The sequence below is a fragment of the Camelus ferus genome, chromosome 6 (assembly GCF_009834535.1).
Source record: "Camelus ferus isolate YT-003-E chromosome 6, BCGSAC_Cfer_1.0, whole genome shotgun sequence".
NCBI classification, from domain to species: Eukaryota; Metazoa; Chordata; class Mammalia; order Artiodactyla; family Camelidae; genus Camelus; species Camelus ferus.
In genome coordinates, this window is record NC_045701.1 from 86,066,236 (window position 1) to 86,138,324 (window position 72,089).

The 72,089-nt window shown below is 46.8% G+C and overlaps 1 long non-coding RNA gene across 1 annotated transcript; it reads left to right on the forward strand.

Moving 5' to 3' along the window:
* Positions 1 to 10,619: 10,619 nt before the first annotated feature.
* LOC116664400 lies at positions 10,620 to 54,588 on the forward strand. Its single transcript, XR_004320919.1, has 3 exons — positions 10,620 to 10,931; positions 11,209 to 11,534; positions 54,425 to 54,588. It is a non-coding gene; the product is annotated as an uncharacterized LOC116664400 (long non-coding RNA).
* Positions 54,589 to 72,089: the final 17,501 nt, after the last annotated feature.

Genomic DNA, 72,089 nt, shown 5'->3' on the forward strand with positions numbered 1-72,089 from the left:
GGATTGGATGTCACTTTTGTGATTATGTTACATAAGATTGTGGTTTCCATCTTCTAGCAGACTCTCTATTGCCTTTTCCACCTGCACACATTGATGAAGCAAGTTGAAATGTTGGAGAGGCCCATATGGCAAGGAACTGAGGGTGGCCTCCAGCCAATAGACAGCTAGGAGGTAAGGCTCTCGGTCCAGCTTCTCTCAAGGAACAAAATTCTGCCAACAAGAGAACACTCTTTGACATAAATAAATGCATAAATTCACAGCAAAATTTTTTGGATCCTTCTCCTAAAGTAAAGGAAATAAAAGCAAAAATAAACAAATGAGATCTAAGTCAACTTAAAAGCTTCTACACAGAAAAGAAAATCATCAACAACATGAAAAAGCAACATACTGAATGGGAGAAAAAATTTGCAAATGATATGACCAGTAAAGGATTAATATCCAGCTTATATAAACAGCTCACAACCTCAATATCAAAAATCCAGCAACCCTATTAAAAATAAGCAGAAATACTGAACAGACATTTTTCTGAAGAGGAAATGCACATGGTCAACAAACACATGAAAAGATGCTCAGCATCACTAACCATCGGGGAAATGTAAATCAAAACCACAGTGAGGTATCACCTCACACCACTCAGAATGGCCATCATCAAAAAGAAAACAAATAACAAACGGTGAGGATGTGGAGAAAAAGGAACTCTTGTATACTGTTGGAAATGTAAATTGGTGTGGACTCTGTGGAAAACAGTGTGGAAGTTTCTCAAAAAACTAAAAAATGGAACTGTCATATGACCCAGCAATTCCATTCCTGGGTATATATTAAAAAATGCTAATTTGAAAAACACATGCACTCAGTGTTCACAGCAGCATTATTTATAGTTGCCAAGATATGGAAGCAACCTGAGTGTCCGTCAAGAGATGAGTGGATAAAGAAGATGTGATATATGTGTGTATGTGTATATATATAATATATATATACACACACACACACTACTCAGCCATAAAAAAAGAATAAAATGTTTCCATTTGCAGCAATATGGATGGACTCAGAGGGCATTAGGCTACGTGAAATAAGTCAGACAAAGAAAGACAAATACTGTATTGTATCACTTATATGTGGAATCTAAAAAATACAACAAACTAGTGAATATAACAGAAGCAGACTCACAGATACAGAGAACAAACTAGTGGTTACCAGTGGGGAGTGGAGGGAGGAGCAATATAAGGGAAGGGGAGTGGGGGGTACAAACTATTGGGCATAAGAGAGGCTCAGGGATGTATTGTACAACACAGGGAATGCAGCCAATATTCTGTAATAACTGTAAATAGAAACTAACCTTTAAAAATTGTATATTTAAAAAAACTTTTTAAATAAATAAATTCTGCCAACAACAATATGGAAAAAAGCCTGGAGTGGATACTTCCTCAGTTGAGTCTTCAGATGAGACCCCAACCTTGGTGGCCACATTAATTGCAGCTTTGTGCGAGACCATGAAGCAGAGGACCCAGGTAAGCCACAGCTATATTTCTGACCTACAACAACTGCTAAGTAATAAATGTGTGCTTTAAGTCATGGAGTGCTGTGGTCATTTGTTACACAGCAATAGATAACTAACGCAGCAGCTTAGGTATGTCCTCAATAACTCTGACCCTTGGCTTCCTTCTCTACAAAGGAAGGTAAGATGTAAACCACCTCTCAGGTTTGGTAGAAGGATTAAATAAAGTGACATGTGGAGTGACAGCATCCTTCAAGTCTAGGGGTAGGAGTTCAATCAATGGTGGCCCCTGATGCCACCTCAGCCTCCACCGTCAACCATGCATAAAGGAAAATAACTCTCAGTAAATGTCTACAAGCTGCGCACATGAGCCACTTAGTGAAAGAATCAATATGGCCCCATTAACTGCTCCCAGAAATTTATCTCCAGAAAATGGGCACAAAAAAAAAAAAAAACAACCCAAAAATCTTTCTAGATGTCTTAAACTTCTCAGTTCCTCAGGGTGGCCCTGGTTGTACATGCTTCTCAATAACACTGCACCAAAGAAATTCCTGAATCCAGTACTGTGGTTGGATTTGTGATACAGATTAATTAGTTTATCTCATGTCTTGGGGGAGAAGGGCAGTGTTGTGCTAGTTTTTCAAAGCAGTGTTTTCCCCAGTCGCTCTGAAAAAACAATAATAAGTTTGCATTTTCTTTATCACTCTTCCATCATACTTAACCCCCAATGCAGATGATAACCTTTGGATATTAGTCACTGTCCAATTGTAATATTTAAAATTAACAGTGTAAACATATATTCTGTACTGCTTTGCCAGATAAGCTTGGCTGATCCAACAGATTTTAACTCTGGAGGACAGATTTTGCTGTATTTTTGCTTTCTTTTTTTGTTGTTCTGTCTTCCCCAGAGGAGTATCAACTCAAAATCATCACAAGAGACCCATTGCTACCTGCTGCTTTCTGTACTATCATTTGCACCTCTCCTCCTTTATAACTTCTCCAGCCATTTGATTAAGCGTGCGGGCGCATGTGCGGGCGTGTGCGCGCGCACACACACGATGCCACTCACTTCTAAAATGACAAAAATTTGATTGGGAAGTGGAGAAATCATAATTCATTTTTACTGACTACACTTTCATCTACCGTTTCCATCCTACTCAAGCCGCAGGACTTGCTCGTTCAATGTAAAAGCTGCTATGAAATGCAGTTAGTGAGTGATCTTTGAAAGGACTGAAGAAGACTGGAGCGGGTTGGAATCTAACCAAGAGGTACCCTCTAGACTTGCATATCTCTAAAAATGTATTGGATTACAATGATGTTTTAATAAGGTTGTTGATGCTTAAATCTTAGCAATTTAGAAAATGACGGGTAAGAAATGAAGGAACATTTTTTCTTTGTTCAAAAGTAGGTCCAGTGATTAAGTGTTTTGAGTGGCTAAACTGTGAAAATAACGGTCATTTAAAATACTGGCCATTTAGAAGACAGAGATGTAAGGCTTTTCAGCCACCACTTGTTTCGTTACTCTGTAAAGGGAGAAATTATTACTTGAAAGTTCTGTATTTATGTTCATTGATGTGACAGAACACGTTGCATTTTACTAGCGATAGCCTTTGGCTGGTCAGATATAAATACATTTTACTGTTACCATTAAATTGATGACTTCTAACAATTTGAAATATTCATCAGCTAAGTTTACATTTTTAAAGATTAGAAATCTTGGGACCATTGTTTTTTCATCTGTTAAATGAGGATAATGAGATTTACTTGCAGCATTTCTGTGAATTTGAGGTTGTAATAATGTATGTGAAAGTATCTGGCACAGAATAGAGGTTATTATTTATCATATAGAGGCTGGCAATGATGATGATGGTGACGGTGGTGATGATGGTGGTGATGATGATGGTGATGAAGATGATGATGATGAAGATGAAGATGGTGCTGATTATGATGATGATGATGGTAACCATGATGAAGAAACTTCAGCAGAGATTTGTGTATCTTGATTACTCCCTTTGAAAATTTTCCTAACTCAATGAAACATCTTTGGACATTTCCCTAGGTGGGTTATTCATGTAATCCTAACAATTCAGCATTCATGAGTTGTATGAGATACTTTTTCATAAACAATTTAAAGCCTCTCCCTTTTTATTCACTTAGAGGACCCTATTGCAAAGAAACCAGCTCCCTTGAACAGGACTTGCTTTTGTGCAGAGTCTCAAACAGGCCAAGTCAGCTTCTGGCTGATTTGTTGGAACAAATAAAAGTCTTAGCAAGGATCTTGATTGGAAAGACAAGGTGGGGAAGCCTCTGCCTTCTTTGTAGGCAAGTGACTCCTTCCTTACACACAACCGAGGTGACAGTGTGATGGTTTGTTTAACCTTAGCAGATGACATGGTTAACCAGGTGTGTGTGGTGGAAGGGGGCAGGTTCAAGGTCTCTGATCATAGATCAGCTCTGTGGAATTTTATCTCTTAACGATCATGCCTTCCCTGTCATCGGAAAATATTTGTCAGCTTTTAGTGCAATTAACATTATGGATAGTTGAGACCAAGGAAGAATGAATGACTTAAAACAATCTTCACATTTTTAGTAATTTTATGGAAATGTCTATTTTATGAGATCTCCCCAGCAGAACTAAATTACTACATTAATATCAATCCTTGGAATAAGGCACTGTGTGCTTGAATGTACACAAAGAGATTAATTTAACAGTACTTCCCAATTTTACCTTGGGAGCTGAAACCGAGAATGCCAACACCAGGTAACTATCAATAAAATCTCTAGGAATCATTTTATTTGTAATTAACTGGGGACCAGGCTATTGCTGCCTTGCTCCCTGCATTGTAACTTGTCGCAAACACACACACACATGTACACACACACGCAAAGAATCAACCTTCAATTAAGAATTCAATGCTGTTCAAGATATCACTAAGGGAGATGGTGAAAATGGACAAAGTTGAGGTTCATGGGCTCTGGGGCCTGAAACAGAGGTGAGTTTGGACATAAGACCTCAGCCCTGAGATTAGCCAATCCATGTCACGGACAGCAAATGAGAAGACAGGGCAAAGGACTAAGTGGCTTAGGGATCTCCGTGAAGGCATGGAATATTGAAAGACTTTCCATTGATGCTTCTCTTGTTTATCACCAGGTGGAAGTCCCCAGCATTTTCTGTGGTCTCTTAAAATTCTGTGTAAGTGTAAACACAGAGCAACAGTAAGATTCCTCCTCACTGGAGAGCTAGCATAGCTTTGGCTAGAATAGGTTTTGAGCATGATTAGGTGTCTGAGATTGGATGCTTTGAATGCTTCTCAGGAGAAAGCTCTTAGGGACTTCTGTCTCTCAGATGGGGAATCTTGCCAAAGCAACCTACACCCAGATACCTTGATTATCTATCTAACTGTCACCTAAAAACAAAACCAGCAGCAAGAAAGATATGAGATGTGAAAATGTGGAATGAGTTTGTTGCTGCTGTTGATTTTCTTTGATTGGGGAATGGAATGAAAACTCAAAGCAATGAAGGCGTTAGGAAAATCAGTACCTGGAATTCACCCTGGTGGAAACTGGACCAGGCCAGTGAGGATCAGAGAAGCAGTCCTTCATGTGGGCACAAGGAACAGTATTTAATCAAGTTAGCCTTTGCTCATGTGCATCAGAAGGGGATGTTCTCCTTTTCTGGTTGGAAAAAATCTTTGCTTCTTCACACAGGCTGTTATCGCTTCATGAGAAAATGTTCTTTTGTGTCCATCATGGTGTTTGCAAGACACTCGGGTGGGGAAATTGACCCTGTTTGTATCCGGTCTGGCTGAGGACAAGATAGTAAAATGGCCACAGACTTTTTTTCCTCCCTTTGAAGAAAACATTTTGCTTTTCTTTGTAATTCCACTTGGAAAGAAAACAGATTTCTGCTAATAGCACGGTGCAGCAATGTTGCTTTGCTGAATAAATGCACCTGGCTGAGAAAGTCTCTCCTTGCCTTTGGGATCTATCAGACCCTCATCACACTCTGACCAAGCTAGCTGCAGCCCAGGCCAGCAGCTCTTCAAGGGCAGGTGCTCTGCCCAGTTCAAGGTCTGGCACCAAGTTTGCTGAATGACATCCCCAGGGACCCCGACAGAAACCTTATAAAGCTAAATTGCGTATTCCGTAGCTAATCCCTTTCAAACACAGTAACGCGTGAGCCTCGTGGGTACGTTGGTGGCCAAAAAATGATCCACACCATCATTCATCAATGAGTTTATGTGTGAGTACATCTTCCTTGTGAGAGAGGCTTGGGTATAAAAAGATTTCCAGCAGATGCTCACCCTTGAGATTACCTAAATCTGTGCACCATTTATCTTATATTAAACAGGCAGGGAAGGCCATTGCTCTTTTTGATGGACTGTAGGTCTGGAGATGAAACACTGTAGACCTGAGGTCCTACTGAGGCTGCTCTGAAGATGGATAATTTTTTGATAGCTCTGACTGTTGTGACTGGCAGGCACTAAAGAAATTTGAATACTTGTCATTAACTGCTGAATTCTTATGATCTCAGAGGGACCAAAAAGACCACTTGGGCTCTTTGCAACATCGCTGCTTATCAGGACTTCAGCTTTTGCTGAAAACCTTAAGTGATGGGGAGCTCACTCCCTCACAAGGCACCCCACTTGGCAACCGGATTGCTCTCATTCAGGGGTTGGCAAACTCTTCTGCAAAAGGCCAGATACTAAATTCTTTAGTTTTAATGGGCCATACAATCCCTGTAGCAAATAATCAACTCTGCTCCTGCAGCATGAAAGCACCGGAGACAATATATAAAAAAACGGGCAGGCTACGTTCCAACAAAACATCATTTATAAAAGTGGTCAGAGGCCCAGGTATGGCCTGGGAGCCTTAGTTCAGTAATCATTGTCCTAAGTGTTATTCTTCCTTGTCCTGAGAAAAAAAAAAGCAATTGTCTCCTTGGTGGCCTATTTCAAGCTTTTGGGGCCACATAAGAACTGATGCTACCCTTTCCTATAAGAAAATTCTTCAGTGATCTGAAGTCGACCATACCGTCCTTCCAAGTTATCTGTTTTTGTTTCTCTCACGATCTCATCTGTATTCAGCTGTCTTCTCACCTCCTTTTGAGTGTGGTTGGCTGAATTCTTTTGTTTTGATAACCACCTTAACATGGAGGTTGGAAAGGAAGGATTCAGACCAAAAGCCTCCTTTTCTATGCAACAACAGTGTTTCATTTTACCTGTCCTTTAAGCCACCTCCCCCCACCAACACACATACCCAGGCCCTACCCTTGACCCTGGCTGTTCTGTTAGCAGAAACACGGCTCATCCCAGGCTGCAGACTGTCTGGATGAGCCCAGTGAGTCGCCCTCCAGGCTCCCTGCTGACCTGTGGGCTCTGCCAGGTAGGTGCCACCTCTCTCTGGGCTGGCATTGTCTTTCCTTGAAGCTGAGCTGCTGACACAGTCAGGTGAAGTGGACTCAGGGAGGTGGATGTACTTGATGAGCCATAATGCAATATAACATAAAAGTATATATAAATTATAAGTAATATAATATTATTAGGAATTATCAGGGCCAGCCCACCCAGGAGGAAGCCCTAGGTTTGAGGTGTGGGGTCTGCCAGGTATCAGCTCTGAGACCGAGGGATCATCCCACCAAAGGAATCTTCCACAGTCCCCGAAATCCAGGGAGGAACCTCTGTTTTGTGCAATCACATGGCTTGCAGGCTGCACAGTGCTGATGCCAGGTCTTGCCACACCAGTCTCTCTCTCCCTACTAGACTATGGGTAAAGTGAAGGCAGGGACCACAGCATGTTCACCGCTGAATGCCCAGAGCCAGCAGAATGCTGGGCACATAGTAAGTGCTCAATAAAAATCTATTAATGAATGAATGAGTTGTAGAAACATAGTGAGAATGGGTGAACTAGTCATACCTCTTGTGCATGTAATGTCCCTGATACACGTAGCCAAACCCTCTCTCACACACACTGTGGTGGACTTTGTCCCTTACAGTGGCCCTGCAAAGCACTGAGATTGGCAGGGAACATGACCCCATCGCGCCTCTGAATGATGGGAGATGCCCCAGTCAAGCACGGCCAGTAAACCTTCGCCTGGTGGTTGCTTGGAGGCTGGGTCCCCTCCTCTGGCTTCGGCCCCACTGTCCCTCCCCAGTCATCACCCCATAGCCCCCAGCTCAGCAGGTGGCCTTGCCTGTGTCTTCAGGGAGGGGACCAGCACCCACAGAAGCCGTGGCCTCCCCAGCTCCTGTCCATCCCCTTGCTTTTCTGTCTTGGGTCTCAACTCCTGCCCACATGAGCTGCTCATTCACTGTGCTGTCAATTTCCCTTTCATGTTCCTCCTGATCAGCCCTTTCCAGCTCCTGCCCTCTCCACTGACGCACACCTACTCACCCCTGGAGACACAGCTCAAATGCCACCTCCAGTCCTGCAGACATGTCTGCGCTTCGGTCACTTTTGTCTACGCCTCCAAGAGTCGTACTTGGTAATCCCTATAAGACAGAGCTTATCAACTCAAAACAGAACTGAGGGTCTAAGGATGATAATCATAGCTTTTATGGACTGTTTACTCTTCCAGGAGCAATCCTAGCAACTTTATACACACATCTCATTTGTAATCCTAGACCTCAGGCAGGCATTTTCTGTATCATTATTGTCTCAGTTTTCCTTTAGCCTGGCAGGAAAAACAGAGAAATAATTAGGAACGTGGCCTTTGGGGTGAGGGTGCAGCCCCCAAGTCCATCATTTGCCAGTTACATGACTTTAGGAAAAACCTATACAACCTTTTTGAGCTTCCCTCGGAGAAGGGTTAATGAGGTTAAAGTGAGCTCTTTTAGATAAAGCCCTTAGTGCCTGGAGTCCCTAGAGGGCATGAGTTAAACCCTCTGTAAAGCTCCGTAGGGGGGACCCAGAGGATGGGAACTTATCCAATTCGTCTCTGCATCCCCAGTGCCTAGCATTGTGCCTGACTTCCGTGGATGCTCTTCACAAATTTGGGAAGATGTTCCTCCATAACAATGCAGATGGACATCCTGCAAAGTTGTGGTCCTGGGGGTTCCTCGGCTTCCGTAATTCCCAAGTGCTCATACAATCCTCACCTCTACTGAGCAAAGCAAGAAGAATAACCACATGATGTGGGGGAAGTCCTACCTGCTGCCTCCTTGCCCTGGCCCCGTACACGTCCTGTAAAGGATGAGCATGCTGGCTTTGGCTTTGACACAAGCCAATATTTTTCAAATCCTTGTGAACTCTGTGATGAGATGCTTGTGCTGTCAAATCATATTTCCCCACAGGCTTCCCTGATTCCTGGAACAGTCAGGCCCAGATCTTGGTTGTGCATGGAACACAAGCTCTGAGGTTTCACTTATTATTGTAAGCGCTGGGTTCCCTGACCGAATCAGATGTCCAATTATACCTGCATACTGGGACGTCTGGGCTGAAGAAAGAGCTGGCTGCAAATATGGCACCAGGCAGCAGTCCTTCTGGAATTTCTGTGGACCAGCTGCCTGGCTGCCACCACCCATCAAAACTGGTTGGGAAATTCAGAAGTGTTGCTCCCAATTTCATTAAAAAATGTTAGATCTCAGCTGTGGCACATGGGCTTGGATGCAGTGTTTTTCTCAGAAAAGTGATGCCTTTGGGCCCTGGTTTCTTAAGACACAGGTGTTTGTTTGGATGGGTTTGCAGGGTTTTTCAACGAGGGTTACTGGCATCTCAATCATCATCATTATCATAGCAGGAGGAATGCTGTCACCGGGCCAACAAAACCCACTCAGTCCCTGGTATTTCCCAAAGGCCCTCAGGGATGGGATCTACTCTGTTGAGACCTACTGCTAGGATGTGGGTGCTTTCTTGGGCAGGGAGATCCTCCTTCTCCTCTGGAGGGCCTGTCTTCTGCCTCTTTCTTCCCTCATTCATATTGCAGAGAGGAGGAGAGGAGGAGAGGACAGTCAGGTGATGAAGGAGTGTGGGTTTGGTCCTGTGGGTCAGGCGGCAGGAGTAAGAGGCCTTCTGAGGAGTGGACAAGTGAGGCTGTCTGCATCTGGCTGTTGAAAGGGGCAGGGATGAGGTGTGGGAGCCTGAGCACCAGGAGGCCTGGGTTCTGGGCCCTGCTCACTTGGCTGAGGCACCCAGTGGACCTGGGCAAGTCATTTCCGTCATCTGGAAAAGCAGTGGTCCCTGCCCTCTATGAAGACTTTCATAGACTCTTGCCCCACCTTCCTGGGCTTCGGGGTGTACTTGGGGGAGGTCCCAGAGGATCAGGAGACAGGCTGCAGCTTTATAGCAGATATATGTTCACATCTGTGTGGGTATCTTAGGTGTTAGGACTTAGCTACCAGCTTTGGAGACAAATACTATTTTACCGAAGATGTGAAGTAACTTAAGGCACATTCTACATATTGCAGGAAATTGGGAGGCCCCAAATCCCAAAATAGGAAGAGACCCCAAGTCAGATTATAGGGCCCCCTATATGGGCAACTGGATACAGAAGTGGGGTGGGGAAGTGCCACCGCCAGGGTTGGTTTGATTACAATGAAGGTGCCCCTAACATTCCGGGCCATCCTTGTGTTTTCGGGAAGGTAGGAGGAGCTCAGAGCCGGGAGCTGAGCGACCTGGGCTTCCATGATGAAGAGGCAGTCAGCGTAGGAGCAAAATGTCCATGAAGGCAGGAGGGAGACCAGGGAAAGGAGGAGGCTCCTCCTCTACCCGCGTCCTCAGGTCCCCAAGTGCGCCACGTGGGTGGGAGCGTGTCACACACACCCACGCGCCCACTGCCACATTCCTCGCTCTCCAGCCCCGGCCGGGCCCATATCCGCCAGCCTGGGGGCGCCGGGCCGCCGGGCCGCCACCTGCTGCTGCATCTCCAGTGAGGGAGAAAGAGCATCTCCGTGCCTCTCCCACCTGCCCCAGGCCAGAGCCGGCCTCTTCTCCTCCCCCTCTCCCCTCATCCTCCAGGGCTAGGCTGTAGCAACGTCTTCCCCCTGCCCCTTTCCCAGCGCAGAGGGGGAGGCGGAGGGTGGAGCTCCGGCCACAGCCACCCGCCCTCCCCCACCTCGGAAGCTCCCCCTCTCCTCCCCTCCGCTCGGCTGCCGCAGCCCCGCTAGTCGCGCGCGTCAGCGTGGACTCCCCGGAGCGAGTCGCTAGGTAACGGGGCTGGCTCCGCAGACCCGGGGCCGGGGAAGCCCGCGCGCATCAGCAGCAGCCGTGCCGGGAGCGGGGGTGGAGGGCGCACAGACCCTCCCCCACCCCGGCCTGCGGACCTCAGCTCGCACGCCGCCCCCTCCCAGGATGCCTTAACCCGAGCCGCCCGCCGCCGAGGTGCCCGTGCCTTGCAGGGACCCCGACGCCGCCAGCCCCTTACTCCTTTCCAGCCGGCGCGCACAGCTCTGCGCGCCGCAGGGTGGGCGCCCCACTGTCGCGGTCGCCGTCGCCCCCGGTAAGACGCGCTCGGGGGCCGGGGCTGGGGCGGGGAGGGAGTGGGGAGGGGGCGCGCTAAGAGCCAGCAGCTCCCGCCACTGCGGCCGCCGGACCGGCCATGTGCTAAAGTTTCTGGGGCTCGGTGCTCCATCGGGCGCGCGGCGCCGGGCGCAGCGGGCGCGGTGGGTGGGGCGGCGCGGTCCTGCTGGGCGCCCGCCGCCCCCGGACCCGCGGGGCGCAGCTCTGCGCGCTCTCACGCTCTCTCTTCCTCTTTCCCTCCGCGCTGCCTCCCGGAGATCCTCCTGCCGAGCCCGGCGCGGGGCATGAGGAGCCCCTGGGCGCCGCCCGGAGACAACCCGGAGGCGCGCACACCTCGCCAGCGGCGGACGGGGACATGAGCCGCGCGCACGGGGTCCGGCGCCCGGCGGCCAGCCCCAGCCGGCGGCGGCCCGCGGATCGGCGCTGCCCGAGAGAATGAGGCAGGAGCCGGTGGCAGCCTCTTCTTTCTTCTCCTCTTCCTCCTCTTCGCCTTTCTCCGACTCCGGCGCCCCGGGCCCGGGCCGGGCTGTGGCTCTGCTGCGTGCCCCGCGCGCCCCCCGCCCGCCTCCGGATGCGCTGCTCGGTAAGCCAGGCCCTCCGCCTCGGGAACAAAGCCCCTTCGCACGGCCCCGGAGGCCACCACTGAGTCCCCTGCCTGGCCCCCACCCAGAGTCTGCGGGGCTTTCGATTGAACCCCTGGATTCCCCCATTCCCCAAACCCTGCCTGGCGGCTAAACTGCCCAGGCGCCTTCAAGACCTGGGGCTTTCCTGAGCCATCAGGGAGGCAGATGCGGGCTTGACACGCAGGCAGGAGACCTGTTTGGTCCAGATAATGATACATGCAACCTGGGTTGACACTCATCATTTGTCGTGGGGGAGACGACTCTCATATAGTGATCTCGGAGCGGGTGTCCAGGCTCTGCTGGCTAGTGTGTGTCTTCAAACCACCCGAGGAAGTAGGTTCCCCTTCTTCTGTGGCTCAGAGGAGGAAACTGAGGCCCAGAGAGGTTGAATGACTTAATCAAGGTCACAAGGCCAGGAAGCGCAAACCATGAAGACCCAGACTGGAAACCAGGGTGCTCTCCCTGGATCCTCTTGTAACAGACACACCTGTCCCATTTCTTCTACTGACTGCTTCCATCTGGAGTCATTGCCTGTCTGTGTGAAAACACTTGCGCTGTTGAGTGTCTGCTCCGATGAAATCAGTTTCTGGTAGCATGTATTTTTTGTCCGTTCCTCCATCACACTGCTGCTCACCCTTACGTGAACTGTAAGTGCAAGGCCACTTCTGTTAAGGTAGGGGGGTACTGTGTTCCCCTGGTACTCTCTCTTCTGGGATTCTCTTTCTCCCAGGCCTCTTAAAGGATGGAAATAGCAGTGTTTGGATCCTCCTGTGTGCATCTTCTTGTTGTGTGCACCCAGCACACATGCTCGGCCTTGGAACCAAGTCCTAAGCCTTTCTGTGAGGTGAGGACTAACCAAGGCTACTGCCCCTGGTTGTATAAGCCATGGACATGGTTACTTAACAAGCGCCTGGCTGATCCCAGATGGCCACGGTGTAGGAGCTGACCCTGTCAGAAATGTTATCCTGGCTCACTTTTGCTAACCCTCTTTGTCAGCAAAACTTCACACTTCTCAATCCAGAAGAAAAGAAGAGAGGGTGTTAACATAGCTGGGAGGCCTTAGCCTGCCCCCCAGCTCTCCGATTTTGCAGCTTTTAACTGTTTGCTTAAGTGCATATAGGTTGATCCTAAAGAGGGAAGCACCACAGAATTGTTTGATCCTGGTCTGTGTGGCTCGTTTAATAGGTTAAGTCACCAAGCGTTGGCCTTGGTTGTCTACAGGATGTGCACAGTGTAGATGTCAGTGCAGGGAAAGGCACTCGGTGTCCCTGTTGGTAAAATGACGGGGTCACATGGGATGAACTCTCAGATTCCTTCTAACCAGACAATTGTATGAGTGGGAGAAGAGTGGGTTACAGGCCAGAGCTGGAGTGTGTGAGCTGGTCAGACATATGCATTTAGAAAGACAGCTCCACACTGAATAGGTTGTTGATTTCCAAGAAGAGGACATGGTGACTGAGGGAGCTGCAGAATTCAGGTTCCACCCCGAGGAGGTGAAGCCTGACCAGTGCTTTAGAGGATTATTTATTGGGCTGAAGCTTGGTGGCTATGAAATGCCCCAGGGTACCAGATTGGGGTTATGGGACAGGTTAGCCATTTCATCTGGAGAGATGACATTGACCCCTAAGAACTGATGGAACATAATACATCAACTTGATGTCCGGCCAGCTTGAAAGCGACAAGCTTGTAAGCCTTCCCGTTCTTTCCAGAAAGAATCCGCCATAGTGGCATAGGTTAAACCTTCTCAGCCTAAACAGTTAATGCAAGTAAATAAAGTGATTTTTAGACTCCTCTCTCTCCATTGTTTGCTGATCACATTAGTGATCTGAGGAGCCAGCCTCAACTGGAATGCAGAGGGACTGTCACAAGAAAGGTGGGCCACGAGGATGTTTAGATGCTGACTTAGTCTTTGCCTGTTGATTACAGCTAAATTCATCAACCTGACCTATGGGCCTTTAATGGGGTTGTCATAGGTCTTTTAAAGATGTGGATTAATGAACCTTTTAAAACGATACTGAATCTCAAATGAAATGGGCACGTCCCACCTTTTTCCCAGAAACTAAGCTCCCAGTGGGTTTGGTGACTGTTTGGTATTCACAGAACCAGAGCAAAGCTTTCATTTTTGACAAGCTCCTGGGGTCTGCGAATGGCAAGTAATGCATCTCGTGTGGGCATATTAATCTCCCAGCATTGTGTGTTTTAGCTGCTTATGACTAATGGGTGAGGTTTTGAATAAAAATGAATGCAGAACAACGATCTTCATGAAGCTACTTTTAAAAATGATCATGTAATTATGAAAGAATAGTTTGTATGTCCTGCATCACACTATTGATAGCCCAAGCTGGATTACACAGAAAAATGTTACTCGTCTTTCTCATGTTTAGTTTTTGAGTTATCAGTTCTCTCTTGGTTTTTGCTCTTTTTTACCCTCAGGCATGAAAATGTGCAGTCAAGAACCAATTCTCCCTTTTCGATTCTGCTTTGTCCTAAACCCATTTCTTTTCTGGAAGATCTCTAAAGCTGACCTTTTTCAGACTATACATGTAATGGCTCGTGTTTCTCTTGAGAGAGCAGGAGGGGTAGGTATCCTAAATGAATGGCAACACTGAGATGTTTGCCTGGTTGGCACCCTGTTTCTAACTCAGTAGTCTAGCTCAGGAACCCTTCTCATCTGAGCCGACAAGCCCCACATTATGAGAACCTGGTTCGCGTGCAACATTAAGGACGTACACAGGTACCTGTAGAGGGGTGGAGCGGAAAGGAGCAGCCTCTGGAGGCCAGGAGACCTGGGATTCATTCTTGACTCTATTGTTAATTGGCTTTGTGAACCTTGGACAAGTTATCCCCATTCTCTGGGTCTTAATTTACGTCTATGGCACCAGTATGTATGTTTGTATGTCTCCGTGTCCACATGCATGTGTGTGTATTGGTGCCAGGCGAGTCCCTCCAACTTGGAGCTGGAAGGGTCCTCCAAGTTGGGATGCAGCTGGTTACTAATAGCTCCAGAATGCTCCATACTTTAAGGTTACATAACATTTTCAATTAGACATTCATATAAACAGTAAGGAACCTATCATTATAGAAAAAAATTGTATTGCTTACCCTAAGCAGGGACTCCACCCTGAATGTGTAATGATAGAACTTTCATCTTAAAGGCGATGCTGCCAGCTTCCCCATCAGGGCTCCATTGTGCTGTGGAGGCTCGGCACACGTGGAGAGGGCCAGGGTGAGCCGTGACCCTCTCTAGGGTCCGTGTGGCAGGAGTCACTATGTAATTTGGGTCAGTGGGGTAAGAGGAAGGTGACCTTCTAGCTATATAGATCGAGGTGCAGGGGACGTGGAGGTTTTGCCTTAGTCTCTGGCCATTCCTGGAAGGTAGGAGGGGAAGGATGTAATTACTGTTTGTTGTTGTTTTGAAAATGGAAAGTACTTTAATTAGAGCCTTGAATGCAGCTGAAGCTGAAAAATGGTGAGGAGTTCGGAGATTTGGCAGTGGCGTTTTTGCCGGGTTCTCTGCAGCTTCGCTTGTAACACTAAATAGTCTGCGGTCAGAGGTCAGGTTTCTTGCGAAGCTACAGTCATTACCAGATAAAGAGAGTGGAGAGGAGGTGATGGAAGAAAGGAACCACCAGTCTCTAAACATTTTGTCCTCACGACTCTGCGAAGTAGATCTTAACGAATCCCTTTCCTAGAGGCAGAACCCGGGCTCAGAGAGCCGAGTATGTTGCTCAGACTCGCATAGGTGTTGAAAGGCAGAACCGAGTACGACTGCAGATACACTCTGCCAGGGTTGAAACCACCCTCTTGCTGCCACACTTCGTTCCCACTGATGCTGCAGTGTGTCTGGAAACCAAATCATGTCCTTCCTCTTTCCTAAATAACACCGTGGCGCAGAGAGAGAACTTCCGACGTCAGTAACATGTGGGGGAGATTTGGCTCTTGAGAGACATCTGAATCCGAGGCGTTAGAGTTCTTTGACCTCTGTGTCAAATGTATTCGATTCACAAGATATTCAGAAATAAGCCAAGTGTCACACTTCAAGGGTTAGTGTTAGTAGTTTTTCAGGGGTTGGGGAGCTGAAATTGCTCCTTTAGGACCCATGTCACCTGGGTTCTGTGGGAAGGGATCACAAGCTGGCACAGGGGACACTTTGGAAGATGTGGCCACCCTATATCTCTTGAAAAGGGACACAGAATTAAAGTTATATAACAGAAGCTTTCGAAAAGAATGTGGCTCCTCCACCAGGATGCCGCATGGGTTAATCCTCCCCCAAACTACCAACCAGAGAAGGAAATTAGAGAAACAAATACAAGAACTTAAAGGTTCACTTACAGCTCTTACGAATGTGCAGGACTTAGAAGAGGAAACGTCAGTTTTGGAGAACTTTTCAAGCCACTGACTAGAGATGTAGTCACAGCGAATATTTCGTGGGGTCTGCGGAAGTCCACCCATGTTAGTAGAGCTGCTGCTGTTCTGTGCTGGTAGCTCTACAGATCTGGCTGAGTGTCATCCTTCCCCACGGCAGGAGATTCCAGAATCCCAGCTGCAACACAAAATTGACAGGGAGTAAAAGGGAGTCATTGAAATCACCCGTCCTTCTGTTCTAGTAATGATCCTCGAGTGGCTCTCTTTGCCAGCAGTTTAAATCCTTCCAGCACTGATGCTGGCCTTGCCCACATCATAGGAGTGATGTCTTAACAAGCAGGACCCTCCCTCCACCTCTTCTGGATGACTAAGTGGCTCACATGCCAAGAGCTTCAGGCTTCTCGTGATAGGTGATTAACAAGAGAAAGCAGGCAGAATGAGTTGAAAAACTCAATTGTGATTCATCTGTCATCTGTAAAATACCAAGGCACCTTAGCAGCCAGAACAACTTTTCGATTTGGTGAATGAGAAATTACGTTGCCTGTCCCCAGTGAGACCCAAACCTTGAGATCATGGCAGCTCTGGGTCAGATTTTTTGTATTTATGGCTATTCAAATGGCAGAAAATGCAAAAGCAGCCACACAGAGGCACCGAGGGTAGGGCAGGAAGGCAGTGAAGTCCCGGGCCTCTGCATTGTGATTCCTGTGAACCATTATTTGGGGCATGGTAAGTAGAAGTGATTCAGCCTCCATTTCCAGCATCGAGAATCACCAAATAAATTTACTGAAGAATCTTAGATGTGTCCATGCTGCCTTCGTATGTGGCTTATGACAGGTGTAAAGGAGACTTTACACAGGGTTCATAGCCCACAACTTTGTAAGCCCTCCTGGTGGACTGTGAGGTCGTGCCTTTGTATCTGCAATCAGCATCATTGAAACCAGAGTCACAAGGGCAGGTGGGGTGTTCGGGAGGGTCCGTGTATTCTCCTTGCTTCTTAGTACATGCTGCTCCTTAGTACACAGTGCTGAGCGGCTCTGTGTGCCTCGTCAGCATCCCCAAGCAGCAGAGCGCACCAGGGATGCCCAGAGCCACCTGTTTTTCCATCATCCCAGGTTTTCCGCCTCTATCTGCTAATAATAGCCTTCGACTCTGACCAGCACACCATTTCATTTCGTCCTGCCACAGATAAACCATTCAGTCACATTGGCCTCGATGGGACCCCCCCCCCGAAAGATTCTTGATTCCTTTTCATTAAGAAAATGGATGATAATGACAGTCATCTTCTTTTGTTGATTGATATTGACAAGGCTTCTGTTTTTAAACAGAGGGAATGTGCTTTGAGAGCATAATGCATGTGCTTAAAATGATGTATGAATGCACACGGTCCCATTAACTTGCTGAGAGGGCTGTATTGAGTACTTCTAAAGAAGTAAGCCTGGCTTTGCTGTGTTAAACGCTAAAGGTAGGAAGGGAGGCCTGAGCCCTCCACCTGGAAAGCAGGAGTGTAGAGCACACTTATTCCCTAAAAGGGAACGTTGAGACTTTCCTCACTTAGTTTTACTAACAAGATCAACATTGGTCTGGAAATTCCCATAGATACAGAGGCTGGCTCTCCACGAGGGCTGGCTGTCCTAGGCCTGCTCCAGGACATCCCTGTGGCATTGGAGAGATGCTCTGTCCATCTGTTCGGGCATGATGCCATCTCCTCCACTGGGTGTGCCTCTCTGGTCCTGCCTGATCACTGGAATCCACTGCCATCCTTCTTCCGTCTGACAGGTGTGGATTGACAACAGCTGAATAAAAATCCATTGAATACCAGCTGTGTTCTGAGCACTGCTGGGCACTGGGGCTGCAGTGATGGCCCAAAGACAGCTGCAGTGTGTTCATACATGGCTTCTGTTCCCGCAGGCCTGGGATGGTCCTCCTGCCCTTCAGGGTCCATTCAAAATCTGCAGTGGAGCAAGGAGGCCAGGAAGGAGAGCCCAGGCTGGGAGTCAAGGGGCCTGCTTGTCAGACCTGCCTTCCCGCTTGTCTCACCTGGACACTTGAGGATGAGCCTCCACCTGACTCCGGCCCTCCATTGGCTTCCCTGGTGGTCAAGTGCAAGGATTGGGCCATTGCAGTGTTTTTCCAAGCAGGATGCAGGGACCAGTTCCAGGAAAGCCTCCGGGGAGCTTACTAAAATACGGATTCCTGGGCCTTGCTCCCACGCATTGAGTCAGAACCTCTGAGGGCGGGGCCTCAGCACCTGCATTTTAACAGCCTCCAAGTAATTCTTATCGCAGGAGCAATAAAAATTCAAGAACCACTAATTCTTACAAGTTGTTGATCACTAATGCCCTTTCCTCGTCAAAATGCTCCAGATATGGCGCCCTCCATGCTGGCCACTCTCTCCACCTCACCCAAGCCATCCTCATTTCTCTCCTACACACTCTTTCTGCTTCCCAACTGCCCTCTACAGTTTGCTTTCCAGCAGGCCCCCAGAGGGAGCCTTCTAAAAGATCCCAGCCTTATCTGCTCATGGAGCTTGCCAGTGCTCTGTGTGTCCCCAAGAGCAGTGACCAGCGACTCTGGGCAGGCCTGCAGGGCCCTACACCACCTGGCCCTGGGTCCGGCCTCCACTCCCATCGTCTCCTCTTGCTTTGCTCCTTCTAGCCACACTGGCTTCTGTGCTGCTCCTAAAACCCACACAGCTGCCCAAGAGCCCTGTCACTCTCCGAGAGCCCGTGGGACCTGGGGACAGATGAGAAAGGGCGGGGAACAGCCGGCCCTGAGGAGCTGCCGCTCTCTGTCCCACCACTGCTCTGCAACCACGCACAGACGGATGCTCTTTTAGTCTCTAGGGCCAGTCTCGGCTTCCAGGCTGTACAAGCTGTCTCCACCAAGTACAAGCTGTCTTAGGGCAGCCCTTGAATTCTGGGCACCATCTTAGGGGGTGACTCATCACTGGATGGGATTGTCAAAATGGGCCTAGAGAGCTCTTCCAGAATTTTCTAGAAAGAGACTGATCCTGTCCCTTGTCTGGATGTTTCTTCTACCACCATTAACCCCAGGGGCCGTGCCATCCTCCTCCTCTTCCACAAACATTCTCAGAGCACCAGCCATATCTGGGCACCATTGCAGGCTGCCAGACATGGGAGACGCCACAGCTCTGGGGTCTGTTTGGTTTCATCTCCCTCTGTGCACATGGGACAGTGAGGCCTGGACAATAGTCCCTGGCCTCTGTCTTCTCCCACCAGGGAAGAGGAGTTCTAGCCTGTTTATTAGGAGCCCAGGTGAAGCAAACCGCACTCAGTAATATTGATTGTGTGGTGAGTAGGAGGGAGAGATGGGCCATTTCGTGAGATTTGCCTCCAAGGAGAGCTGAGTGCGTAGCCTGGTATAGAGATAGAAGATATAAATAGGCTCTTAGCGGTCAACACATGGCACCAGTTTGAGTTCCCTTGAAGCCAGTCTGCCCAGCAGTATATCCGCGTGAGAAGGGCCATGAAAAGTTCACACCCCGACCTTTCACGGTCCTGCCCACTTCTTGAATCATACGGAAGGAAGCATTTTCATGCTTAGCATCTGTCACGCAGATTCCTGCAGTGGACACATGGACCGGGCCGTCACTGAGAGGCCATCAGGCAGGATGGTGTGGGGATGGGGGTAAACAAGAAACTTCCTGTCTCCCGAGGACCCAGAGACAGTCTGAGAAATGTGTTATGTAACGACCTGTAGCTGATTAGAGCAGCTGAAGTGCCTTAAGAGACAGAGGTGGGAATGATGGGTCTGGAGGGAGGCGGGTAGGGGCATTTGCCAGGAGCCTTGAGAGATGAGTAGGAAAGTATCAGGCCGAGATGAGGCGGAAGGGCATTCGAGTCAGGAGGGAAAGCATGAGCTAAGGTGCAGAGGCTGGACAGTTGGGGGTAGGTGAACAGGTGGGTAGGGCTGTAGCACTGGGCTGCGGAAGCACAGCTGCGTCCATCCTATCTCCGTAGGGAGTGGGTCTTGAGTGCAGGGGTAAGGAGTGTGTCGTGTCTCACAGGTGAAGGGAGTCAGGGGAAGTGTTTGAGCAAGGGTGTGGGTTTTAACAAGAGAACTGGTGGTCCTGTTTCATGCTCCCCCTGTGCCATCTCTATCATAGTGAAGATGTGTAAAACTCATAAATGTATACAAAGATGTATAAGTGTATGAAAAGAAGACATGGTCGGATGGTGACCTCCAGGCCCTGTTTCTCTGATCGTGCTGTCTCCACTGGTCTGTGCCTGTTGAGGTATCCTTCAGGCCCCGCTTGCCCAGACCCCCAGCTCCACCGACCCTGCTGGACTCAGAGGGAAAGCGATGTAGCCACTGGCTCTGGCATTTGCTGCCCTGCCACCGTGGACTCTGGCCAACAGGAAATGGAGCAGGCAGTGTCCCAGCCTGATTCACCGAGCCATGGGTCTCCCTGCGCCTCTGCAAACGCATTCAGGCTGCTCCTGGCCTAAAAACAATGCTCCCAGACCTACATCCACAGCTGAGAGAATCTAGGGCATGCATTCACCAGCCAGCTTGCCTGAGCTTCCCCCAGCCATGGGCTTCATGGGCAGGAGAGTGGTCAGTGTCAGGAACCAAAGTGTGTGCCATTTAGATGGTTAGCTTTGAAATCAACATGCTCAGCAAGATGGGTGACTTCTGCAGAGCCAGCAGGGCAGACAGGACACCAGAAGAATGTCCCAGGGGTCATGAGTGATTATACTGCCTCTGTCTTCCATCTTCTTATTGCTAAGGGAAGGAGAGGGAAATTAAAAAAAAAAAAAAACAAGAAAAACAAACAAAAAAACATGTTCCATAGGTCAGTGGGCAGATGCTTAACTGTTTCTGGGGAGTTTGGCCCTGGCAAAGAGCCTTGTTCAGGACAGGCTGACTGCCAAATCATGCCAAGGGCAAAGCATCCCCAGCAGTTGGAAGAGATGCCGCCCACCAGAGAGCTCACTGCACCAGAATGTGGTCTCATCTCCACCCTCTCAATGGCTCCATTTATGTAGGTCAACAAATAGAGGCCCAGAGAGATGAAGCAACTGGCCCAAGGTCACACAGTGGGATTGGAGCCAAGCAGGACATCAAATCACTCTGGAGTCGGTCATGATCTTTGAGTTTGGCCAGTGCCCAGTGTTGGCTGAAGTCCATGTGGAAATGGACAGTTTGTACTCACACCACCTTGCCCCCAGCCAAGCATGGAGTATGTGGCTTTCTCCTTGTTCCTTTGCCTTTCCTCTTGGAAGCCAGGCCCAGAGCTAGGGTCTTGAGCAACCAGGGTTGGAGGGGGCTGGGCATGACATGGGCCCTTTTGTCATTCCTTCTGTTTCTGAAGTTTGTGTCCCAATGTTTGATGCAAGGAGAGAGCCACATCAGAGCAGATTAGAATGGTTCTCAGGGTCTGGGCATGGGAAGAACTGAGTCTGAGGTCTTTTTGGAGTCCTGGGTATCATAAAAAGAGCCATCAGTTATCCAGGGAAATCTGTCACCCAGGCTCTGGAAGCTCCTTGGACGTCCCAGAGTTTAGCCCAAACCGCCCTCAGCATCCCCATCGGTGTCTCTGTCTTAACTGTCCATTCCTGCACCTTCAGCACCAGGGACAGAGCTTGCTTAGCGCTAGGAGTGGCTCCAGGTCTCTTAGTGGCTGAGTAACGGGTTGCCCTGTGCAAAGGGTCTTGTTTGCCGGGAACCCAGCTGAGCTTCGGAAGCAGCCTGGCTCTCCCAGCTCTGTTGTGCCTTATCAAGGAGGTTCTCCCAAATGCATGAGACGCTGATTGATGGCAATCCTGCTGGCTGACTTCAAAACAGTAAAACCTTCAAGGCTTTATTAGGCAGATATATAAGTACAGTTCCCGTTCGTAAAATGCGTCCGTCACAGCCCCAAGGAATTGTTTGCAAACTTTCCCAGGTTATTACCCCCAAACTCAGTAAATATATGTATTAGATAAATAATCTTGGGAGGCCTGTACGTTATTACAGTTTGGGACAGAAGTAATCTATGTGCTGGCAAATTTCATAGGTTTCACCACCCCATTTACACTTATCTTCTTTTATTGAAGTTATAGTCGATTTACAATGTTGTGTTAGTTTCTGGTGTGCAGCATAGTGGTCCAGTTACTTACACTGATTTTTAGAGAAAGAGGAGGGTAGAGCTAAAAAATATTATTCTCACAGGGTCGGAGACTAAATGTTTTGGAACATGCACGGATGCCATGCAGTTAGGCAGAGTGGACATTATGAAGATGGTTTGAGGGTCTGACCTCGGTCCCTCTGCTTTTTCTCATCAAGGACCTAGCATCTCCCAGAAGGGAACGGCAGGTCTTCAGTGAGATCGTGATTACCATCACAGCACCTTCTAGGGAGCATGCACATTTTAGTTGAAACTGTTCTCTGGGTCAAACCATGATGCATCTAACTTGCCGTGAGATTATCGGACAATTTGCTTTAGTCTTTTTGAGCCCTGTTTTCTCTTCTGTCCAATGGCCATAATAATAACAATTAACAATAATCATTGCTTTTACGTACTAGGTGCTTACTCTGGGTGGAGACTGTGCTAATTAAGTACTTTTCATGAGCTATTTCATTTAATCTGAGCAACAGCTCAATCAGGCAGCTATGTTTATATTATTCCCATTTTACAGATGAAGAAACTAAGGCTTAGAGAGTATTTATTGCTGCATATAAAACACTTCCAAATAGTGACTTCAAACACTGCTCATCCCTTACCGTGCTCACAAGCTCAGGGGCTGCCTGGGTTCAGTGAGGTGGTTCTTGCTGAAGGCCTCATGTGAGATCACAGTTGGGCTGTTGCTGGGGCTAGAATCATCCAGAAAGCTTCCTCTCTCATGTCTGGCACCTCGGCCAGGAAGATGCACACAGCCTAGGGGAGGGGGATCTGGCACCGCTGGGGATCTCATGCCCTCTTCACGTGGTCTCCTGTATGGTGGGCCAGGCCAGCCAGATTTCCTCCATTGTGGCTCTGGGCTCCAGTGTGCATGTCCCAAGAAGGAGGGGAGGGGTGGGAGGGCTGCCTGTATCTCCTTTTATGGCCAAGCCTCAGAGATCACCCAGCATCACTTCTGACATTTTATGTTCCTTAGAATCAGATCACTGAGGCTGTCTGCATTGGAGCCCATGTTGATGGGAAGAGCGTTGAGGAATTTGGGGCACGTTTTAAGCCACTGTGGAGCACTTAGGTGGCTTGTACAGGGGGTGGTCTTTGGTAGCCGGCAGAGTAGGGTGTGACCCAGACAGGGGGATCCTGAACACATCCTGTCACCCAGCTGACATTTTAAAACGCTGACCACCTTGCTCTGTGGGAAAGTGGAGCTCCCTAAACCCCTGTACCCTCCTGTCCAGCTTTCAGGCATCCTCCTCATCCTCCCCAAAGAAGCAAACTAAGCTGCTAAGAGTCCGCTGTCTGCTCTTTTGTAGCCACTCCTCCCCTTCCGTGCCCTCACCTCCCTGCCCCACACCAGGGCCTGGTGCTCCGTGTCTCGGACTCTTGGCTTTTACCTCTGTGGGCCTTTCTGCGTAAAAAAGTATCAAAAGTTACATCTCATGACTGAGTTGATATCAAGATGGATAGTTTAATATTATCTATTAAGGCATTTTTTCTAATTGCATTCTTTTATTTCTTCTGATTTTAAAAGAAATGGAAACGTTTTTATGGGTCTAGGCCCTGTGCCCACCACATCTGATGGAGATGTCAGGCCTGCCTGCACCTCCCCTACCCTGCCTCCTTTCTCTCTGGCCCCCTCCCCCCCCCGCCCTCCCTGCCCCCTCCCCCCCATCCTCCCCTCACCTGCACTACTTCACTCTTGACTCTTCCCCACTCAGCAGGCCATGCTTCTCTCCTGGACTCCGAGCCACCAGGTTCTTGTCTGTATCCCCTGGGGCTAGGTTCCAAACTGGGGATAGAATGTTCCCAGTGACTCTGGCCACCTCTTTCCCCTGGCCCTTCACTGGGAATGGACCCTCCTTGTGGAAACCCCTGAGCAGTCACCCCTGTCTGGTTCTGGTTTCTGGTTCTGGTTCTGGTTTCTGGCTTTCTCACTTCTTGTTTCCCTGAAAGCTTTAGAGGGCGGGCAGCACAGAGAAATGACTTCTCTCAGGGCTGTTGCTGGAAGTCCTGCATCTTGATTGGCACACGGGGTGGCAAGAATCAGACCCCCACCCCCACCCCCAGCAGGCTTATCACCATCCTTTCATCCATCCAGAGACTTTTTATTGAGCAGCAGCTCTGTGCCAACAAGACCCACCCAGTCTCCATTCTCATGGAACCCAGAGGGGCAGAAAGAAAAATCAGCCCATTAGTAAGCACTAGGAGACTGTGGATAAGGAATCCGCATGTCATGGAAACCAAAGCAAGACATGCGGTCTGGCTTCAAAGAGGAGAAATGGTCACAGAAAAATCATCGTCACTGTCAGGACATCTCCTTCCCTCTCTGTGTAGAGCCCCAGGTTTCACCATCTGGCACTGCCCTCTTCCCCCATCTCTCAGCTTTGGCTCTCTCTTCCCACTCCTCTGAGCACACGGCTCAATAATGGTCACCCCAAAAGTCATCCTCCACCCTACATCTGCATAACCTCGCAACTCACTCCGTCTCCTTGGGGACCTAGATTCCCAGGAGGAAAGCTGAGTGGCCTGGCTTGGGGGCGGGGGGCTTCTGGTCTAAGCAGCTGTGGCTGGGTGGGTGGGGTCACGTGGTCAGGAGAGCTGCCTCTCTTGGGCTGTTAATTGGGACTGTTCCCCTGGAAGGGGAGGAAGGGTGAGAGGAAAGAAGTGACACCTTCACTACCTCAAAACCAGTTCATGGTTTAGGGTTCCAGTTGCCAGCCTTTTGATGTACGCAGGTAGGGAAATTTGTTTAATCAGGAAGTTGGCATGAGATTGCCAATTTTTTTTTGAATTTTTTAAATTGATGTATAGCCAGCTTACAATGTTGTGTCAATTTCTGGTGTATAGCATAATGCTTCAGTCACACATATACACATATATATTCCTTTTCATATTCTTTTTCATTATAGGTCACTACAAGACATTAAATATAGTTCCCTGTGCTACACAGTAGAAACTTGTTGTTCATCTATTTTATATATAGTAGTTGGTATCCGTAAATCTCAAACTCCCAGTTTATCCCTTCCTACTCCCTTTCCCCCGGTAACCATAAATTTGTTTTCTATGTCTGTGAGTCTGTTTCTGTTTTGTAAATAAGTTCATTTGTGTCTGTTTTTTTTTTTTTTTTTTTTTAGATTCCACATATGAGTGATAGCATATGGTACTTTTCTTTCTCTTTCTGGCTTACTTCACTCAGAATGACGATCTCCAGGTCCATCAGAGACTGCCAAATTCTGCCTTCTGTTACCACCATCGTGTGATAAATAATAAGAAAAATAGGAAGCCCCTAATATTGGAATTTTCAAAAAGTAATTAATTTGATTAATTAAGTCTCATTAATTAACCAATCCACACGCATTATTCTTGGTTTTTACATTTTGCCAGAGAGAACTAAGACTTTGGTCATAGACCTTATCTGGTCTGTGGATCCACATCAGGGACCTGTGGGCATTAAGGAGCCCACACAGATCACTTAATGATAATAACAGAACACTGACCTGTGCCGGCACTGGGCTCAGAGCCTGACATGCACTGTTTCATCCCGAGTCTCCTACAGGCATTGTTACTGTCTCCACCTTGTGCAATGGAAATGATGCGGGATGGACACAGAAGCATGTGAGGATGGAGCTCTGGGAGAGTGTGGAGAGCCCAGGCTGGATGCCACAGTCGGAGCCGACCAAGCATGGGGTGCAGAGAAGCAGCACCAGCCAGTCTGTGATTGAGAAAGACAGCCTTATTGGCAACATGGAGGTTGGACCAACATTTGCAGATTAGGAATCTGTGCTGGAAAACACGTTTAAACAGAACAAGTGTTTGGTGTATGCAGATAGATTCAAATGATCTGATTTCTGAAAATGCATTCTGGTTTGGAAGCTATACCAAGGTTCCACTTCCCCTGGAGCAGCCCTGAGAGTGACCTCAGCTTTGAATGTTAATTCCCTTCTTGAGGAAGACCACTGGCTGTTAGAGCAACTTCGCCTTCTTCCACGAGAGTCTCGTAATTCACACAACGATTTTGTTTATAAAGCCCATCTCTGGCACAGTCGAATTTAGCAGCTCTGTGGGTGGGTGGGTGGGCCTTAATGGCCCAAAATAACAAAAAAGGCTCAGACTGCCTTGGGGGCAAGCCCAGGGTCACATGGTGGGAGCAGGAATGTGGACCAGGGTCTCTGTACTCACGAGTCACACCAAGTTCATAGTCCGGTTATTATGCACAACACCTGCAGGTGGGAGGGGTCTTCTGATCTTGACTCTCCTTTGTCCTTGCTGAGTGCTTCGTTTCCTGGGCTGCAGTAGCAAGCTGGGTGGCTTAAACAATGGAAATGCATTCTGGAGGCCAGAAGTCCGAAATCAAGGTGTCAGCAGGTTCCTTTGAAGGTTCCAGGGGAAAGCCTATGCCTTGCCTCCTCCAGGCTTCTCTTGGTTGCTGACAGTCCTTGCTGTACAGCTGCAGCCCTCCCATCTCTGCCTCCATCTTTGCATGCCGGCCTCCCTGCGTGTCATGTGTCTCTACATCCAAATGTCCCCTCTTTCCTATTATAAAGACACCAGGTATTGGATTTAGGATCCACCCTAATCCAGTATGACCTTATCATAACTTGATTACATCTGCAGACTCACATAAGGTCAAGGGCACCAGTGGCTTGGACTTGAACATATCTTTTGGAGGATGCAATTCAACCCATTACACTGAGAGACAGCCTGGGTGGTGGGGTCTCTAGTGGACCGTGTCCTCAACCAGGAGATTCTTTGAGTGGTCACTTCTCTTCAGCCCATGGGGATCTCACCTGTCCCCTTCTCAGGCTGACTCTGCACGTGCCCCCAGGAGGCCCCTGGGTCCTCTGGCCCCACTGCCAGGACAGGGCATGAAGGCAGCTGCTGCTGGCTTAGAGCTCATGGGGACGGGTTGTCTTGCTTTGGCATCTGCTTGGGATGCTGCCAAAGCCTGGAGGTGGGTGGCGGCGTGGGCACATTTTGTGTTCTGGGGAGCAGGGCAGCCCCCCACTGGCTATGGCATCCTTCATCAGGGCTCCCAGCAGCACGTGGCATATTGCCGCATCTGGGTATCATTCTGACTTCAGGGCAGCCAAGGGGCATCTGTGTTTGGAAGGGTGGCACAGAACTTAGACATTCGAGCTAGTCTGGTTCCCCAGCCAGAGCACGCACATCTCTAGGACATGTATGTCTGACCATCTCTGTTTTCTCTCCAACAGAGTTTTGGATGCGTGGGAGCTGCCACGTGTTTACAGATTCAGTCACCACGTGGCAGGCACTTGGGGGCCCCAAGATACCCCTGGGTGAGTGTCTTCACTTGGTGGTCACTGCGGGGCTGCTGTGGGATTTGATAAGATAGTGTATGTTCATTAAAACCACGCACTCGAGAAATGTCAGCTCTGGTTATAATCCAGGGGATGTTTAAGGAGGTAGTTGCAGGATTTGACTGAACAACAGAGCGTAGTCAAATATGGCCCCTCGTTGTCTGGCCGCAGGCATGGGTGGTTCCGGCAGGAACATATCATAGGAAAGGATGGTGGCTTTGGACCAGGAAGGAGACCCCCTGGAAAAACTTACTGCATTTGCAAGTGGAAGCAGGAAGATGAGTTATACTCTAGGTCTGTCAAGTCTGCAGCACCGGTGGCCCATGGGGTGGGAAAATTCTGTCCCTAGAGGGGACCAGAGAGAAGAGAATAGGCAGGGGCCCTGTAGAGGGCTCTATCTGGGGTCTCCTACCAAGGGCCTAGAGGACACTCAGAAGGAGCCGGAGGCAGTGGCAGGGGCTGGGACAGCATGTGAGTTTGGGCAGCAGCAGTCTGTCCTAATTGCTGGGGCAGAGGGCAGCCTGGGATGTTTAGTTTCAGAAGATGGACATTCAGGGTCTTAGGAGACGGGAGCCTGGGGCAACTTGGGTGGCCGTGGGGCTGGGAAACCTGAAAATACTGACTTCCTGGCCCTTTAAGGAAAAGTTCGCTGCAAAGAAGAATCCAAAGTGGCCCAGGCCCCGGCGGGCAGGGACCAGCCTTGCCAGCTGCTTACAGCTCTGAGGGCTTGGGTCTGTCCTCACGCTCTGTGCGTGGCTGTGATGCTCAAAGCTGCCCGAACGCTCCTGGGGGGCAGAGGCTGCTTCTGAAAGTCCCCCGGCTCCCCCAGCAGCCAACAAGGCTCCAAGCGCATAGAAGGTGTGCAGAGCTGAGACCTGCCCCTCGAGGCGGCGTGTTCAAGTGCAGGCCCCCAGCCGTGGCCACCTTGGAGGGTAATCTCCCTGGGGATCTTTTGGAAAATGCTGATACCTGCCCCCCACCTTTGCATTATGATGCATCTGGTCTGAGGTGGGGCCTGGATACCAGTCCGTTTGAAAGCTCCCCACTGGCAGTGTCTCCAGGGCTCAGATGCGCTGTCAGGGAAGATCGCTGGGCCTGTCTCATCCTTCCTTAACTGCTGGAGGCCCCGCCTTGCAGACGGGATGCTTGTGGTGGGTTGAGCACAGTGCCTGGTACACAGACACCCTTGCTCCTGTTGATGCAAAGCAGGGAGCCAATTTTTGCCATGTGCCATCTTGGCACATGCTGCTCAGGGAAACGGCAGGTCTCTGGAAGAGGGAAGACAGTCGGCCGGTGCCAGATGGTTCTGAGCTGGGTTAGTGGCTGTAGGCCCTGGTTCAAGGGCCAGTGGGACGAGAGAATGTTGGAGGGAAGAGCTCATCTTCTTGGACTTGGTGTCCTTTTTGGGTGAAACAAATATCATTTGGTCAGCACTTCTCTCCTTGGGGACGAGGCAGTGCAGTTCCCACTAACGAGCTGTCGTGGGACACACGCAGTGGGCCGCATCTGTGCAAGGGGCCACAGGGGCCAGGGAGCCTGGAGTGAATGAGACAGATAGGCCCTGCCCCGCCCCCTCTAGCCCAGGGCGGTGGGGAGCAGGGGAGGGAGAGGGGCATTCCAGCGGATCGGGCTGGAGGCTGGAGAGGGACAGGGCTTGCGGGGCCCTTGGTGGCCTTCATGCTCATTGAAACATTTTTTTCCTTGGTATAAACTGTTCCCAGTTGACAGAGGAAAGAAGACTTGGAATCAGGCCCGTGACCTTCTGCAGGTGCTGAGCTGTCGGTCTATAGATTGTTAGCTTTTTACATTAAAAAAAAAAATCCCTAAGGCCGTGCCTGAAAGAACAAACTTCTCTACCAGTCGACCTGCTTTCTCTGCACCATTGCAGAGCTTTGAGAGATGGAAAAAGGAGCCTGCTGGCCCCTCAGCAAGCAGCAGACAGGACTGGAGGGATGCGGGGCGAAGGTGTGGACGTAGTTACGGGGAGGATGGCGGGAGGATCCAGAGGCTCGAAGCATCCTCGTCCAGAGGGCTCTGTTGGAGTGGCTAGGGTGCTGCGTGGCATCCCCATTGGGTGGACTGTTCACCCCTGTGTACCTTTGCCAAGCACCTCCTCTCCACTGGCACCGGGTTGGAGCTGAGGGCAGAGACGGATTAGGCAGACTAACCGCTGCAGGGGTCAGGTCAGACAGCGGTGTCCCTAGAGGATGGTGACAAATACTGCCTGCCAGGTAAGAGCAGGGAGCGTGGACCATCACTGAAACCAGAAGTGGGTCATCAGAGGGGCTTCTAGGGGAGGGGACTTCTGAGCCATGTCCTAACAGGGGGAGGGCAGTGCCCTAGGCTAGATGTGCTCAGACTCGGCTTGGGCCCGTGGGAGGAGCTGGATGCTGGTTTTGTTTGATGGAAGAAGTGCTGGGACCCCAGCTGAGCTCAGTGTCCACAGAGCTGGCTTCCAGCAGAGCAGGCCTGTGGGCCTGTATTTGGTGCCTGTATGTTCATGTGTGTAGGGGTCAGGGGAGGGGAGAGTTGTAGAGTGTGGCAAGCCAAAATCCAAGCCATGGGGTGGTCAAGTCAGCCAATTAACTCTGCTTTCCTGAGTGGCTCCCTGTACAGAAAAACGCTAGGTCCCAGGGGTCAGCCTCCACCCCAGAGCCATGGGTCACTAAGCCTCGCGACATTTCCACAAGGTGGGAATTACCATCACATTTTGGCATTGGTTTAGAATCCTGACAAGGTATGGTCAGGGACTTAGCCTCTGATCTTCCTGGCAGAGTTTTCTGGAACCTTCCCTCACCACTGCTACTCTGTGCCCCAGTCCTTTGGATCTTCCTTCCGGTCCATTTTTCCTTCCTTTCAGCCATTGCACCCACTGTTTCATCCTCTGGAACACTTTTCTGCTTCTGTTGCTCCTTGAGATCTTGACGCAGGCCCCACTTCAGGGAGCCCCTCCTCCCTGACCTTGGCCGCTCCCCCGCAGCCCGTGGCTCCCTCATCAGGGCTCTTCTGGTGCAAAGCCCATGCTCCTCTCAGCGTCACCACCATGTGCCTTTTTCTTGCTAAGTTCCTTGCATGCCTGCATCATGCCTGTGCACCTAGCATGGTACCCGGCCCCAGGTGGGCGCTTAGTAAAGTATTTGTTGAATAAATTCATGAATTATTGAGAAATCCAAAGACCCGTGAGATTTAAGAAATGTTCCCAAGGTCCTACTGCTGGCGAGTGGCAGAGCTGACCTTCAAAGCTGGTCTTCTCTTTGATCCCACAACTTTGTGGGTCCCCCAGCACCACCCAGCCTCTGCCTGCCTAACTCAGAGTCCCGTCTCATGGAAGGAGGGGGCTGGCGTCAGCCGGGCAGGGTGTCAAGGCCTAAGCGTTCGAGTTTGGTGGGAGACTGAGGCAGAGCCTGGAAACAGAGGTTGGGCCCATCCCTCCAAGTCGGGGACATGCGCAGGCCTCCCTCTGAGCCCCCTGGAGGCTGCATTTTTGGCAACAAGGTTCATTCCAACCCCATCTCTTGGGATGAGGTAACTCCTGCCCTGTTTGGTTCAGAATAAAGCTAGGACTTCCAGGAAGGGGCTGGGGTGGGCTAGAGTCGAGCCAGGGGTTACTTCACGCCCTCCTGAACTCTGGAGGCCGTTCTAAGCCCCAGCTGTTTCTCTTTTCATGAAAACAGAAAGACCTGTGCAGCATTTGCCTAACTCTGCAAATAATGTAAGCAGTAGAGTAGCTGATTGAATCCCATTTGCAAATATTTAAAAGTCCCCAGGCTCCTCAAAAGATGTACAGACTTATTTTGTGTCTCTATTATTTTGAAAAAAAAAAAATACTACTAGTTTATGTTGATACAGTGCAGCGGTGGAGGTCTCTACAGTTTGCAGACAGTTCAGGAGCACAAAGAGCAGTGTCTTCTCCACGCTTCTCTCCGGGAGGCCTTCCTCACCAAAGCCCTCCCCCCATATTTTCCGGGCCCCTCATTAGTTCCCAGCATGAGCCGCCTTGCCCGGCTTATTAAGCAGCCTTTAAAATAGTCCTTTACACCTTATCCCCTGATTCGAGTTCTCTCTTGCGTTTGTGGCTTCAAAGAGCTCTGCTTGGCGTGTCTTTTAATTTAACATTTCAAAACTCTTTTTTAATTGACACATGGACATTGTAACAAATCGAATTGTGTAGGCAGGGATACAGCAACATTCTTGCTCTATTCTGAGTGCTGATTTTGTGGCAGACACTGTCCTGGGCATGCCATTCATTTAAACTCAATTAATCCTCACCTAGACCCTTTTCATTGTCTACACGAGCCAGGATTCAGATCCAGACAGTGGGTTTATCACCTCAGGGCCATAGCTGTGGACGTCCTAAAGTGAGAAGGAAGATTTGACTCCCCCCCTGCCCATTCTTATCTGTCTTTATTAAAGTACTTGTATCAGTTCCTTTTTCATCTTTAAGTCAATGTCTTTCCCCATCATCCTTTCACTGTGCGCCTGTCTTCCTCATCTTGGAAGATGAGGTTGTCAGTGTCCTGCCACTTCACCTGCCTTCCCTCTCACATTAGGGTTGATGTTGTGTTGGGTTTGTTTATATTTGCCTCCTGTCCTGTATTCTCTGCCATATGCTTTGTCCATAGATTGACTCTAAAAATCGAAAACAGCTGGAGACATTGATACAATTATCACTCTTCCTCCAGAGATCAGCTTCCCAAACCCTGGATCGATCAGGGAAGTTGGTCCAATAACAGATTCAAATGGGCTCTCTTTTGTACTCCATCCATCGCTTGCAATCATGCCATGTTTTAGTCTGTTTCATGGTTAGCTCATGACCTTATTTTGCAGGATTTTGTTTTTCATTTTTCCCCTCCACTGAAATTTCTCATTGCCTTTCTTTTTTCCTTCATACTTTATCTGTCTTTATCATATCTTTTTTTTTTTTATGCTTTCCCCTTTTTTATACCACCTGTTCTGTTGAGCCCTTCCCTACTTTTTTTGTTTTTGTTTTTATTTTTTATTTTTCTGGTCCTCTCAGGAAGATATCTGTTCCTGCACCAAGCTGTACTGCTTCCTCTGCACGCCTGCTCCCTGCACGTCATCCTGGGCTCCCCTTCCTTTCTTTCCTGAGTTGGAGCCTCCTAAGAAAAGCTACATGGGAAGTAAACTGTCTGAAAGTGTCTGAATGTTATACTCACACTGAGGGCACATTTCCAGGTTGAAGGTTGTTTTCCTTCAGAATTTTAAAGATTTTAGAGCTTTCCATGTTGCGATGAGAAGTCTGATGCTGGGTCCTTTGTAAATTTTCTGTTTTCTGGTTTTCTTTCCTGGCAGATTTTAGGAATTTTTCTTCATCCTTAGTGTTCAAGCATTACACGAGGATGCTCTGCATTCATTCACCCTTCTGGGCACGTAATGAACTCCTGTAGTCTGAAGCCTTGTCTTTTAGATCTGAGAGACTCTAATGTATTTGATTTTGTTTGAATCCCCAATTTTTTCCATTCTGCATTTCTGAGCCCCCTATTTATTTATCTTAAACCATCCAGCTGGTCGGGTCAAGGTACTTCTAACTTTCTTCTCATATTTCCATATTTCTTTGTCTTCTTGCTACTTATTCTAGATCATATTGGCTTCATCTTCCAGCCCATTTAGAAAAATATTTATAGAAAACATTTTGGCACTAGTATTTTTAATTCCTAAGAGAGAGCTTTTTCTTATTCTCTGATTGTTCCTTTTTCTGAACTGATTTTTGTTTTACAGCTGTTAATATACTGAGGGGTGGAATATTAATTGGCACTTCTTATTGGTTTCTTCGCTCTAATCCAAGAGTTGTTTCTCTCTCCTCTAAAGTCAGTTTTTGCATTTGTTCGCCTGGATGGATCTTTCTTTTCATGTTGCTCGTTTCCTCACGTGCTTGTTCCTCCGGCTTTGAGAAAAGTCTGGCGGCTTGGCTGCTGTGAGTTTCTTCAATCAGACGCAGAAAGATCGAATCCGGCCAAGGTCAGACACAGAGGACGGGCACCGTGGGGAGCCTCAGCCCTCTGGTTCCCGCTCTGCTCTTCTCTGCAAGCTTGCTTCTCCGTAGCTGGGTGTTACTGTCTTCTCTACATGGCTCACCACCCCCCCCCTCACCTGTAAAAGGGCCTAGATCCTTCACATCTGGATAGCTGCCCTCTGGCTTCCGGACGTCTTCGAGGTTCTGGGACCCTCTCACTGTCAGTTACTCTCTTCTGCTGCCCCTGACTGCGCTGATTATACGGTGCTTCTCAGACCGAGCAGACTGATTTAGGGTTTGGAAAAACAGACAACAGATGCAGAGCATCCACCCCAGCACTTTTTACCTAGTAGGACTTCGGGGCCTGTTTTCCAAAAATTTGATTGGTTTTAGGCAGATTTTGAGGCCCAGACGCATCCACTTTGCTGACCATTGGTCAGAACAGTGGCATTTTCTGCTCATAGTAGGTGTGGGAGGAGGGTGGCATCGTTGTGTCAATGAGAGGACAAGCAATTTGATCCTCAGAGCCTTAGAAACAGCAGTTCCAAAGGAAAAAATTGCAAATACATCAGCTTTTCTGTCACCTTCCCCTTTTGCAATTCAACAGTTTTCTTTTTCCATTTTTAAAAGGGCAAAGATAATATTAGGGCAGGTGAAGAACTGTAACAAATGGCCCCAAAGGTGCTGGCTCAGGCACAATAGAAGCTTGATTCTTATGCATAAATCATCCCAATGGGTGTCCCTGGCTGGTGGACAACTATCCTCCATGCAGTGATGCAGGGACCCAGCTTCCCCATCTCGAGGCTCTGCCATCGTCTAGGGCTTTGTCACCATTTGTACCAAGCTGGAGGGCTGACAGAGAGAGCAGCTCAGCCTCCCAAAGCCCTGGCACACATCACTTTGCTCACATCCATTTAGTGAGACCTCAGTCACGTGGCCACACCTAACTGCAAGACAGATGGGAAATGAAGCCTGGCTGTGTGTCAGGGAAGAGTGGAACGTGGGTTTGGTGGGACAGTTAGCAGTCTCCACCTGAGCAGGTGTTGTGAGCCGTCCCGGAGAGATCTGCTGGAGCCCCACCCATCCGTCCCGCATCGCATGCCTATGATGTGCCAGGCACCGTGCTAGGTGCTGGGAATCCAAGAAGGAGTAAGACATGTTTCTCACTCTGCAAAGTGCAGCAGAAGAGGCCGAGGGTAGTCAGAGCATCAGTGAGATGCAGCGTGCTCTGTGCAATACCAGGGGAAAGCAGTTGGCCCAGCTTCTTTGCACAGGAGGGAGACTTATTTCTGCTCGTTGTTGCTGGTGGCGTCAGTGGACGCCTGGCTTTCTGATCCCAATCTACTCTCTTGTGTATTTTTCAACTTAGGCTATTGAATACTGAGATGTAGGAGCTGGAAGCAACCCTGGAGATTGTCTGGTATCTTGTCTACCCCACAATTTAAGGATGGGGACAGTAAGACCCACAAAGGAGGCGTGGCCTGCCTGAAGTCACACAGCTGGCCGGTGACAGACCCAGTGCACAGCCAGCACTCTTTCCACACAGGTGCAGACCCTCATTTTTTCCTCCTTTTCTCAAATTTCCTTTCTGACTGGTGTCAGATTTGCCGTCTGTTCTGGCTGCCCTAACAGGAAGTCATCTTGAGTTCCGTGGTTGTCGGGACGCGCAGCTCAATCCTGGGCTGGTTACTCCTCCCTGCCAGGTGTCCTTTGTCAAAGGCAAGGCCTACAGTGTCAACTTCCAGGGCCCCCACCACCCCCAGGAAAGACCCTTCTTCTCAGGACAGGAGACCCTCCAACTGGGGATGCCAGGAGGGGCCCCTTTGTAGCCACCAGCTGCCTGCGGAACAGCGCCTCCTAGAGGGACTCCTAAGGCCCCCGGCTCTTCCACCTGCCTAGGGAAGAATTCAAGGGGGGTTGTGAGTCCAAATAATGTGGAAAATTAGGAAAATGTGGAATAAACAGTAACCATTGGTATTTTAGTTCATTTTACCCTCATCTTCTGCTGCTAAGAATTTTCTCCTCTGAATGTTCTGACTTGCAAAGAGGAAACAGCAAAATCACTTAAAGGAAATTCACACCAGTCTTCCAGCTTCAGGAAGTTTCTCAAATCACGCAGGGTCCAAGGTGGAAGCACTTCCTGGGAGATCTTAGACATTCCTTGATGGTTTTCATTTATCCAGCCAAGTCTTTCTGGAAGCATAAAGTTGTGCTAATTACAAGGAGTGGGGACGGGTCAGTCCTTGCCCGCAGCACGAGTCTCAGTCTCTGCACGCAGTGTGAGTTGAATGTCATTAGGTGGCGCCTGTGAGGATGGCAGGACGTGGTTGAGTACAGAGGAAGAGCCAGGGGCCAGAGGTCCCGAAGGGTGAGGCCTGTTTCAGGGTGGTGGAGCCCGCCCAGCCTGAGCCCAGGGCAATGGAGGGCTTCCCCACTGGAATGGAGGCTTGGGTGTCCTGTTGGATGGAGGGCACAGAACCTGCCTCGTGCACAGGGCTGCACTGGGGAGTGAGTGGCAGACCTGGACAGGCAGAGGGCACAGTGCCCGGTACACGGTAAGTACTCAATCCTTATTCACTGCTATTGTATATAACAAGGAGGTTAAGGGCCCCAAGGAGATAATAGTTCCAGAGGACAGATGGTGCTGGATTTCTGGGTACTCTCAGAATAAGCAGCAGGAAAAAACGGGAAATGCAAGCCTTTAAAAGCAGTGGACCCACCTGGCCCAAATCCCCATTATACGGACAGGCAAACAGAGGCTCGTGGAGGGAAAATCGGGCCCATTTATGTGCAGTGAGACAAGGCAGACAATACTGCATGTGGTTTATAAATGCTTTTTGATTCCTTTTTTTTTTTTTTTTTGCCTTCTTTATTTTTTTTAAGAGCGTATTTCCCCCAGCCTTTTATCTTCAGTGATCGTTTATTGATTCTCTCTTTTATTTTCTAACATAATGTTTAAGATGGGTAGGACGCCATCCAAGGAATAGCTCCAGAAGACGTGTGCTTAGCAGAGAAATGAGCACGAGCTGCCGTCTGGCTCGGTGGGAGGACTTCTGACTGGCACTAACAAGAGCGATTGCTCGTGGGAGGTGGTGATGCCTGCAGCCTGGAGATGCTCCAACAGAAATCTGGGCAACCATGCAGGGAAATTATTAGAAAGGGATTGGGTGTTCAGTGAGTGGTCAGATGGGGAGAATCTTAATGTTCCCGTCCCTCCATGAGAGCCAGGGGCAGGGGGTTCTGCTCACATGTTCAGACCTCCTTCTGCAAATGTTTTCTGAGCATCTTCTGGGCACCACGCCCCAGGTTGATGGTAGGAGAGATGTCGGGGAGCCAGTGTGCTGGGACTGAGTCAGGAAGTATAAATTATGCAAAAGTCGAATGTAGGAATTAATCCGATAGATCTGGGCTCATGACAGTGTGAAGATTGATGCCTTTGGGTCCTCTCAGTGCCTTTGTGGACAAATCACTTACCTTCAGTGACCCACAACTTCCTCTTCTGGAAAGTAGGTACTTGCACATTCATTCAAAACAATTTATTGAGTCTTTGCGGTATGCTTGACATTGTTCTTGGCAATGGGACTCCAGTGGAGTACAAGCCTGCTGTCACCTGGCTTATCTTCAAAGTGAGGAGGAGAAATGGAAAGATAATATACTTTCAAGTAGTGATCAGTACTTTGAGGGAAAATAAAGTAAGCAGGTGGATAGAGAAGAGTGAGGACAGGGTAGCCAGGAAGACTTCTGATGGCAAGATATCTGAGCAAAACCTGAATGCTGTGAGAGAGCAAGTCAGCAGAAAAGTTTGGGCAAAGTATATTCTGATAGAGGAAACAGCAAGTGCAAAGGCCCTGGGGTGGTGGTTTCAAACAAGGTTGAGGGTGCTAGTGTAGTTGGTACAAGAATGGCTGAGCAGGAGAGCAGGAGGAATTTGGACAGGTCGGCAGGAGCTGCATCGTGTATATTTTGGGGAGGATGACACCTTATAGCAAAATCCATTAAAAAATCTTTCCCCCATTAGTTTTGGACAAATATTGGATCACAACTGTAACTCTGACTTTTCTCTGCATGTCAATAGCAGTTGCTATTTCCAGCCAGGACGCAAACACCCTTGGAGAGGCCCACATGCAGAGATGGGATTTTTATATCTCAGTAGATGGTAAAACCCACCCAGCTGTCTGGTTGTGTCAAAAAAAAAAAAATCACATTAAAATGCAAATGCTCCTGAGAAAGTGAAATGTTGATGGGTGCAGCCCTCCAAAGAAAAGTATTCATGAAATATGGGCTGTTGAACCACAGCTAGCTGGCCGAGCTGTTTGCTCAGCAAGACCTGAGCACGGAGAAATCTTAATTATAAGCACTCTTCGGTGCTGCGCCCTTCGGAAACCCTGGGATCTCCCCAGGGGCACTTAGAAATGGGGACGCACAAGTGCTGGATAATCATGAGATGTGTGGGGGAGCCCCCTTCTTAAAAAGACTTTCTGGCCACATCCCTTTCATATTCCAGTTAAACTTCGCAGCTTGGACCGAGGGGGCATCATTTCAGCTTCTTCTGTTTCTTGTCTGGTCAAGATCTTCAAGCTGGGTTTCCTTAAAAGGATTGCCCTTTCCTTTGTGGGTTTGGGACAGAAAAGGAACATATGTTTTCTCAGTAAATAGTCTTCATTTGCAGCCTTGAACCATAATGAGTGGCAGTGAGGAGAGAGGGAGGGATGTGTGCTGGGCGCGGGGGGGATGTTCTCATTTAATCCGTGTAACAGTCATCAGGGAGGTTTTATCGTTGCATTTTGTACCCAAGGAAACTGAGGCTCGGAGGTGAAAGAAGGAAGGGAAGTTTGTGGTCCTTTGCAGGGGAAGCAATATAACCAGGCACTTGGGAGTGTAGGCTTGCGACCAGATGTGTGGGTCGAGACTGGCTCTCTCACACCTACCAGCTGTGGCACCTGCCTTGGGTTGCCCCTTCCCCTCGCTGCCCCGACATTGCTCACTTATGAAATGTGATGCTAGCTCTTCCCCCTCTTCGGCTGTGGCGAGGATTACAATTGTCTGTGGATAGAAAGTGCTCCAAACACTGCTTGGCCCCTGGAAATCTAGTGCTCAGTAACCCCCGGGCTCCACTGACTCCTCTCAGTGGGTCCAGGACCCTTCGGCTAACAGGCTGTGAGAGACGATGGCTTAGCTAAGTGGGAATGTCTGTGTGAGGGGCAACCAGACCCAGTGCCCAGAGTTCCTGCCAGATCCCTGGACCTGTGAGGATGAAGGTCCACAATTCCAGAAGGAGCACCCTCCCCACACTCTCAGTGACACACATCGGACACAGATCACAGATGCAGCCATCGTGGTCCATGGATATCCCGCTCACACGGGTCTCATCTGATTGCACAGTGGATTCTGACTCTCACTTTACAGATGAGAAAGTCGATGTTCATCATCTTTGTTGTTCCCCCAGAAGGCTCAGTCTGCCGGTTTACCTGTCAGATTCTGCTAGAAGCACTTGCTGTGCTTGAAGAAGAAAAACCTTTTCCTTAGGGATCGCAAACAGAAGCCTCTTTCAGCCAGTGTTATCTATTGGTGCATAACAAGCTGACCCAAAACTTAGTGGTTTGAAACAAAAGTTGTTATCTCTCAAGGCTCTGTGGGTGGACTGGGCTCGCTGGGCGGTTCCCACCTGGGGGGCTCTCCTGTGTTGGAGTCACGTGCCTTTGACGGCTCCTCCACTCGGACATTTGACACCTGGGCTGGTAGTTGGCACAGAGGGGCTGTTAGGCCCCTCCCTCCTCGCTCCTCTCCGGGAGACAGGCTGGGGCTTCTCAGCAGGCACCCCTAGGGTAGCTGGACTTCTTACAGGGCACCTGGCTTTCCTCCGAGTGGATTATTCCAAGGGCCAGGAAGTGGAAGCCATCAGTCTCTTAAGGCTAGACCCAGGAACCGGCGCCAGGTCACTGCCATGGTGTGCTGTCACCCAAGGGGAGGGAACACAGACGCCCGCCTCTCTAGTGGAGAGAGTGTCAGAGAATTTGTGGTCATCTGGAATCCACCACGGCAGGGAGGAGGGCTGCGGCAGGGGCCGTGGGGTCTGACGGCTCACTTCCATGGAACCAGGGTCCTGCCAGTTCTCTAAGAATAGATCTGGGGCCTTGCCTGACACCCCTGGAGACAGGCCGCTTGGCCTGGGTGGTCAGGACCTGCCTCTTTGGGGAGCTGGGAAGTCAGTCTGGCAGACAGACTGAGGCCCAGTAAGCAGGTGTCACTGGGGTCTGTGGGACATTGAGCAGTGGGGAACGCACCATAAGATGGGTAGTGCTAAGAGCAGGGAGGGGAGAGGGAGATGGGCATGGGCGGGACTCAGGAAGGCCGGCAGCCTGACCCTCAAGCCTCAGGAGCACAGCTTCGGCCACCAGGTCAGTTCTGGAGCAGAACACTCCAGAGGATGTGCCTGGAGGATGGAGACAGATGTGAAAGTCAGTGGCCCAGAGCCGGGGTGGCCAAGCGGGCTCCTCAGACAGGAACTGGAAGCCTGCCCTTGGCCAGAGGCCTGGTCCTGAGAAGTGCACCACAGGTACATGCCTGCCAGGCCCTGTATCAGCCCTGAAATGCAGAGTCTGAAGTGACTGGGAGCCAGAGACCTGAGACTCGGACCCTGAGAGGCGGTGGCCTTGGGTCCTGATTGCTCCAGAGAACCGGGCTGGGTAGGGTCTGCAGAGGGGTATCCAGTCTGGCAACCCTGCAGGGCCTGACTGTAGACCCCTGCTCCTCGGGACTCCAGCCCCGTCTGAGGACACTGGGCAGAATATTCCACAAGCTCTAGTCCATTCTGAAGCCCCTTGTAACCAAGGACTGACCCCTTAGCATCTGGCCCTCTCCCAGCCCCACAGAGTGATGTACGCTTCAGCAAACCGTTATGGAAGGCAAAGGCCTGGTGAGCTGACAGAAGCGTTTGTGAAATAATTGATGACTCTAAGCACTACTGCTTTAAAACTAAGTTAAACTTACAGGAAATTTGCAGAAATAGTACAGAGAGTTCCCCTCACTCAGCTTCCCCTCACGCTCACATCTTGCAGGGCTAGAGTGCAGTGAGCAGACCCAGGCAGTGAAAATCTTATGCTGCTACTGATTAAACCTCAGGCCTTACTCAGCATCACCAGGTTTTCCACGAGGGTCCTCATCCCATTCCAGCATCCCGCCGGGACCCCAGATCACTTCAGTTGCCCTGGTTTCTTAGTCCCCTCCAGTCTGTAGCAGTTCCTCGGTCTCTCCTTGTCTTTCATGATCCTGGCACTTTGAAAAAGTAAAAAAAGTTCTTTTGGAGCCCTCAATTTGGGTTTGTCTGGTGTTACGTCAGGGTTGGACCGAGGTTGTACATTTGGGCAAGAATCCCACAGAGGCGATGTGTCCTGCTCGGGGCCTCGTACCCGGGGTCCATGGTGTCCTTGTCTCATCACTGGTGACGTTGACCTTGGTCACTTGGTTAAGGTGGCATCGGCCAGGCTTCTCCACTGTCAAGTTCCTGTCTTTCCTTTCTAATTAATAGATGTCTTGTCGGAGGCGCTTTACCTGAGAGATCATGTAAATTCTGTTTCTCCTTGACCTTTCACCCAGCAACTCTGGCGCCTGTTCACGGATCTTTTCTACGGCAGTTACTACTGTGATGTTTGTCTAGTGGTAACTTCCTATTTCCCTCTTTCTACATTTATTACTTGGAATTCTGCTGTAAGAAAGAATTGTCTCTTCTCCCCATTTATTCATATATGTGATTATTTGTATCAGTACAGACTCCTGGGTATTTGTATTATTCTGTGAGTTATAATCTGATACTGTGATTATCTGTTTTCTTGCTCGGGTTGTTCCAGCCTTGACCTGATATTAAGAGCACCTTCAGCTTTACAAGTGTAAAACTTGTGCTTTTGACCAGCCTCCATCATTTTTTCTTTTTTTGAGCACTTCCTTTCTTTTTCAAATCACAAGATGCTCAAAGCTCATCTTGTATTTTCCCTTCCCCAACTCTGCAATCAACCGTTCTTTCATGTGGTCCTGGTTCCTTTCACTGGAGAATGGTGTATAGAAACCAAGATCTGGGGGTTGGGTGTGCTCATTGTCACTGGGGCGTCTTTGCTTTTAGACCCTTCTCAGGGACACAGTGGGAATTACATGGATATGCACTGATACACACAGTGTGAACTCATCTACCTTTCTGTATCCACCTACCTGTATGTGTTTTAAAAAACGTAAGTCTGTACTGATATCTTTAATTCCACTTCAACAGCACAAGATTCATTTAACCTTCTCTCCTTCTCTTATTTGTAATTTCTTTTTCCAGCAGTGAGAAACCCAGTTCTCATTAGCTCAGATATATTTATTTAACTCCAGTATAGAGTAGTTTCAGAATTGCTCACCCACATCCCTGTGAGAAACACCTTTCTAAGTGATGACAGCATTTGTGTACTGACTTTTCATCTTCAGTTCTTACACTATCCATTAAAAGTCACTATGTTAATTCTCTTCTTTGTCACCTCCTGTTATTTATTTGTAATAGTTTGGTCCAAATGCAGAGTGTTTACATTCTGTTTGGGATTTCCCTCACATCTTGGTTGTTTTTAGTTGCTTTTTTATGTGTATATGAAGGGCATGTGAAACATTACAGTGCTTCTCCGTCAGATCTGTACCAGGAGATACATTCAGACCCATGTCGCTGCCTCCTCGTTCCTGCCAGCCTGATCCCATCCCGCCCTCTCTCCACCCCTTTTCTTGCTCACCTCCTATAGGCAGCCAGTCTCTTATTTCTAATTTACTCTTCCTGTCCTGCTTTTGTACAGATGAGCAGGTTGTACATTTTATAGCCCCTTTCTTTCATGAATTGTAGCATTCCCTAAGTGCTGTTCACTCTTCGATTTTCTAACTCAGTCACCCTGGAATGATCTCCAAATTAGTTCATATCACTCTTCGCCCTCCTCCTTTACAGCTGGATAGTACTCCCCTGTGTGGCTGTCCCAGAGTCATTCAGCCCCTCTCCTGTGCCTGGGCATTTAGGCTGCTTGTCATATTTTTGCGTTTTCAAATGATGCTTCAGTGAATAAACCTGCCTGTGTATTTTTGTAGTGCTGGGGTTATTTTCAGAGCAATGTCCAAAGAAATAAGCTTGCCAGCTTGGCGGTGCACCTGTGGTTCTGCTAGGTGTTGCCAGCTTTCTTCCAGTAAGCTTTGCCGTCAACTGTTGGAAAATATTTGTTTCTTGAAAGTCAAGGTTTGTGTCCATTGTGAGTCAATTACTAATGAGGACTGGAGATGGGGGTGATGTGTTTAAAGTGACACAGCTCCCTGGGGGCCAAGCTGAAACTCCAATCCAGCTCAGCAGAGGCCCAGCCTCTTTCCCGACATCCTGCTGCTCCTGGGAACTGGAGGTGGGGTCTTCTGGCAAGTGGGGTCCACAGCCAGGTGGGGGTGCATGACCCAGCGGAAGCAGCAGGCAGGCAGATGTGATGTTGCTGGAGGACCACACCTGTGCCTTGTTTCTGCCGCTGAGTTTAAGCAGTCTTGCCACAGTGCTGCCTAATGATGTGTTCCTCGGGGGAGCCTAGGCTAATATAATTAATCTTTCTCATAACTGAAACATGTACTCTCATCTGAGCAATAGAAATACTGATTAATTTACCACTGTGTTAGTACAGGGAGCTGTTTTTTTCTCTTCTTATCAGTACTGAAACTTTTCTTCCTCCACACACAGTAAAGTAGCCTCCCTTTCATCAGACTTCAAAGTGGGACAGAAAACAAGCACGTCTGTCAAGGGTCCCCCTCCCTTGTCATCTGGGCCCACACTCTCCTTGGTCATGTGGACAAGCTGAGCCTGGGGAGGGTTCCCCAGGCTCTTCCCCAGGTAGGAGCAGGCAGGAGGCCTGTTCCTGTCTGTGCAGTGCTCACTCTAAGTGCAGATGGTGTTGCCATTTGTAGATGGCGGACAGGAGAAGGAAGATGCCTGGAGCAGGAGGGGTGACCTTGCTGACTTGGCCTCAGGGCTGATGACCACTCACTCTCCCCACCATGTGTCTCTGCCCCGTCAGCCCCAGCCAGCCCCTACTTGGAGAGTCGGGAAAGATGGCCTGCTCATTTGACACAGATTCTCCTCATCACCTGTCTCTTTAGACTGAGGTCTAGCCAGGCCGGCTGGGCTGGACTGTCCCCATCACCCATTCAGCTGTGTCCCTGACTTTTCCTCCCTTAACCAGGAAGCTTGACTTCCCCAGGCTCCCTCGAGGTCCATCTTTTCATTCATTCACTTGCCTTCTCCATACACTGAGCACCATTGGTTCTCCAGGCCAGGTGTGGGGCTGGGGGACATGGAGATGAATGAGACCCAGCCCTGCACCCCACCAAGAGTTCAGTTTAGTGGGGAAAGGACCCAGACAGAGGGATGCTTACAGAATAGGGCTGGAGATGCTCAGACACGGCCTGCAGTGGGCCTCCTGACATTAAGAAGGGGTCCTCAGAGATGCTGCCAGGTGAGCTGAGCGTGGAAAGATGAGGGGCAGTTGTCCAATCCAGGAGGAGACAGTGAGCAGGTGCGCTGTGCTTAGAGAACACAGCGGGAGTTGGGGGTGGGGCTGCAGGACTGGAGTGAGGGGGCATGAGAAGGAGGCGGGAGGTGGGCGGTACATCGGCTGCCAGTTTCCATCCTGACCCTAACTATTCGGAGGCTCTATTCCTTATTCCTCAGTGGGGACCAGCACTACTGTCTGTCTGTGCTGCCGCTACTGCGACCTAGTATTCCAGAGTAGGGCTTGGCATACAGTAGGTGCTCAGTAGATGTTTGTCGAGTGGCTGGCTGCTGGCTGACAATACAGCTGGCCCATACCTTGTACTCACTGATTCGCAGCTATGATTGCTGTCATCATGGGTAGCTGGCGGGGTGGTTACCAGTCACATCATGACAGGTCTCTTGTGCAAAGCTGGATCTAACAATAGCTGGGCAGTTAATAAGGGACAGCACTCTACTTGTTAACAGTAATAATAAGAATAATAATAAGCTTTCTTTGAGCCGATTAAACGCTTTATGGATGCTCTCTCTCCAGTGGCTCTTGGGAACTCCTGGGGTAAATTCACAGGCATGTTTGGGCTGCCATCTCCCTCCAGCAGCATCTAACGAAACCTAGGCCATTCTGTGGCCACCTGGGCTGGGCGTGGGCATCTGGGGAGGAGCTTGTCCTTCGGAGAACTCTTGCGCAGCCTCGGCTGCGTGTCTGTCACTGGGAGAAAGGCTCCCAGGGGATCTCCCGAGGCCTCGGAAGGTGAGGATCCCTATGGAATGTTGTCAGAACTCAAGGCCACCTGGTCCAGACAATTCATCTTGGAGAGCAAGTTACCAGCTTTGACTTACTGGCGTCTGATCTCAGGAGTTAAATGGGTTTTTTAATTTATTATGAAGTACCTCATGTATAAATAGTGTATGTGTATGGTTAAGAAAATAAATATGAAGTGAACTTCCATGTACTCGTTGTAGCTTCTGAATAAACTCTGAAACTCTTTTGAGTGGTTTACGAGAGGCCCTATTCTGGCCCCTTCTTCCTCCGCGGGCCGCATCTCTCACCACACTCAGCGTGAAGCCTCGCCACCCAGACTCGCCGCGTGCAGCCATCCACACGTTCACTTTTTCTCTGCACCTGTCAGTCTCCGAACACCTAGTCCTCTCCTAACTTTGGTTGAGTTCGTCCTGCTAGCCTTTCAGGTCTCAGCTTAGCCCCCACTTCCTCCCCTACCTGGAATGTTCCAGGGAAGATCCCCTGCCTGCTCTCCCAGGCACGTCGAGCCCGCCTTCCCCGAGCTCCCCTGGTGCCCTGGGCTCACTCACATCGTCACAGTGGTGTTTGTGTCTCCCCGCCCTGGGCCACGAGATGCTAGAGGCCCAGAGGCCTCGTCTTCCCCTGGCAGGCGCACGTTGCTCTGTGTGGGGCTGCTTGGGGAATACTCGTTAGGAACCTGGGCCTCGGGTTCCCTCGGGACGCTGTGTTTTAAGTGACCGCTGAGCTCTCGTCTCCTTAATGCTCCAGCAACATCCACTGGATTTGTCACCCAGCGTCTCTGAATTTCCAGACAGGGGCTTGTCTTATTTACAAATAGGATCAGAATGAATCTTCCGCACCCCACAATATCGAAATGTTCTGGAGATGGAGAAACATTCGGAAGGACGGTTGAGCCAGAGCCACTCCAGAGAAGGCAGTCAGCGAGCGACTCATGGAAAGAATTTGGATGAAATAGTCCCTCCCCTCCTTGTCTTGAATGTGTAGAACCTTTCAGCACAGGGAGCACAGATTTAGTCCCAAGACCGGCGTTATTTTGAAAAACAAGTTTCTGCTAGAATTAAAGGGTCCTGGAGCCAACTCCGTTCAGCCCAAATAGCTCTGCTGTAACAGAAAGGCTGCCAGAACCTTTGTCATCTGTCGTTCTCGCATGCAGCCACGCCCCTTTCCCAGCAAGAATTCTGCCACCCCCCAATCTCCGCCGTCCCCAGCAGAGAGAAACTGCTGTCACAGAGGTGGCCACTTGCGTGCTGGCATCGAATGCTTTGCTCTTGTCACCTGGGTGGTGAGATGCTCCCAGGCTTGTAGGAAAACAGAAGCACGTGGAGTCTTCATGGTTTTATTTATGTCCATGTGTGTTTCTGAAGATAAAAGTAGAAGAATGTAATCAACTGCATTACAGAAAATTTCTGAATATTCTCCTCCAGGCATTTTTTTTGCCCTGTTCTAGTGAGGTTTTAAAACTATTATTTGCAATCCTAGGTAAAGCTGAATTGTAATATTCTGTGTTTTTTCCCTTTAATAGCCTGGGCATCTTCCTTCAGGCCACCTGGTCATTTCATCGTCATTTCTGACTGCTGTGCGGTGTTCCAGGGGGTCGTGCTCCTGCGGTTTCTTTCATTCCCTCTTGTTATCCCTGAGGGGCTGTTGAAGGAAATCGGTGACTCTTAGTAAACAGTTCTGAGAACTTGGTGTAGAGAGGGAGACTCTGCGGGTGAGCCGAGGGGGCAGAGGGCACCCTGCCTAGGTCCCTAGGGCTGCATGCCCTGGCAAGGTCCCTGGCTATAGACCTAGAAATCTTAGCTGAACTTTGTGGTACTTTGTAGAAAAGATGGAGAAACGTGGGCAGGGGGAGAAGGCAAACAATAGAAGGCGAACAACTCCTAGTGCTTGGTAAGGAGTTTGCATTAACCTGGAAACCTGGTCACAAATTGGGAAGTGAGGCACGCAGACAACAGCACGGAGGGTGTGCACATCGTTTGTGGATGATCTGACGTTGGAGAATGACCGTGTAGGAGGAAGGGACCATCTCAGAGCTGGGGTGACCTCAGGAGGTGGCACTGTGGGCAGACATCAGCCCGCTGACATGGAACGCAGTCCAAATACTCGGTCCTGTCTTTGGGTTCACAACACTCACTTCCCTCTAACAAGAAGGAGTCAATGTGGCTCCGCAGCATCATGAATCCACAGCACAGTGAGGTGGCCCCAAAGCCAGTGTGGTTCTGGGTGGCATTAATGGGTGTGCTGCCTCAGCATGAGGGAGGAGACAGTCCGGCCCCATCTGGGCTGGGAAAAGCTTTCCTGGAATAATGTTTTTCATGTAAATGCTGTGATTTTAGGATGGGCCTTTCCAGGAGAAGGATTATGATTCGGGGGGGGGGGGCTATATGGACATGTAGGGAACAGGGGGTGCCTAGCGGGGGAAAAGGAGGCTCATGGGGCTATGAGAATGAGCCTCAATCATCAGCAGCCTTGTTATCATGTAATCATAGTAGTGGCCAGCCCTTGAGCTAGGCAATCCACAACCATTATATTTAATCCTACAAGCTAAGCATCGCCCCCACTTTACAGATAAGGAAACTGAGTCTGAGAGAGGTGAGGTGGCTTGCCCAAGTCACACAGCGAGTGTAACCACACCACCGACATTGGATGTCAGATGTGTTTGAGGCCAGAGTCATCATTTCTTCCCACTGAATATCAATTTTTCAAGAACTGAAGTGTTGCCTTGCAGAATATGACAAGGACTTACTTCTGCTGGTCCCTGGCTGTGGGAGTAGTTCCAGGGGATGCAAGCTACAAGAATATTTTGTTCTAAAGGAAAGAAGAACTTTCCTGACTGATCTGTCAGCAGGTGGAATAAGCCGTCCGGACTGGTGGGAAGTTCCAGAATGACAAGAAGGATTGAAGAGGAGGCTCGGTGAGCAGTAGGGTTCTTCTGGGGGAATTCAAAGGTCAAATGAGGAAGCAAACAAAATAAACATGAATGTCCCTTCTGTACGAGTAAAGGACCTGTGATTGTAAGCAGCAGGTGTGGCAACGAAGCAGGCTCTGACTGCCTTAAGCAAAAGCACACTGCAGGGATGTGGGGTTCAGGGGGTGGAAGGAAGTGGCGAACAAAGCAGAAGGGCAGAAGTCAGGCTGGCTCCAGGCACCCAGGTGGCGGCAGCTAAGAGGCTCTCATCCAGTGCCGTGGCCGTGATGATCAGCGTCTAGAGTTACCCTGCCCTCTGTCACCTCACCTAAGACTCAGGGCTGACCTGGATCCAAGCCCATCTCCTTGATGCCCTGATTGACAGCATCCATTAGGAGGTTTTTTCCAACGGGAACTTGAGACACTGATGCTGAAAAAGGCTCAGACCCGGGGCATGGGCGCTGGGCAGTGACCTGGGTGCCCGGTAGCCTTGAGCCGCTGCGACTCCAGGAGCCACGCTGAGCCCTGACTTCTGTCCAAGGCTCTGCCCACCTGTCCTGCAACCACTAACCCAGGCCACACCCAGCACTCTGTACCCATAGGGCTAATTTTCCAAGACATCCATCCCAATAGGCAAACTATTAAAAACTCTCAAGCGTGTTTATTGGAAGCAGCCCAGCCGAGGACCAGTTTGCTGAGAACCATGTTCAAAACCGAGTTGTCCATCACCTTGGCACTCTAGGGATGCTCTGTCCTTGCAGAAAGGGTGGCCCTCTTCCTGGTTACCCAGCACAGGGCTCCTCCTGGCATTTAGCATTGCACGCCATCTCCCTAGTTTTTAGAACCCTGTAGTTCTTTTTTAAAAGTAGTTTTAATAAATTATTAATTTATTTTTATTGTCAGCACCATTTATTAAGTATTCAGTTGTAATAATTATTTATTAATTGATGTATTAATTATTGGATGGAGAACAGAAGCTTATTTAGAAAATATAAGGTATAAAGAAAAGGCGCCCATGCACCTACCACCCTGGCTTGAGAAGTATCACCAGTACTTCAGGGGTTCCCGGAGTGCCCCCACCCCGGCCCACCCACTCCCCTCCCCACTTAGTAGTAACCGCTCCCCTGACTTTGGGGTTTCTTGTTCTCTTGCTCTTTTGTAGTTTGATCACATTTCTATCTCTCAACAACATATTGTTAGGTTTTTCCCCATTTCTAAGCTTCATACAGATGGAAACATCCTTCATGTCCTCCTTGGCGGCCTGCTTTTTCATGCAATGTATTAGCAATTCATTCACGCGTTATTGTCCCCTTTCACACTGTGCAGAATTGCAGTGTGTGAATATATGACAGCAGATCCAGGCCACCCTGGGTGGACATTCACGTTGTTTCCAGCATGTCGCCGACACTGACATTGCCGTCCGTCCGCATTCTTGGCTGCAGACCTCAGGACGCCAACATAGGTGCATCCAGGTGTGTGCCCACGGGCGGGATAGCAGGTCACCAGGGTCTGGGTATGTTCATCTTTGTAAGTTGATATCATCCTGTTTTCCAAAGTGGCAGCAACCAAGTAGTGCTCCTGCGGCTGGTGTATGAGTCCCTGTTGCTCTGCGGCCTTTGTCAGTGTTGAGTGATTTCTTCGAGTTTTTTTAGCTCTTGCCAGTCAGATGGCTGGTGGGCAGTAACTCGTGCTTTAGTAGCCGTTTCTCTGATTCCTGACGTTTAGCTTCTTTATGGCTGTTTTCTCTTTCGAGAAGTGCCTGGACATGGCTTTTGCCCAGTTTTCTTTTTTTCTGGGGGTGGGGGGGTAGGTAATTATGTTTCTTTATTTATTTATGTCTGTATTATTTTTTTTAATGGAGGTACTGGGGATTGAACCCAGGACCTTGCGCATGCTAAGCACACGCTCTACCAATGAGTTACACCTTTCCCCTGCCCAGTTTTCTTTATTGTTCATTATTTTCTTACTGCCTTGACACTAACATAATATGTATGATATATACATATAGCGTATATAACATATATATGATAGACACACAATACGTATGTATATATACATACACACACACACACATATATATATATTCCAGCTTGTGGCTTAACTCTTTACTTTTTTATGACATTCTTTGAAAACAGAGGCATTGAATTTAGTGTTGTTGAATTTATTAATATGTTCCTTTATAGTTTGAACTTTTATGTCTTACTAAGGTATCCTCTACCCCAAGGTCATAAAGATATTCCCTATGTTGTCTTATAAAAGTCCTTAAGTTTTCCCTTTCACAATTGTCTGGAATCCATCTGGAATTGTGAAACACTGGTTTGATTTCATTTATTTTTCCATATGGATACTCAGTTATTTCAGCTGTTTCTCCAAAGGCCCGTTTCCCCCAGGGATCAGCGGTGTCCATGTATGTGTAGCTCCAGTCTGTTCTTTTGGCCTAATAGTCTGAAGCTTAACTGCCGAACCTGTGTAATAATTCATGATGTCTTAGGCAAGCTCTCCCATCTTATTCTTCTTCAGTAAATAACTTGGCTATTACCATCCCTTTGCACTTCGATACACATTTTAGAATCAGCTTATCCAGTAGCACCAAAAACCCTGCGGAAACGTTGGCTGCGATAAATCTACGTAGATCACCTTAGGAAAAACTCCTGTTCTCTGGATAGTGACTCTCACGCTCCTTGAAGCTGGTCTGTCTTTCTTTTTACGTAGGTGTACCCTTATGTCTGTTAGTAAACTTTTCTAATTTTCCTTATAAAGGTTTTACACATTTGTGTTCGATTTCTAGATAATTTATATTTCAGATATTATTCCAAGTGCTGCCTTTTTAAAATCAGCATCTTTATTGAGAGAGAATCCACAAAGCACAAAATTCACCTATTCCAAGCATACAATTCAGTGGTTTTTGTATATGCAGAGTTGGGTAACCATCACCAATATCTACATTTAGAACATTTTTATCATTCCCCCAAAGAGACATCTTTCCCATAGCAGTTACTCCCACTGCCCCCTACTCCCAGCTTCTGGCAAGGAGGAATGAGTGGGTGAGTGAATGAATTTATGACTGTGCAGTGGGCTTCCTGTAAGACATCGCCCAAGCCAGCTTTTGCTTTTTGTTTTATTTTGGTTTTATTTTCCCCTCCCATCCCTTTTACTGCCCTAAAGCTGGTCTCCAGCCTCTTTCATTCTCCTCCACTGCGCCTTACCCTCTGCTCCCTTGGCCAGCTAACTTTTTCCAAAGAAAACAATGTTCAAGGTTCTCTCCTAGGAAGCCCTCAGTTGCTCCCTTGGGAAGCCAGTTGCAACTCCCAACACTGTTCCTCTGGGGAAATTCAGGCTGATGACTCAAGCATCTTGGAAACAAACTTGTGGGATGCGTCTCTTTTGTGAGTCGGAGGAGGCCTCTTCTGGGCTCTTGATTTGCTGCAGAGTTCTCAGAAAGTAAACACAGTCGACCTGATTATTCTTCTCCGCTTCCTCCTGAGTCAGAGCTATCTCGGGTTAACTCAGGGAAGAGGCTAAATTAAGCCTTGAAACCAAGCAGCCTCCGTGACAGGCACTTTGTTTTGCTTGAGTGACTGTGATGATGGGTCTTTGGTTTTTAAGAGCAGCACTAATTGCATCTCTTTAGGCTGACCTTGGTGATCTCTTCCTTGCCCTGCAGAGACAGGGGGCTGCCAGATCCCTCCGCGGTCCCCACTCATTCGTTCAGCATGCTTATCCGAAGTGCCTGGTCCCTGTCAAGCTCTGTGCTTGGAGGTGGAGATTCAAAAGCTCGCCTTCTCAAGGCTTGGAGTCTAGCTGAGGAGACTGCAAGGAACAAGAGACCCATTAAAGAGTTAACCGGGTAGATGTCTGGCCAAGGCAGAAAAGGGAATGGGTTTCTAAAGCACCTGTGCCTTCTTGTGACTTCATGCAAGGGCTTGGCCATGAAATCACCAAAATAAAAGAGGGGACCAATCTAGTAGTCGCAGACAAGCAAGCGGAGACAATCACTTTCACATGCAGATTCTCCTCCGGGGTGTAGGTAGCCAGGAGGAAACGGCACACATATAAATTCTACATCAAAAGAAAGCATTTTGGACAAATATTGAACTCTAGTTAATACATGCATGCTGCAGTATTTCAGGGGACGTGTAATAATATTTGCAGTGTATGGGATACTGTTCACAGTGAGGATGACTGAGTCATAGCTATGCACAACACCAGAGAATCTCACCAACATCACACTGGGGAAAAAAAAAACAGACTCGGAAGAGGACATACTATGTGATTCTATTTCTACAAAATTCATGAACAGACAAAATGCACCTAGAATGTTAAAAGTTAGGGTAATGGTTTTTCAACGAGAAGGAAGAAAGGATTGTGAGTGAGGTAGGGAGCCAGAGGCCTCCTGGAGACTGGAAGGTTCTGTTTCTTGATCTTGGTGATAGCTAAGCAGATGCAAAAACTTATCAAGCTGTCTACTTAAAGTGTGCATTTTTCTGTATGTGTATTATACATCATTTAAAAACTACACTAGGAAGAAAAAAGGAAGAAAACCAAACAGAGCTAACTAACAGCTTTGCCTAGCTGAGCTTTGCAGGTAGGAGCCCACTCTAAGCCTATCAAGTAAACCAAAGTTGTGAAGGGCATGAAACTTCCCTCTAAGACGTTTGCTTGTTCATTTGTGCACACATTCCTGTTGCATCATGTCCCCTAGTCCTCACTGCCTGTTTCTCCTTCACACAGATGTCTATCGACATGCACTGTGTTCCCAATCCAGACTTGATCTGCAAGGCATGACCTGGCCCTTACAGGGATCAATGTGCCCAGAGGAAGAGGCATGCAGATGCTTCCCCTTGCAGCAACACTCCTCCCTTTCCTGGATTCCTTTCTGGGACTCTTCCCACGTATTTGTCCTGAGATATCCTTTGACCCCTGAATTAGTTAGTCAGGGTTCTCCAGGGCAACAGAACCAATGATAGATAGATAGATAGATAGATAATTTATGATAAGAAATTGGCTCATGTCATATGGAGGCTGGCAAGTCTTGGGATCTGCAGGGTGAGTCAGCAAACAGGAGACTCAGGAGAGTTGATGGTTTCCTTTCAATATAAAGACCAGTAGGGTCAAGACCCAAGAAGAGTCAATGTTTCAGTTTGAATTCGAGAGCAGAGAAAAGCTGATGTCCCAGCTTAAAGGCAGGCAGGCAGGAGGAATTCCCTCTTACTCAGCCTTTTTCTTCTATTCTGGCCTTCAACTGATTAGATGAGGCCCACCCAACTGGGGAGGGCAATCTGCTTCACCTGGTCTACCAATTCGAATGTTAATCTCACCCAGAAACATCCTCACAGACACACCCAGAATCCTGTTTGACAAGTGTCTGAGCACCTTATGATTCAGTCGAGTTGACATATAAAATTAACTGTCACACTCCGGAGTATGAAAAGCCTTCCAGCCCTAACAGCAGAGCTCTCTAATGGAAGAGCTGCAGCTGGGGGCCCTGGCCTGGTCTGTGTCACATCCCATCAAGTAGACAGGCTGTAGCCACCTCACATACATTGGTCATTCCTTCCATATTGTTTGGATTAGTAATCAGTGGAAAAGAAGGCTTCAGCTGCCTGCCAGGCCCCTGGATGGCCATGTTTATCACCTTAAGGAGTAAAAAGAAATGATTTCAATTATTGCAAAATACATCATATGTACAAAAGAATCTCTGAAACAGTTGAAAGGGTAAGGATAAAAATGAACCCATGAGTACTCCCCACCCAGCTTAACAAACGGAAAATAACCAGTACGTTGAAGGCCTTTCTTGCTCCTCCCAGTGGCTCCTCAGTCTGTCCTTCCCTATAAGATGCCCCTCTCCTGAATTTCATGTTCATCATTCTCTTGCCTTTCATAAGTATATGTCTCTAAACAATGTATTGGTTTGGTTTTGCCTGTTTTGAGCCTTCATGAATTGATGCATCTGTCCATATTCTCTGCAACATGCTTTTTCACTCTCCATGAGGGGTTAGGGTCTCATCCACATTGTCACGTGTAGTCTCAGTGCATTCATTTCCCTGCTGTACAGTATTTTCTCATGTGGACGGGACCATCGTAGGGGCCATCTCCACGTGTCTGTCTGTCCTACTCTTGGTGAACATCTGGGTCGCTTCCAGTCCTCTGCTGTCACAAACAAAGCTCAAAGGAGCATTCCTGTCCCCTCCAGGTGCAGAGATGCAGGGATTTCTCTAGGATGGACACCTTGGAGATCAGATGCTTAGCCCAATTCTAGAAGAGATGTCTCTTTGCTTTTGTAGGGAATGTCAAGGAACTTTGCAGAATGATTATACCAATTTATGCTCCTGCTGGAGGTGATGCAGGTTTCTTATGATGCTCTCCCCACCCCGCATCCTCTCTGGTCTCAGTAAATCGCCTCCCCTGGGTTCAGTTCACCCTGCTCACGGTGTGATTGTGATGCCCTCCTACCCACTGTGTGTACGTGCAGGACAGCACTTTTCTAGGGCAGGATCCAGCACGTGAACGTGTGTAAAATCCCTGCTGCTGCGGGAGAGCCCATGTGTTTGGTTTGACTCCTGTGCAGCTGTCTCCATTTCTGCTTCAAGGAAAAGATCTAAAACAAGCTCAGTAGAGTGAGTGGCGCCCAGGCTGGACTCCTGGGCTAATCTCTTTATACCAATGTCAGGACATTCATCCTTGAAATTGATCAGTCATGCTCTGCCATTTCTCCACGGCCAAGAGCAGTGTGTCCCAAGATTGGCTCCATGGGTGATTTTTCACTCCCAATCGAGATCGAGTCCCCAGGCATGAAATCACTGCCCAACTTGATCTGCCCGGCTGTGGAGAGGATGCTTATATACCATCATCTTTTGTGCCTCTTTCCAATTACAGGTTAGCCTGGGGAGGAAGATAAAGACATTTGCAACCAAGATGGTAATCACGAGTGGAAATGATGAGGACAGAGGAGGCCAAGAAAAAGAGAGTAAAGAGGAGAGTGTCTTGGCGATGCTGGGGATTATTGGGACCATTCTGAACCTAATCGTCATCATATTTGTATACATATACACCACTCTCTGAATGGCCTCGGGATGGCCGAAGGACAGGAGTCCTGCGTGTCGGCAGATCAGTGACCGGACGCTGTACCAACAAGCGACCTTGACCTACATACTCCGCTCGGTCAAATGCACCTTCAAACTTGATAAAGGGTCACCAAAATAAACCGATCCTGCTACACAAGGAGCAGACACTAAAGCACAATGAATCCAACAAAAATCATTCACCCAGCAAGGAACTCAACGTCGCTGGTAGGGGGCCCGAAAGAACGCCTGGAAGACCAGCCTTTGACGCCCTTGGGGAGCGGATGGGTGCAGAGATTCGTTATCCCAGATCGCTGACACATGTCACGTATTCAAAGAGAGGAACAAAGCGGATGCAGCTCACCATGTCTCCCAGGACACGCGTTTCCTCCTAATCCAATGAGCTGTTTAGTACAAAAAACCACAGGGACAATCCTTTGACAAGCATCCCATTCATCAAAAGTGTCTGACTATTTGATACCGGGGAGATAACTTATTTTTCTTTTTTCATTGGCTTGACATGTGTATCTGTTCATATCAAGGTTTATAAATATATATTTTTAATAAATGTGCTCTATTTTTTAGCATGAACCAAATACTTGGGGAGGCACCCCCGGATCCATAGAGCTTTCCTTGGTTTTACCTGCTTAAACCCCTAGACTGCAGACGAACGTTGTGAAATCACTCTCGTCCTGATTCGCTCCTCTTGAATCCTTTACCTCCTCTCTCCTTGCTCTTTTCGGTCTGGAGGATGTTTTTCTGTAATATACCAGCCAGGATCTTGGTTGGTGCATGTTTCAAGATTGTCCATTGAGCGGCTTTTTGTTGTTATACCGGAGATACCAAACGATCGTGGGCATGTGGACCTTGGATGCACTGTATCCTTACTAAGAATGATGCATGAACAAGGGCTGAGAGATAGATCAGCTTTAAAAAATTTTTACAAGGACTACCGTGGAGGAAGAGCGCAGCTACCTTTGTAGATCAACTGTAGGATGGAGTATTCTTAACAGCAACATTATTATTTCATTCTTGTGATCATTTGTTGAGCAGATTTGATTTTAATGGCCGCATACCGTGAGAGATGAGAACAGGGGGGAAGCTCAGCATTAGGTGCCTAGTTCCATCCTTAGCAAGCCACTTGGGATCCTTTCCAAAGTAGGTGGGGTGCAAATGGCACAAGGACTCCCCACTGTAAGAGCTCACCTGGGTGTTTCAGGCTATGAGAACACCCCTGTGACAGGTGACTTTTCAAGGTCACTAGAAGGGGACGCAATGATCACCCTCAAAGACTGCTGTGTTTCTTAAAGCTCCTGGTTTATACTCACCTGCTACTTCCTCTCTGGCAGGGACAGTTCAATAAATCTGAATTTGCCCTGTGCTCCTGGCTCCCTGAGACGGGCCTTTGACTGGCTGCAGTGGCGTGGCCTTAGAAAGAGGGTTAGAATTCCTTCTGCCAGCGCCAGCCTTGCCTGTGGGCCAAAGAAGCAGCAGTCTTCTTAGTTGGATTCAAAGGTTGCCCAGGATGTCTCTCCTGCCAGATCTCTCCCTCCTGATGTTGTGGTGTCTGAAATTCCACCATTAGAGAGTCATTTCTTGGGCTCTTCTAAGGGACCAGGCTCTTTTATGCAGTAAATGCCTGAGAACCTGGCTCTCATCAGGTGTCTTCCCCACCAGAAGGAAGGAGGCTGATGTGCATTCAGGGCACACTGTGTGCCAGACACTCTATTCTTTAAGTCATTGAATTCTCATGGTAAGTGAGATAGGGAGTTTTTGCCCTACATTGTAGAAGAGAAAGGAGGGCTTAGAGAGATCCAGAAACTTTCCTGTGGTCAGGTGGCTACTAGTGGTGAGTCAAGATGCAAACCCCCAATCTCTCTGATTCTCTGGCCTAGTGAGGGTTGGTAAATGCTGGGGAAAGAGGAGGTGGAGAGGTGAGGACGGTCCAGGAGAGGGCCCTTGGGGGTCAGATACAAATCCACGGCTTTGCTGGCCTCTGCACACCTTCCTACCCTCCCTCTTAAGAAATGAACAATCCCTGGGAACTCCTTGCACATGGGCAGGAGGCCATAGACATGAGGATGAGGCACAGGAAGGAGACTGGTTAGGAATGTAATGGACTGTCGGGTGAGGGGGCTGTCTCACAGCTTCTGTGTGGTTCTAGAAAGATTGTATGAAAATTCTGAACAATGAACAAACAATAAAGGTGCGATGGAAAAAAAATATTGATATCCTTTCTTCCCCCCCAGTCTTCTGGTGTTTTAAAACTTCTGCGTCCTTTGTTTACCTAAACATATTTTTACTTTATTAAACACACGCACACGTACAAAACTGAATGTGACTCTGTTAAACTGAAACTGTTTTGTTTGGACGGTAGAAGCCCCAGTGATTTTTCAAGTGTACTAATTTGAAATTTATTGAGGGGAAAAACTGCCTTTCCGATCCTCTCAACAGCTCCCTGATGGTTCATATAGGTTGTCCTAATCCACAGCCTGGAAATAAAGCTGCCCGTTCTATGACTGCCAACCAAAGTGGCAGTGCTCCCTCCCACAGAGAGAGTCTTATTTCTGTTCTAATTTAACATAGCCTGCAAGCCCGCACTGGGCAAACTCATGGCTTCCCCCAGAATCCTAAGGCATCTTTGAGGGCACATGGAAGGAATAGGCTGCCCATGACCCTGGGTCTTCAGAGTCCAAGTGCACCCAGCCCAGCCTTGGCACCAAGAGCAATACCCAAAACAACACGAGGGCTGGGTACTTCCCACCCATCCTGCAGGGCCCTCACAACAACCCCATGAGATGCATGTGCCTCTCCGCATCTTACAAGATGAGGAGGAAAGGCTCAAAAAGACTCATTGACTTTTCGAAGGTCGCGCAGCTGGAAACCAGCAGAATCAGACCTTCTGGCTCCGTGTCCGTGTGCCGCCCACACCTTGTGTGGTCCAGGCTGTGGGTCTGAGCTCTGTCGGAGCCGTCTGGCTAGTTCAGTCACAGCACACAGCTTCCCGCCGAGCCTGCCTCTTCTTGATCACAATGCACCTGGCCTGGTCAGCACAGCTGAACTGATGCTTTTAACTTCTACCCTGGAAAGGGACTCAGAAAGCCAGGGGTCTGGCAGGGGAGGGCCAGGCATGCATGGCAGTGTGGCCTGGGGGCTTGCGGCTGCCAGATGCTTGCTGATGGCTGGAAACAGCCCAGGCCTGAATCCCATCTCTGCCTTGTATGGTCTAGGTGACCACATGCGTTTCACACCAGCTCTGTGAGCCTTGGCTTTCCTTATCTGTAAATGGGGTGTGATAATAGCCCCCAGTTCCATCAGGTAGGTATCTTTGGCTCATTTAACTGTTACAGAAAAGAGTGACCTGGAAAGGTGAGTTGACTTAGCAGAGGCCCTGGGACCATGAAGTCATGTGGTGGGGAATCGGGCCTGGGTTCCAGGAGCTGCCTTCACCTTTGCAGCCCAACTTAAGCCCCCAAATAAAGATCTCCAGGGGGCCTGAGTTCCAGCATGGGGATGAGGGTGGTTGGGGAACAGGATACCTCAGAGACTTTCAAGTTCAGTGCGAGGGACCTGGACTGTAGGAAGGTAAAAGGGAGCTTAGGGACCCTGTGATTCTACAGGATGGGGTGAGGACAGGGTAGAGAAACCCTTTTTCTATGATTTTCTTTTCCTTTTAATTCACCAATAACCAGCTGAGGCCCTAACAAGATCAAGTCCCAAAGTCACATAGCTCAGTAGTCCGGGGGTCTCAAAGGTAGCCTGGGAAAGGGAAATGCATAGAAATTTATTTTAATAAAAAGGGCTTCTGGTTACTGGGGGCTGGACCACGAGGCCTTTTCCATTGCTTGTTTCTGGGATTTCTGTGCAAAGCAAATGTCCTCTCAAAGAATCCAGCACTCTGCCTCTGCGTCACTGTCAGGAATGTGGCAGGCTGACCCCAAAGAGCATAGTTTAGGGGTGCCTTTCCTGCAAGGGGGCCAGAGAGAGGCCTTTTATGCCAACGACTAGGGGCTGCTGGACACAGCAACTCTCTCCCATCCTGACTTGTCTTTTCATAAATCACACATGCATAGTTACAGTTGAAAAAAATTACAATTAAAAAATTCTACAGAATTAAAAGAATTAAGTTCTGTGGAATTAAAAGAATCCTCAAACACCGCCACCTAGAGGCAACCACAGTTAGTATTTAGCAAGGAAATTATAGACCAGGTGGCCTGCAGATGTGTCTGGTGAGATCATTTTCCCTGAAATTTTGAAATTCCATTGCCTTTAGGCAGGACCCACTCTTTAGGTTACTGTCCTCACATTTCCTGTGACAGTGGACAGCTTCCCTTGTTTCTGTTACTGGATCCAAAGACATTCTAGACATTTCCCCATAAACAGTAGGTTGAATATCATCATGTACACAGATGGTTGCATGCTGTGAACATTGCTCTCAGGTACTTTTTCATTAACAGCTGTGAATTAGCTTCCACATTCATCGGTCTATGTAAGCAGGCCACTGTAAGGGCCGTGTGGTACTTCATGGTTAGATGTACACACATCTCCCCCTTCTCTCACTGTTGGGCCTTTAGGTGGTTGTCTGTGTTTGCTGTGAACCACTCAGCCTTGCTCTTTAAAGCATCCCTTACCTTCCCCAGGACCCCTTAGAGCGGTCTGAGGCAGTACCCTTTACAATAGTCTTCAAGGGCGGTACCCGGTAAGTCATTGTCTACCAAACCAAACTGAAGGTGGGAATCACTTGAATCCTTTTTAAGAATGCACATTCTCACAGCCACTATGGAAAACAGTATGGAAATTCCTTTTAAAAAGTAAAAAATAGAGTTACCATATGATCCAGCAATCCCACTCCTGGGTATATATCCGGACAGAACTCTAATTAGAAGAGATACATGCCCCCCAGTGTTCATAGCAGCAGTATTTACAATAGCCAAGACATGGAAGCAACTTAAATGTCCATTGAGAGATGACTGGATAAAGAAGATGTGGAATATATATACACACACACACATATCCACACAAACATACACACAATGGACTGTCACTCATCTATAAAAAAAAGAATGACATAATACCATTAGCAGCAACATGGATGGACCTAGAGATGATCATACTAAGTGAAGTAAGTCAGACAAAGACAAATATCTTATGATATCACTTATATGTAGAATATAAAAAAATAACACGAATGAACTTATTTACAAAACAAAGAGACTCACAGACATAGAAAACAAACTATGGTTACCAAAGGTAAAGGGGAGGAGGGATAAATTAGGAGTCTGGGATAAGCAGATACAAACTACTATATATAAAATAGATCAACAACGGGGACCTACTGTATAGCACTGGGAAATATATTCAATATCTTGTAATGACCTATAATGAAAAAGAATATGAAAAAGGATAGACATATATAACTGAATGACTATGCTGCACACCAGAAACTGTCACAGCGTTGTAAATGAACTAGACTTCAATTTAAAAAATTAAAAAAAAAAAAAAAGAATGCATGCTCTCAGGTCTCTCCCCCGATCTCTGGTTAGTAGCTCTGGAGTGGAGCCTGGCCTGGGGTCTTTTGAACAAGTCTCCTAGGTGACCAGGCGTATTTGGAGATCTTAATCCAGATGAACCCAGGATAACCACCTGGGCTCAGACCCTGATTTGAGGCTCTGGGACTCTTGTGGTTGTGCTGATTTTGGGCGGGTCACTTCATCCCTTTTCACCTGGGTTTCCTCATTTATAAAAAGCTGATCGTAACGTCTGGATCACAGGTCATTATGAAAGTCAGTTGAGGCAAGGCAGAGACAGCTCCCGGCAGAAAGCTGTGTACATCGCTGGGTGGCAAGATCACAGATGGTTAGCTGGCTCCTCCATTCACCACCAGAACTCTGCTCAGCGCAGGGGCAAGGAGCCGGTAGAGACACTGGAGTTACATGTCTGATCAACAGTTCGCTACATGCATTACACACTGCTTACTGAAGAAACATTGGGCCAAAACTTTTTTCATATTGCTTCTAAGAAACACCTGTGTATATCTAATATGGGAACAATTCTTACCTGTCTGTCTGTCTGTCTCTTTCTCCCATATTTCCTGCTCTCCCTTCCTCCATCCTTTTCTCCCTCTCTCTCCTCTAAGCCCCAAGGCCCCAGCTCACTCTCCCTTCCCTTACTGTTGCCATCCCCATGCTTAGACTTAGGGCTCTTTTCACATCAACTGCCTGCAGGACATCAGAAAGCCCATCTACCTCCTTGTCGTCTTCACAGAAATATTCCCATTGGCCATGTAAGCACTTTCCTAATAGCTACTTCAGGAGCACAGACTGGCTTGATAATGTCACACACTGGGAAGAGGGAGTTCCAGAGGCCAAATTCCTGCTTTCTCTCCTGAGAGAACTCTCCTAGAAGACCCTGTGGCCCCCACCTGCTAAGTGAAGAATCTCCTTGAGGGCTGGGATACCCTCTGACATCACTTTGTAATGATTCTACCCTCTCATGGGAAGCAGGTGGAATGAGCAGACAATATTTCCTCTTGTTTGTAAACAAGTTATACGAAATTGTGTATACTCTTCACAGAAGAGCTGCATGTTGCCATAAGAAATAAGACCGTGTAATATCTAAATTTTCCACTACAAGACTTCGTTAAGGGACATGCTGCTTTACTCTGTCTATGTCTCCGAATAATGGGGAAACATTTGCAGAATGCGATGAGACTTATGATCAGATGTTTCTACAGCAAGGTGATAAACAGTCACACCTCTCCCTACCTGGGACAGCAGCCTGCAAGGTATACAGAGACTTGGCTCCAAAGCTGGACGTTCAACTCTGTCACCTGCCCCTAATCACTGGAGGACAGGACTACCCAATGTTCTGTTCAGAAAGTAGAGGCATCCCACTTCCCCCCTCCCCCCAGCTGAAGGCAGGAAGCCAAGGTGTAACAGCTGAACAGTCCTAAGCATTGTAGCTAGTAAGCAGCAAAGGACAATGTTTTTAACTAGTATCTGTCTCACTGGGACTAAAGGACTCAAAGTGAGATCAAGCAGAGGTGAATCAGCCTTAATTCTAGCAAGATTCAAAGGTTGCTCCTGAAATATCACTGACCCATAAGCTGACATCTTCCTCGTAATCAGGAGGAGGCCACTTCTACCATGAAAGGTCAAAGGCGTGGACTGATGATCCATTGGTGCGGACCAGCCACAAACCAAAGCTGCTGAGATGCCCGCAGGTCACTGAATCTCTGGGACCTCCAGCCCAGGAAAGATGGACCTCAGACACTTCCACACAAACTGCATATTCCAGAATATGCTTATAGGTTCCACTGAAGTCTGTACATGGTTAGCTTATCTAATCCCTTGTCCAGTTCCCAGAGACTCATATTTATAATTCTTGGAACAAGAACCAGGCAGTGTGATTGTCTTTCCCCTGGTTGTATCACCCACCCCGCTTCTCGCCATCTGAGCCCCTACTGTCCCAGCCTCTGAGGTCATTACCTGACAAGATTGGCCACGTTTTTTCCTTGGTAACTTTGTTTTCTGCTCTAAAGAGTCCACTTTAGTGTTTTTTAGTTCTGAAGACTCCGCTGTAGAGCTTTGGGTTCTGAAGTTCTAAAGACTGCCTCCATATTAAAGGGACATGTGAACTCAGCTTCAGTGTGGCGTTCTGTTTTGATGTTGGCTTGGCCACCCAAGCTGGGCGATGGTTCTTTCCTCCCACACTTTCCCCAAGGAGAGTTGGATAATTCCATTGCCTGTGAGTCTCTGAGCAATAAGCATGTGCAGAGAGTCCATCACTCTCTCCTCGCTGCTGACCACCTTCATGCTATTTTGGGGGGACCAGAAAGTCATCCAAAAATGGGGACAGGGTTAAAAGCCAGAAAATCTGTGTTCAAGTCCCAATTCTGTCACTGATTAGCTATTGATCTTGGACAAGATCCTCAATAATCTTGAAAGAACATTTCATTCTCATTTCATGAACTTAATAAATCTGGCTTCTCAGTGTAGGTATATAGATTACATTTTTATGAAATAGCATTTTGGGAACTAAGAAATGGATGCTTCCATTAGTTATTAATAACAGCAATTAAAAAGTGTGAGTTTCAAATTTTTTTTTCCACTTAACCAGTAACAATAAGGATACAAGAATCAGAGCTTATGGTGTTTCAGAATCTTTTTACTGACAAAGTTAAGTGTGCCGCTTCACCTGGGATTGTGTCAAAGGTCTGTTTATTTGGAAAACTAAATATTAGGGACTTGGCAGTAGCTCCCTGTTGACATGTGAGCACAATGAGATCTTCATCAGTAATTTGAAATTTTAGTTCTGTCTTCTGCTCACAAAGAAAATGAAAAGAGAAATGTTTATGAGGAAGACAAAGATGTTTGTGTGTGTTGGGAATAAAAAAGCAGGACGGGAAATTTTAAGAGTCCTCCACGTAGACAGAACTTGCCATGTGCTTTAACCCGGTGTATTCCAGGTGATCCTCTGAAGAATCTTTGTGGCATGGATGAAGCCGATGGAGACCAATCACCAGTCGCAATTGGGAATTACTGCATCCTTCCTGAGCTCCCAGGCCAGTGCTCATGTGCCCTGTGCTGCCTCTTCAATCTTTCAGAAGACAGAGCTGTAGTCATGGCTGCTGGAAGACATCACCGTACTGCTCTTGGTCTCTGTTACTCTCCTACAGCAGATGGCATTTATATTTCTGAGATACATCATTTCTGTGAGCCTCAGCTTTCTTATCTGTAAAGCAGGGTGCTACCTTGCAAAAAGTTGATAAGGATTTGCAGATCATGCAGGTCCTATGCCTAGCATGGTGCTTGGTACATAGAAGGTTCTTACTGAGTGGAAGTTATTATCATTATTTCCCTAAGACATAGGAGTAAGGGGCTCCACTCAGCTCCTTTGAAATCAGCCTTAACAACCACCTCTTCCAACATGACATTCTAGACCCCTCTTGCTAAGTGATCTGGCATTGGAAAGTGTAAGGAGTGAAGGGTTCTGTTACTTACTAGTTGTATGGCCTGAGACAAATTACTTGTCTGAGCACTTTTTTTTCTTAGACAATGATATCTGAATTGAATCTCCAGGGATGGATAGTAACACACTAAGACTTAGTGTTCCTCTTTAAATTTAAAATACTTCAGTTATATTTTATGAAATTCTAACTATGTCTCCAATAATTTGGATGCAGGATGATTTGGGAGTCTCATCTTAGACCCTCCCTCCTGTTTCTTCTCCTCCTTCCAGAGCTGGTCATTAGCTGGTAGACACCAGCGTGAATGTACTAGCTGACATCCATGCTGTTAAGTCTGACACCTGTTCAGCCTTAATATGGTTGGTACCCCATTCTCATTAGCTAGTTCCCATACCATACAGATGAGTAGATATTTTGAATAAAACTTTTCCTCCATCTATTACCTTATCCTCAGGCTTCCTAGAAGAGGTCAGTGTACTCCTTCCTTTGCTACATCCTCCACCACTACCCCTCAACATCCATCAGCCCCCATCACTTTCCCTGCTTCCTGCCAGGTGGAAGAATCTTTGAGACAAACACTGCTGCAGGAGTTCTTATGATTTACCCACCACCATTGCTCCCTATCACAAGAGATGCCAGTTATAATACTGTCCATTCCTAAATTCCTCTTCTAGCTGAATAGCGCTCTGCAGGAAAACAGTACTGACTCTTCTTAGCTCACTGTTTGGTCCAGGGATTGACCCAAGGGTGCCCATTCCATAGACAGGCCAAGGACCTTGATATATGTAGCCTCACGCAAAGAGGTGGACCGGGCCAATTCAATTTTTAGGAGATGTAAATAGAAATTTTCAGGAAGGATCTAGGTCAGAAGGATAAATATATTGAGAGCTTCCATGATGGCTGGGAAAATCTTAAGATTCATGCCCAGCCTGAAGGCTTGAGGACAGTGAACAGAAGAGGCAAATAAAGTGTATAGACAGTGTGGTAGATTGAATTATTGATTCTAATTTTTAACTCCTGTATAAGAGTGGTGTATATTCTCCTCCCTCTTCCCATCTCCTGTGGTTAATTCCCCAGCCTTTATTTTGAGTTTGGCTGCATAACCTATTTTCGCTAAAGGAATGCTAGTGAACATGTTGCAATGAGAGGTTTGGAATGTGCTTCTGCCTTTGGGTTTTCCCTCTTGAGCTTCTGACATAATCATGAGCACACCACTGCAGCCTGAGTCTGAAAATGAGCCACCAGGATCAGAGGTTCCTCAGCCAGCCCACACCTGCAGCCCGAGCCCCTTCTCAACCTGGAGATGTGTGAATGAGAAATAAATTGTTATTGCTGTATACCACTGAAATTCTATGGCTGTTTTCCAGGAATAGCTGACTAATACAGGCAAAGTGAGGTGAAAATTTCATGATAGGGAGAAACTTCAATTTCTAACACTTCCAAATTTGAGTTTTCCTGAATCCAGCAGTGTTCTTATTCTTCCTTTCCTGTTTCTGTGAAGCTTTTTGTTTGTGCAATAAACTCTTATTTTTATTCAAAAAGTAGTCTTCTCATGAGACAGATTCAGTCTTGTAGGGTCTACAGTTTTTACAATTTGGGACCCTCCTTAAGAAAAAGAATACAAAATTATGAATGCAAATTACGTACGAAAGTGATTCCTTATTTATAATAAAAGAAAACATCACAACAAATTACTGGATTTTAAAAATCTGAGCAGAATTCATTTCTAGCCATGGTGGAGTAATTCATACCAGAGCATCCTACTTGCCATAAACTACTAAACTCTAGACAAACAATTTGAAGCTACTGTTTTCAACATCATTAGTCAACAGGCAGCATATGACTTCAATTCCCAGAGAAAGGAAACATATGAGATGAGTCCCAAGATCTCTCTGGTTTTCTGCCTGTAGGAATTATTTGGACTATAGACTATAGTGTGGGAGGAAGAGCTGAGGCATAGTACGGTAATCTCACTGAGCTGATGAGGCGGAAACCAGAGTTTGGGAGTGCTGAGGTACCTGGAATCTGCTATACAGGACTTGGAGAAAGGGAAATTGTCCAGGGAAAGAGCTCCAGAAATCTGCATGGAGGTCCCCTTTTGTCTTTGTCAGATAATATACCATGCATGGGGAGGGTGAGATTCTCTGATGACTAACAGAGCGTCTGGCCACTACTGGGAATTTGTGAGCTGAACAGAAACACTGTCTGTCAAATAGAGCTGAGATGTATAGGAATTCCTGTTGCCCAGAGTAGACAGACTTTACTAAATGCATCAGGAATTCAGTTGAGGACCAAAAACTCATGGCATAGGATTAAGACTGCTCTAACCCCCAAACAAAGCTTAAAAACAAGCCTGTAAAAACAAATCATACCACTCTGCCAGTAAATTAACTGCCAGATAGAACAAAACATAACACCCTGTAAATATATATCAATAAAATAAATAAATATATGTATATATAAGGTGTGCCAATAAAATTTAGACTCCTAACAAAGTAGCATTCACAATTTCCAATACACAATAAAATATTGCTACAAATACAAAACAAGAAAACATGATCCCTCCCCAAAAAAGAAAACAGCCCCAAGATAACAGAGATTTTGGAATTGGTAGGAAAAGACTTCAAAGCAGATGTTATGTAAATACATTTGAGAATTTAAAGGAAAAGACAGATGTAATGAGTGAACAGATGAGGTATCTCCGTAGAAAAGTAGAAGTTATTCTTAAAAATCCAATTGCAAATACAATGTCTAAAATAAAAGTAATTCACTGAATACAGTTAACAGCAGTTTGAACATATATAAGATCACTAAACTTGAAAACAAAGCCACAGAAACTATATAAACTGATATATAAAGAGAAAAATGGCTTAGAAATAATGGCAGAGCCTCACTGAGGACAAAACGAAGCATTCCAGCATACAGATAATTGTGGTCACAGGAGGAGAAGAGAGAAAGTTTGGCACAAAAAAATTTAAGTAATGGCCAAAAATATTTCCCATTTTATGTGAAAATATTCAGCTCCAAGATCCCAAAATCTCAGAAAATCATAACCAGATCAAACACAAAACCACACCAAGATTCATCATAATCAAATTGCTGAAAGTCAGTGATAAAAGAAAACATTTTCAAGCAACTGGGGGTTGCAAGAGAGAACACATACATTCCTGCAAAGAAATAATAATAAAAAATACCATTAACTTCTCTTATTAAAGAATAAAAGAGAGAAGACAATTAATTATATCTTTAAAATGCTGAAAGAAGAAGCAAAGACTGGTAACCTCAAATTCCATGTCTAGCAAAGATGTCCTTCAAAATTCAAGACAAAAATCAAGACTTTTTAGAAAGTCAAAAGCTGAGAGAGTTCATCAGAATCCTATCAGAAAACTACATTACATCCAAAAAAATGTTAAAGAAACCCTTTCAGACTGAAGGAAAATTATCCCAGATGGAAACTGTCCCACGTGAAGGAATGAAGAATTCCATAAATAGTAAATATAGGATAAGTATATTTTTTTAAAAATTTCCCTTTCTTAATCTGTTCAAATATAATGGACGACTTAAATCAAATATAATAACTATATAGTGAGATGATTATAACACAGGTAGAAATAAAATACATGAAGAATGTGGAGGGTTAAATGGAAGTACACTGTTGTAAGGTTCTTACATTGCATGTAAAGTGGTGTAATATTAATACATGGTAACCTGTGATAAGTTAAAGATGCAGATTTTAATTCCTAGAACAACCTCAAAAATTTTTCTTTAAAAACAGATATAGATAAAAAGCCAATAAATGAAATGTAATAAAATACTACAAAAATACTCAATTCAAAAGAAGGCACTAAAAAAACCCTATTTCTATTTCATAAAAATAGAAACTAAAGGGAAAGTCCTCAACATTAGATAGCACATCTAAGGAAAACTGAAAGCCAAATACTGTTTAATGGTAAAAGATGGACTGTGTTTCCACTATGATTGGAAATGATACAAGAACATCTGCTTTCACCAATTCTATTCAGCATTGTACTGGAGGTACTAACCAGTGCAATAAGGAAAGACAAATAAAAGTTAGAAAAATTAGATCAGAAAAAGTAAAACCATCTTTATTCACAAATATTACTATCGTGTATTCACAATATAACTAGTAAGGAATTCACAAAATATCTATTAGAACTAATGACTGAATTTAACAAAGTTATGGAATGTAACGTCAATGTGCAAACATAAATTTTCTTTTATAGGCTAGAAGTGAACAAACGGAAAATGACATTAAACATAACATTAACGTTTGCATCAGAAAACATAAAATAAGCTTCTATAGAAAATCTAAGCTCTCACATAATGTAAGTATCCACATTAAGAAACTATACAAAGCAGAGCATCTTAAAAATCTAGGTAAGTAGAGAGAAAGAAACAGTAAATGTAAAAGCAAAGTCAATGAGATAGAGAACAGAAAAATAGGAAACAAAGTCAATGAAGCTAGAGCTGGCTCTATGAAAAGATCAACAAAATTATAAATCTCTAGCAAGACTGATTAAGAAAAAAAGAGAGAAGACACAGTTTACCAGTATCAGGAATGAGAGAGGGAATATTATATATCCTAGAGAAATTTAAATGATAATAGTAGCATATTATGAACAATTACATGTCAAGAAATTTAACAACTTAGATGAAATACACAAATTCCCCAAGGGACATAAGTTATCAAACCTGACTCAAGAAGAAGAAGAAAAAAAAAACCTAGAAGGCTTATATCTATTAAGAACTTTTAATTTGAAATTAGAAACTTCTCCACCAATAAAACTCCTGGCCTGGATAGCTTCTCTGGTAAATTTTGTCACAGATACAAAGAAAAAAAGAAAAACTATGCAAAAGCTTTCAGAATATAAAGTAGATGGGAACAGTTACCATCTCATTATATGAAGCCAACATTTCCCTCATACCAAAATCAGAAAAAAACATTTAAACAACAACAAAAACGCACCCTACACACCATTATCTCTTGCAGACATAGATTAAAAAAATCCTTTTAGAATTAGCAAATCATATTTAGCAATACATAAAAGAATAATATGCTATGATAAAGTGAGGTTGATCCTAGAAAAGCAATCAGTGTGGCTCACCATACTAACAGAAAAAAAGGAGGAAAAACATAAGATCATCTCATCTCAGCAGATGCAGAAAAAGCATTTGACAAAATTTAATACCCATTCATGGTAAAAAAAAAAGGGGGGGGGCAAACTAGGAGTGTAGGGAAACTTCCTCACTGTGCTAAAGAATATCTAAACAGAAAAACTATAGCTAAAATTATCTTAATGGTGAAAAACTGAATGCTTTCCCCACTAAAACTGGACTGAAATACCAATGCAAAAAATATGACATCACTGAGAATAAATTTTTAATTATGTGTAAGATCTGTGCACCAAAGCTATTGATATTTGCTAAGAGATATTTTAAAGCTCTAAATAAACAGAGAGATATTGTACTTTCATGGACTCAGAAGCTAATATTGTTAAGATTTCAGTTTCCCTAGGTTTGATGTATGCATCAGTCTCCATCAAATTTCAGTAGATTTTCTGGGTGGTAACTGACAAACTGATTCTAAAATTCATATAGAAATTCAAAGGACATATAAAAACCAAATTTTTTTAAAGAACAAATTTGAGAATTTGTATCACTTAATTTCAAGGCTCACTCTGAAGCTGCAATTAAAAAGATGTTGTACTATTTGGTGTAAAAAGTCACAAAGGGGTCGATGGAACATAATAGAAAAGCCAGAAGATAAACGCATACCGCATAGGACAATTGATTTTTTACAAAAGTTCTAGTGCAATTTAATGGGGAAATTTAAATCTTTTCAATAAATACTGCTCAAACAGTTGAATATTCATATGAAAAAAAACTAAACCTTTACTTCCTGTCTCATACAAATTATACAAAAGTAATTTGACAGAGTCAAAGACCAATGTAAAAGCTAAATCTATAAAGCTTCTATAAGAAAACACAAGGGAATATTTACTCAACCTTAGGATAAGCAAACATGACATAGATGGGACACAGAAAACACTCATTAGGAAACATTAAATTGGGACCTAATTAAACTTATGAGCTTCTGTGCAGCAAAGGAAACCATAAACAAAACAAAATGACAACCTACGGAATGGGAGAAAATTTTTGCAAAAGATGAAACTGACAAAGGCTTGATCTCTAGAATATATAAGCAGCTCATACAACTTAATAAGAAAAAAACAAACAACCCAATCCAAAAATGGGCAGAAGCCCGGAACAAGCAATTTTCCAAGGAAGAAATACAAATGATCAATAGGCACATAAAAAATGCCCAATATCACTAATTATCAGAGAAATGCAAATCAAAACTACAATGAGGTATCACCTCACACCAGCCAGAATGGCCATCATTCAAAAGTCCACAAATGACAAATGCTGGAGAGGTTGTGGAGAAAAGGGAACCCTCCTACACTGCTGGTGGGAATGTAGTTTGGTGCAGCCACTGTGGAAAACAGTATGGAGATTCCTCAAAAGACTAAAAATAGACTTACCATATGACTCAGTAATCCCACTCCTGGGCATATATCCAGAAGGAACCCTACTTCAAAAAGACACCTGCACCCCAGCATTCATAGCAGCACTATTTATAATAGCCAAGACATGGAAACAGCTTAAATGTCCATCGACAGATGACTGAATAAAGAAGATGTGGCATATTTATACAATAGAATGCTATTCAGCCATAAAAAAAGACAATATAATGCCATTTGCAGCAACATGGATGTCCCTGGAGAATGTCATTCTAAGGGAAGTAAGTCAGAAAGAGAAAGAATAATAAAATAAATTAAAATAAAATAAAATAAAATAAAATAAAATAAAATAAAATAAAATAAATACAAAACAGAAACAGACTCATAGACAAAGAATACAAACTTGTGGTTGCCAAGGGGGAGGGGGTGGGAAGGGACAGACCGGGAGTTTGAAATTTGTAGATACTGACAGGCATATGTAGAATAGACAAACAAGATTATACTGTATAGCACAGGGAAATATATACAAGATCTTGTGGTAGCTCACAGCAAAAAAGAATGTGACAATGAATATATGTATGTTCACGTATAACTGAAAAATTGTGCTCTACACTGGAAATTGTGACACAATATTGTAAACTGACTATAATTCACTAAAACATTTTTTTAAAAAAAGGAAACAATAAACTGATAAATTAGACTCCATAAAATTTAAAACTTTTATTCATCAAAAGTCACTATTAGAAAAACCGACACAGACTGGAAGAAAATATTCGTGATACATTTATCTGGTAAAGGACTTGTTATCAGAACACACAAAGATCTTATGCAGCTCAATAACAAAAAGAAAGACAACCAATATTTTTTAAATGAGCAAAACTCTTGAACAGCAATTTCACAAAGGAAGAGGTACAAATGGCCAATAGTCATATGAAAACTTCATTAATTATCAGGAAAATGAAAATTTTAAATGCCAACTACACACCCACATTCAAAGTCTTTGCATCTTGTGTCTTCCGAGTCTCCAAAATATTTGCTAGGCTCTTTAAGAAGTCATTCACAGTGCAAGGCTTAAATAGTTTTATAATGTGCACATCTTCTCATATTGCTTCTAGTCTAAAATCCAAGTTGTCATGTGTGCTTGAAACCATCCAACTATGAGACTCTGGAAGCTTGAAGGAAATCAGAAATTTTCCAGATATGCTTCTCCCTTGCATATTTCAAGTCTTATTTCTCCTCCTCTGTCAAGCACAGATTTCTGGTGCTGGGTGCTATAGATCATATTCATCTTAGGAATCCATCTCTGGCCTTGTACTTTTGGTCATAATGCCAGCTAAATCAGTTAAATGAGTGAAAATTTTCCTGGATGCTCTTCCTGCACTGGGTGAGCTAGCAATAGCTTAACTATGTATGAAGGGAACTGAATAACATAAATTTATTCCACAAAACTAAAAATAAATGTGTCTCTAATTCAACATGCCTTTAGCCAGATTCTGAAGATGCTCACAGTCACTCCAATGTCACTTGCCACAGAGTAAGGTGTGACAGAGGGGAAATCAGATTGGAAAGACACAGAGGTATTAACCAATTGTGGTTAAAATATCTTACTTTTACCAAAACATATGACCTTGTGAACATTTGCTAGTGCCCTACCCTTGTAAAAAAGCAAGTTCAGATCTGAGAGGTCTGGAAATGTTGGCTTTGATAGTTCAGGGGGAATCTGCTACTGGATCTTGGATTGAACGCCTACAATCTTATTTGCAAAAACAGAACTCATTCTTCTGCCTGGTGATCTTCTCTTAGATGACATGATTCTAAACAGGAGCTGCCATGTTCTTTTAGATCCTACATCTCTGCACTCCTCCTTAGTCTTGATTGGCTCATGGGTGAGTCAATCAGAGTAACCTCCCACATGGCCAGCATTGAATAGTCACTGGAACTAAGCTGGGACAATTAGACTAAAGATTAGG